Consider the following 72,089-nt stretch of genomic DNA (forward strand, 5'->3'; position numbering starts at 1 on the left):
ATTTTTACAGTGTAGTTGCACTCTATGCCAATAATCTGTCAAACTTTCGGGTTCCATGCATTCCACAATGCATTGCCTGCTGAAAATGATCTACCCTGACCTATGGATCACTTTTGCCCTGATTTGTTTACACCCACCTCTAACTAGTTATTAATAGTAAGCTTCAATGAAAAGCTGCCTATATCAGCTACTACCCCACCATAACCTCCCCTGGATGCAATATGTGGTTAGGGGAGAGCAATAGCAGAGCAATATTCTTGTTATTATTACCGTCATCATAAATTCCTTTGGAATAGGAAAGGGATTAGACCAGTGGTTCTCAATTTGTGGGTCCCCAGATGTTTTGGCCTTCAACTGCCAAAAATCCTAACAGCTGGTAAACTGGCTGGGATTTCTGGGAGTTGTAGACCAAAACACCTGGGGACCCACAAGTTGAGAACCACTGGATTAGAAAATGCTGCTACTCCTTTGGTGGAGATTGCAAGCATGCCAGTGTATTCAGTCGTAAGCAATGCTCAAATCCAGGAAAAATTTCATTGTTGACTATGGACAGCCCTTTCTTCTACAAACAAAAACAGAGATGATCAGTAACAGACATAGAAAAATCCAAGAATTACAGTTCTTGATTTTTTTTTTAGGAAGATAAAAATTTGTTATGAACTCAGAAGTTCTTTATATAACAATAAAAAAATCTTAAACAGAAATTCCTTCACCATACCATTGATCCTGAAGGCTCACAGCCCTAGAACTGCTGTGGTAAAGGGTTTATTACAAATATCATTTGTTCATAAATTTCAAAAACTTTCTAACTTACTTAGGTGCCCCTATTCTACTTCTACACTGGCAGGCACACAATTGCCTGTTAAAAAGAATGATAATGATATCCCTGCACATTTTTTTAGAAAGGCAAACTCTAGGTTCCAAAAATATCAAACTACCTGCAACTAAGATTAAAACACTGACTTGCGTTAAACTGAATCTAGTCCCAGCAAAGCTTGCTGCCTCCAGAGTTGCCCCATCCCCCAAAACCTTTTACTTTGGAGACTCATCCAAAAGCGACTTATTGATTACCCTGCTGCAAAGTATCCTGCTGCCTTGAAAATAAAACCAGCAAGCTGCCAATCTTAGCAAGGTCACTCTCAAAACAGTGCTGCCTCCCTGTTGAGAAAATGAGATCGCACATCTGGGTCACAAGAAAGCAGTTCAGTCTGCATTTTGAAAAATGTAGGGCTTTTTTACCCAGTTAAGAGCTGTGAGTATGTCACATCTGCAGCCAGAATAGTCCCTTCTGTAGCTTCATGGATGAATAAAGTGCTGGGCAGCAGCCATAGCTTTACGAATTGAAAATCTCCCCATACGTTCTGTATCCTTTTTTTCTCTTTCCATCTGTGGCTCAGTAAAAGCACAGTAAAATCCATAATGCACTTTCAATAGCATTCCTATCCATTTTTCACATACCTGCTTTACCCAATTAGTATAAAGCCAATACAGGCAGATATTGCTGCATTGCACCTTCCATCAGTCCAATCCACCATAGCCTATGGAGAGGTATCATGCAAAAGGTAGGCCAATCCCCAAAAGTCCAAGTTTATGTTTTGAAAAACTCAGTACATGGCTAAATTCATATTGGATGTAATTATCCAGAGTCACTTTGTGAAATGGGAAATTCAATTGAGTTACAAATGGTCTTTTCAGTACAGGAGGGTGTCAATTCATTGAGGTTGCCATTGGACTCATGATGTACTTTGAGACTGATATAAATGAGAGGAGGAAAGTCCCTGGGGAAGCAAGGAATCTATTCCAAAAGACCTGAAGTAGCCCCAAAGGGAGAAATTTCAATCACCAGCAATGTTAAAGAAGTTTGAGACTGTATCAGAGTTTACTTTTTCCAGTCTAGAGAAATGTGTAGATGCCCTCCGAAGAGACCAGAAAAGACAACAACTGCTTATCCCAGGAGGTCTTTGGCTGGGGTGAGTGGGAATGCCACCAGGCCACAGTTCCTTTTTAGAGGAGCTTATGGACAGCAACAAGGAAGAACTATGATCTTCAGTTGTTCCTCCTCCCACAAAAATTTCCTTGGTTAAAAAAGGAGGATGGGAGATAGGGAGGGGGCACCTCTATTGTTGTGTCTTTTTAGCAGGGGCACAGGGCTAGTAAAGCCTAGTTGTTCATCCCTCCAAACCTAAGGACACCGAGGAACTCCTTCCAGCTGCACTGAAACTTCAAGATTCCAGTTTCTTCTTCCTCTATGTAGTCCCATTCTCAGCAAATAAAGAAAACCCCTTCCTTCCAGCAACACCGGTGCATTATCTGCATCAATTCCAACAGTCATAAGAGTGCCATTGCTTTTGTAGGAATAATGCTGATAATAAGCCAGATCAAAAACGATGAGATCTTTTATCACTGTATATAGACAATAATCCACAGATTAACAGAAGATCAGAGGATCTTCTGTTCAAACGCTGTCTAACTGATGGGGGCATTAAAAGGGAGGGAGGGAGTAGAATTATCTCTCTCTGCATGCCTTCAGAACCAGATGGTTTTGCCCAGTTTCCTGTAAACATCTCACAATCCTATTTCTGGAACTAATATGTCCAAAGAGATCCATTTATGCATACCAAGATCTCAGGTCCAAAATCCTCAGCTATCATTTTGTTCAGACAAAGATGCCTGTGTACTTAGATTCAGATTTTTCATCCATTCCGTTTAAATTCACTTTAGGCTTTTTCCTCCACATGCCACAAACCTTTGTAAAAATCTTATTTCTAAAACAGGTGCCTGGAATAGGGATTGTATCTAAACTAAACAGTTTATGATTTTGAAGCACCAGTCTTGTGATCTATTCTGAAAAGGCTGCTGTCATGCTTTCTGCCCATCCATCATTACTTGTCTCAAATTTACATTCTTTGAAGTGGATCCTGGTGACAATTTGTAAACTGTTTCCTGTAACACTTCTGCCCTCTAGAGGAAAGAAATCTCACTGCCTTGGCTTTAATAGACAGGTGATGAAAAGAAGAGAGGAGCAGAAATGACAAATGGTTATAGTCAGGTTTTAAATTCAGTACTAGACACTGTTTGATTTCGAAAGCTAAACAGGGTCAACAAACACCAGGTGCTGTGGGCTCTCTTTCAGAGAAAGGATCTGGCAAAACAACCTTTGAGGATTCCTTAGCTACCTGCCATAAATCAACAGTTGATTTACAGGTGCATACACACGGAGGATAGATTCTGGATCTTTGCTACTTCAGAGAGTTCACAATATTGACAGGTGTCCTGGAAATACTATCAAACTAATAAAGGGGTACAACAGACTGGAAAAGGCTTCTCAAATGCAATATTAGGTTTATCAAATACAAACATTCTTGCACAGTTCTTTCCTTCCTCTTGCCATGTTGTAAAGCAATGCTTTTGGGTTTAGGAAATACTGTATGAACACCAGGCACAAAGTAGCTGCACGCAATAGCATCCTGTGGACACTTACTGACAGTGCAGGGGTGTAGACTCAAAATTAATAAGAACATCAGCCCTGACCTTGTCTTACTCAACAGCTGAGTATGCCTGCCCTGTTTGGCACAAGTCTGCTCATGCAAATCAGGTGAATATAGCACTGAACGAAACGTGTACAATAATCACAGAATGTCTCAAATCTACACCTGTTGATAGATTCTATAAGCTAGCTGACATTCCCCCCCCCCCCCCCCCGATGTGCAACAGGAAGTTGCTGCTAACTGTGAGAGCAATAAGGCTGAACACTGTGAAAGCCATCCTGCATGGCTATCACCCTCCTCCCAGTAGATTCAAATCAAGGAAAAGTTTCATGAGAACTACCACTCCTTTTAATCTTTCCCCAGCAACAGCAAGAGTATCCTTCTGGGCAACTAAATCAGGAAATCCCAATTGGATGCCGCCCCCCCGCCCCCCCCCCCCCCCCCACGAGGGTCTGCCTTCAGGGCCAAACCAATAATGGGCAACTTGGAAGTCCCTGAATAGACTCAGAAGTGGAGTTGGCAGATCAAAAGACAACTTGGCTAAATAGCACTACCTAGAAGAATCCTCCACCTTGTGCAGCTACGGAGCAGAACAAGCAACTTCGCATCTGTATGCTTGTCCACAATGTCCTGCCTCATGCACAGAGGAAGAAATGTTTAAAGCTAGAGAGAATGCGGTCATTGTTATCCATTTTCGATCTATTTAGCCACTTGTGCTACCTCTATTTTATTAGTCTTATACTTGTCTATTTATGCAATGCTTTTGACGTGAAATAAATAACCTGATGCTATGCAGGGATACATTTCGCCTTGTTTTGTGTAATCAAAGTGTTAAACCATGGATCTGAAAAAATATAGATTGGACCACTTCAGAAAAATACAAGCATCCATATGGTAATCAAAAGTCCCTTTAGATACAGCTCCCATGTGGAGGGCACTTATCTGAGTGAACAGCACAGAGGGTTTCAAATTGAAGATGACCTATGATAGGTACCTAATGAAAAGAAGCACTGCACTGTTTCTTTTAAATTTCCTGTTAAAACACAGTATGGATGAATGATAGTGTGTGGTACTCACAGCCACCCAAATAGCATCAGCAGTACAAAGAACTCAGAAAACAGAGTGGGGCAAAGCTAGAACTTTTCAATCAAGTCATCGAGAAATAACTTCAGAACACCACAAATGCATTTTTGGGAAAGTAATAGTTTCCACTGCTGAGCGATGACCCAGAATATGCTCTCATTGCACAACGACGAAGCAAAAGAAGGCATTTCGTATTCATGTGACAGAAGGCAAAACCTCTCTCTGCAGCAACTTATGAAAGCTTCACTCTCTAAAATATGTATGTTTCAGTCTTCCAAGGGCATTTGTTGTCCTTGGTGCTCTGCTATTTAGCAGTCTCATCAAACTACGTTCCCTGTTTTGGATCCCAAAATACTATAATCTTTGTAAATGTTCTCTAGAATATCCTCCCCCCTCATACTAAAAAGTAAGGGGGAAAGCCACAGCAACCAATTCTATTTGCAATGTTCTCTTGCATTTCATTTTTGCCAGATTCTGTATTTATTTATTTATTTATTTATTTAGTACACTTGTATACCGCTAATATCTCAGCCTGTGCGGCGACTCATTGCGGTTTACAACATATTTAAAAATACAATATTCACTTTAAAAATATAAAATAAAATATAAAAATACATACATATACATACATAGTATTGGGCCACCAATACAGACCGGAACATCTCATAGTTAAAGTCGTAATCCAATTCGTTATCCTTGATTGCTAGTCCATGATCAAAACATCATCACATCGGAATTAGTTGAAAACTTGCTCGAACATCCAAGTTTTCAGTTTTTTCCGAAATGCCATTAGCGAGGTGGCTGATCTTATTTCAGTAGGGAGGGCATTCCAAAGCCGGGGGGCCACCACAGAAAAGGCCCTATCTCTCGTTCCCGCAAGCCGCACTTGTGAAGCAGGCGGGATGGAGAGAAGGGCTTCTCCTGAAGATCTTAGGGTCCTGGTGGGCTGATAGGCCGAGATACGTTCGGATAGGTATGTAGGGCCAGAACCGTTTAGGGCTTTAAAGGTCAAAGCCAGCACTTTGAATTGGGCTCAGTAGCTAATCGGTAGCCAGTGGAGCTGGTACAGCAGAGGAGTTGTATGCTCCCTGCGCCCTGCTCCTGTTAATACCATGGCTGCCGCCCGTTGGACTAATTGGAGCTTCCGGGCCGTCTTCAAAGGCAACCCCACGTAGAGAGCGTTGCAGTAGTCAAGGCGGGATGTAACCAGAGCGTGGACTACCGTGGCCAAGTCAGACTTCCCAAGGTACGGTCGCAGTTGGCGCACGAGTCTTAACTGTGCGAATGCTCCCCTGGTCACCGCCGAAACCTGGGGATCCAGGCTCAGCGATGAGTCCAGGATCACACCCAAACTGCGAACCTGTGTCTTCAGGGGGAGTGCGACCCCGTCTAACACAGGCTGTAACCCTATACCCTGTTCGGCCCTGCGACTGACCAGGAGTACCTCTGTCTTGTCTGTAGATGAGATTGCATGCCCAGAATCCTGCACTACATCAAATACTGTTGTTGTTGTATGCCTTTGATTCATTTTTTACTTAAGGCAACATATTACACTATTTAAGATCCTTCCTTTCTGTGGCGGGACTTGCTAAGACAGTGGTTCTCAACCTGTGGGTCCCCAGGTGTTTTGCCCTACAACTCCCAGAAATCCCAACCAGTTTACCAGATGTTAGGATTTCTGGGAGTTGAAGGCCAAAATATCTGGGGACCCACAGGCTGAGAACCACTGTGCTAGGATAAATGATTCAATAGAGGATACAGAGAAAGCCTTGATATTATATTTTGATGCATTAACAGGTCATCTTGAGTTGCAGTTTATCCTGCTATGCCCATTGCGAATTTGTAATTCCTTTCTGTTTGGTATTGAAATATTGTATTTTCATAAATTCAAATTCTAGATTAAAATGAATGCCACCAGACAAGATCAGAATAGTACACAATAATGGTGGAGACTGAAAACTCCATCCATCCACATTTTAAAATTCAAAAGTTGTGAAAAGGAGAAAAATGAAGCCACTATATTCCAGGTGTTTTCGCTAAACAGAGGGTCCATTTTACTTTCTAAAGGGAACTGATTACTTGTTCTTCTGACCATACAATGGGCCATTACTAATTTTTGCTACTGTGGTCCAGAAAGAGAATTCTCTGAATTATTTATTGCTAATGTATTAATATTGCTGGTACTATTATGCCTTCAGGGGGGAAAGGAAAATAGTGTTTGATGCTTCCAAGTGAAGTAGTCAGACATTACAGCTTCAAAATTCTTGGGGGGAAATGCAAAAGACAAAGCAGTCATTTACAGTTACAAAATGAGACAGTCACACACACAGCCCTTCCTCCTCTACCTACCATTGCTCAGATTGAATCAGCTCTTTATCATGAGACCAGCCTTATTAGATAGTGTAACTTGCTTGTAATTCAACAGACAGACAATTTAGCTTTTGTGTGCACCGTTTGTTTTCATGCAAAGCTAGGAATGCGAGATGAATATCCAGAATTATAAAACAATATTTTTTGAAGCCTCTGAAGAGAGAGAGAATGATTTGCAAAAAAATGTATTTATTTTAATTTTTTTTGCTCATAATCTATTTAATTTTCAAAAAGAAATATCCATGGTTTTACATATGCATGCTGAAAAATTATTCCATCCTAATGTGTCCTTGGCCCCTTGTGCCCTTCATTGTGGTTATACATTATACTCTCAACCCACACATAGTGAAAATATAGGGTTTGCTATTGTTCAGTTTTGGGTATCTATGGAAAGCCTTGGAATGTCCCTCCCTCCCAAATATGGGGGAGTCATATGGTATAAATATTTGCAAAAGGAGTTCAATCCTGATTCTAAGAAAATTCTCAAATTCCTATACCCTAACTCTCCCATCACTACTTTATAAAACAGGTTTTTTTTCTCCAAAATGCAGCCTTTGGTTTCCACATTTGGGGTAAACCCTTGATTTCCCCCCCCCCCTTTTCTAAAATGAGAAGTGACAGTCTAGCCTTCTATATTGCCACAGAGAACTGGACTAAGGTCCCTTCTACACTGCCATATAATCCAATTCAAATCTGATAATCTGGATTTCATATAGCAGTGTAGAAGGAGCCTTAGTCCAGTTCTCCATGGCAATATAGAAGGCCTTAGTCCAGTGTTTCTCAACTTTCCTAATGCCGCGACTCCTTAATACAGTTGCTCATGTTGTGATGACCCCTTACCATAACTATAAATCCCAGTAACTACAACTCCCTAATATCAAGGTCTATTTCCCTCAAACTCCGTCTGTGTTCATATTTGGGCATATGGAATATTCATGCCAAGTTTGGTCCAGATCCATCATTGTTTGAGCCCACAGTGCTCTCTGGGTGTAGGTAAAATACACCTCCCAAACTCAAGGTCAATACCCACCAAACCCTTCTTGTGTTTTCTGTTGGTTATGGGAGTCCTGTGTACCAAGTTTGGTTCAATTCCATCATTAGTGGAGTTCAGAATGCTCTTTGATTGTAGGTTAACTATAAATCCTGGCAACTACAACTCCCAAATGACAAAATCATTTTTTTTTTTGTGATGGTCACTCGTTGGCGTAGTAGGTGTATTGTGTCCAAATTTGGTGTCAATTCATCCAGTGGTTTTTGAATTATGTTAATCCCACAAACAAACATTACATTTTTATTTATATAGGTTACTTCTAAAATTAAAGTGAAAATGTATAACCCTTCAAAACAAAGGTACATTTCAGCTCCCATCAATTCCAGCTAATTCTGCCAATGCCCAGGAATAATGGGAACAGTAATCTAACTTCTGAAGTGCCACATATTCCCAATGGCTGTGCTAAATCCTATTTACAAATCAGTCACATTAAATAATTGAAATTGTAGAGCACAATGCCAAATATGTTGTCTGTTTAAGCAGAACTCTTGTGGAATTTCTAATGCCCAGGTTCTGCACTGTGAAGCAAAAGGATCGATCCTGGGCAGCAAGGGAGGAGTTTCTTGGCATCATAAATGAATAGAGCTGGTGTGGGACTTAATTAAATGTGGCCCACTACACCACCACCTAGTTCTTCAGTCAGCCAGTCTGCTTAGTTTTTGCCTTCTTCAAGTGCATAGGTAGAGTCGTGTCCGACTCTGGGGTGTGGTGCTCATCTCAATTTCTAAGCCGAAGAGTCGGCATTTTTCGCAGACACCTCCAAGGTCATGTGGCAGCATGACTGCATGGAGCGCTGCTACCTTCCCACTGGAGCAGTACCTATTGATCTACTCACATTTGCATGTTTTCAAACTGCTAAGTTGGCAGAAGCTGGGGCTGACAGCAGAAGCTCACGCCGCTCCCCGGATTTGAACCTGCAACCTTTCGGTCAACAAGCTCAGCAGCTCAATTGTTTAACCCACTGCGCCACTGGGGGCTCCCCTTCAAGTGCATACATGACTCAGATATCTAAACGGAACCACTTTAATGTATCTGAATCCCAGCTTCGTTCCATTAATTGTTGTGCCTGGGAGAAATGAACAGATAACTGTTGATGTTTCTTCTGTCTCTAAATGTATTCCCATCATCGTCTCAGTATTTCAATGGTCCTCCAAACATTTTGCCGTTCAGTTTATTTTATTTGTAGTATTTATATTCCACCCTTCTCACCCCGAAGGGGACTCAGGGCAGATCACAGAACATACATATCCAGCAAACATTCAGTGCCGTCTTATACAGTTATTTATCCCTTAAGAGCTTAAAGGTCCATCCTTTCCTTTAGGAAAAAAAACTGAAATAATGGCTTTGGAACCAGGCTTTTGGCTAGCAGGCATAACAGCACTTTGGACATTGAATTGGACCATATGATTGTTTTAATAATGGAAATGGCTATATGATTGTATAACTAATGTTATTGTTTTTAATCTAATGTGTATTTATAGTTTTATATTGTTTACTGTGATATTTGTGGCATTGGATTGTTGCCAGTGTTAGCCACTCTGAGTCCCCCCTCAGAGGTTGAGAAGGGCAGGGTAGAAATGTTGTAAATAAATAAATATATAGGAAAATGTAACAGCCCTACAGACCACTGGTCTGTCCTAAAGTGTATTGGTAGCTTTACATACCAATACACTATAGGACAGACAGACCATCCAAAGAAAGTCCATCAAGGGGCCAAAGACTGTCATTTTGATTAACTCAAAGCATGTAGTTTCTCAAAGTTAACAATATGTTAGATTTTCAGCATTTGTTATTACATATCTAACGGGGTTATCATTAATGCTTTGGTGTCTGAATATAATTTCTAAGGTGTGTGCCTTTGCTATGAACACAGCATATTGGATATTTTTCAATGAAATTATAGCATACTAATCAGCATATATATTGCTTTTTATGACATAATGAAAAATCCAGCCACTATTCAATGAATTCATCATAGGGAGTAATTAGCTAGAAATTGTAGTGGCGTTCATGTAGAACAGAGACAAATCTTTGTTATCAGGTCAACTTTTTATATGGGTCAATACAAAACTAAGATTGTAAAAGATGTTTACAACGAATAGGAACCATATCAATGACTAACTAGATATCCTTCACATTTAAAGAAACAGATGTCTTAAGCCTGAGAATATATCAGATGAAAGCATGATAATGGCCCATTACAGCAAGATTTTCTATAGATCTTACAGGGATGAGAGCCTTCTAGTGTAGATAAATCCTTTACCCCTCCCTAGACTTTATATCTGGGTCATGAAAGATGTTGGTTTATTGTTTATTTAAGCCATCTGTATTCATCCAACAGAGCGCAGAGTGGCAAAGAGCACGGCATATCTACACATTCCTGCAACCTGTGAGTACAAAGTGAAAGAGAAATAGATGGAAAAGCAGACAGGTCATTTTTCTTATTGGTCCTGCACAGTAGAGCAAGCCTGTGGAGTGGCAATCTTTTCTGTGTGCCTCAAAATAATCATTCTAAGGGAAGTTCAAGAAGAAATTGAACACAAACTTTGGAATCTTTTAAAGCAATGCTTCTTAACCTGTGGATCCTTAGATGTTTTGGCCTTCAAACTCCCAGAAATCTGAACAGCTGGTAAACTGGCTAGGATTTCTGGGAGTTGTAGGACACAACATCTGACGACCCACTGTTTTAAAGGGTAATAATTGATACTTTTGTGTTTGAATGCTCCAGTGTGGCTATAGATTAGATACAAGTCAGTTAAGTAGCTGTATTCCTAGCCTTTACTTCATTAAAAAATAATTTTATTAAGTATTACATAAGAATGACATAAAAACACATTACTACACAATATAACAAAATCTAAACACTAAAATAACAAAAAAGTTGACTTCTGTTCTTCTTCCTTATACCCTATAACACATTATATAACTGTAAATTCAAATATATATATAGTTCTTCCTCAGTCTTATAAACAGATTTTCATTAGCCTTCTTATTTTACATAGTCCTCAAAAATTGTTCGTCATTTTAATTCCTTTCTCATTATTTTGTATGAGCAAAAATGTCAGTCTGTCCAGGTCTTTAATTTCCATAATTTCGTTTGTCCATTGTATCTTGGAAGGTATTGCTTCAAGTTTCCAAAGTTTAGCAAAATACATTCTGGCCACCATTGCAAAAAAAGGGGAATAATTTATCCACATTAGAATCTTTAAATGTTTCCGTATCAAACATTCCTAAAAGATAAAATTCTGGCTTCATTGTAAAGTCAATTTTCTTTAAAAATTGCATTCATTATGTATCATTTTCCAATACTCTATTGTTTTTTCACAAGTCCACCACATGTGGTAATAAGAGCCTTCCTGTAATTTACACTTCCAACATTTTTTATCAGCATTTTTATATATAATTCCTAATTTTGGGGGGTATGATGTACCAGCGGTGTATACTTTACTTCTTTAACAGAAAATTTGCCAAGCCAGGTGTATCTGCTCTCACCTTTTGTTTTGCTGTTCACACATGCCAAGGAAGGGACTCGTTTACCTTGTCTGTTGTAGGCAAGCATACATTGCTACAGTAGTGTAGAATCCCATCGTTTCCCAGTTTAAGTTTATTGCATTATTTAATACAACTCCATTACTGCAACTTCAAAAGTCTGTGGTTCTCTATGCTCACTTCATCATTATGCTGATGCTTCTAGAAAACATTCCTCTACAGCAGCTCCTCCAGGTGTTTTGAACGTCAACTCCTAGAAATCCCAGTCAAGTTACCAGCTGTTAGGAATTGTGGGAACTGAAGTCCAAAACATCTGGGGGAGCACAGTCTTGAGAAACTTTACTCTAAGTAAAGGATGAGTTGGAAAAGTGGCTGGGCATGTGTGAAAAGACTTTGTAAGAAGCTTTACTATCAGACTTTGTTGCTTTAGGTAAATCTGTATTTTTAAGATTTTACTAGTCTAGTACCCCACGATCTTTCTTGCTGACTTTTACATACTGAAGGTACACACTTTCCAAGTACAAGTCCCATTGGACAGAGCAGGACTTTTTCAGTCATTCTGTATACAACTGCCCTGTTTGTTGCCATTTAAACACTTCCCCCCAAACACTGATTCAGGATTCTATTGTAAATTGTAGTAGAATATAATGCCATGCGGCTCTCTTCTTGAACCTGGAACGGGGGTCTATAGAACTAGAAATGTGTGGTTTAAATTATTCCAGTTAGCTAATCTCTTTGGCTAAAGAGCTTCACATATTCTCAGTGGAAATAGACACATGCCTCAAGAAAAGCAGAGGCTTTCAAGAAGAAAAGAGTGGACTCTCTCTTTAAGTAGCATATTAGAACCAGCTGGCTGCACAGCATAAAACTTTATTACCTACATCATGTTAAGTACATTCAATTACGGTGCTCATCTCCAAATAATGGAAGTGATAAGAGTAGGCGACCTTGGTAATTTGGGGAGCAATAAGACAGTTTGGGTAGTTTTATATTCATCCATCAGGTACATGCTTCCTTTGAGCATGAGTCACCCTGTTAGCTCTGGATATATCATAAAGGTATGTCATAGAATACCTAACCCTTCGGTAAAATCATTTGCCCTAAGAAAACACCCCACAGGACAAGATGAATTTTATTTAAGAAGCATGCTGCCTTTGCCAGAAGTCATTTCACAATTGTTACCATACTAAAAACATCTTAGCCTCCCATCCTATAAATATTCTTTTATTATTTCCTCCTCCACCACCCACACAAAAAAAACTGCCCACCCTGGCTGTAACCATAGTTCAGTTGTTAACTAGGGGGACACATTATATCTTGTAGGGCCACATACCACTTCCCTTGCAACAAAGAAAAAGGAGCAAATGTTGGCCACAATGGTTCTCTAAGGAGTAGGGGCCTTTTGCCATGATTTTAGGCCCAGTATATTTTTAAAGGAAATAAACAATATTCACTTCCTCTTTAAAAAAAAAAGACTTGCAAAGAAAACCACATGCCATGTCCAACTGACAGCTGTGGGCAGAAGAACTGATTCCAAGACACACTGTGTTCATCCTGTTATGGATGAAAGTTGTGCCATACTCCTTCCTTACAATATTTACCTATTGCAGGTCACAACATAGAATGTGTTAATTTCCATCCTCATTGGCTCAAGCATCTCCATCCTCCCACAAGAGCCATGATTATATGTAGCTAGATGGATGTAAGCCAAAGCTCTTCACAGAGTGCTACTTTAGTATGTGTGTGTATATATATATGTAGGCCATTTAAGCAAATACCTTTTCTATTTGTTAAATGCCATCCTTGTTTGCAACTGAAACGTTTATCTCACCCCACTTCTTCCTCTGTTCCAGGCTACTTTTTATTGTGACCAGAAAGGCGTCTTAACTAAAGGAAGTTCTCTGAACGTAATTTCAATAATGCTGAAAACAGCAGCTCTCCCATTACTGGGAAATACAGACAAGGAAAACACTAACTGCCTTGTTCAACGCAATGCTCACTAAATTGCACATTTAAGTCTGATCTACACAGTGATGTACCACATCAAAATGGCCACATGATGGTAGTGTGTAGCCATCTAAGAAGTTGTTTCTATCATTTCAAAAAATTACATAGCAATTTGCTATAAGAACATTAACATTCTATCTTACATGACCATTGTTGGCAAGTCCTGGCTTAGTATTTATTTCGGCCATGTTAAGAAAGATGCAAGATGCAAGATGATCAGCACGCAGTACCCTCCTCCCGGGTGGCAGGTTCCAAGAAAAAGAATGACCCTGCAGTTTGACACTAGCGAAAACACTCAATTACAGATGTTTTATTAATATACATATAAAGTAGCAGTCTTCACATAAAAGAAAAGGTCTGAATTGTCATTAACAAATTGGATGATACCATTTAGAGTTGCAAAGTACCACTTTTGGGGCACAAGCCTAAGGAATGCAAATGCTAAACAGGCAAAATGGAAAGCAGACCACTTTGAAACCAATAAGCTTCCTTTTAACAGTCTCTAGGATTAGTTAGAAAGTAATATTACCATCCTGAGTTAGGAACTTCTATCAAATGACCCAAGTACTGAATGTTACCTATAATTAAAAAAAAAAAACACTAACTAGTTATCCTTCTAAAATTCTGGTCTCTTGTACAATTCTAGGTCAAAAGTAAGAAACATCTAAATGCAACCTTAAGAAATGTTTCTATCGTTCTAGCCCCCTCCACAAAATGAGTCCTTGTTTGAACTGTAAGTTTGTTACTGTGAAACTGATAAAAGTTTACCAGAATTCAATAAAAATAAAATCTTTTTCAATATTACAAAGGAGAGGGGAGATCAATTGTTATATCATCCAAGGTAAACAGGAAATCTTTAGTTGATTGCAGAGGATCTGACAGATTATCTGAAACAACATTTTAAAAAAACTCAAGTCACTATTTCAGGTTAGTTACATTCTAGTGGCTTTGATTGCTTTGAGTCCCAACATCAATTTTCTTTCAAGTCCCCATTATATGCATTCACTTAGTCATCCACATTTTGTCAACTCCTGCTGAGAAGCCATCAAATTGCTTCTGCTCTATTTGCTCAAGTCAATCTTATTCTGCACCTTTTCAGTGCAACATTTCAAGCCTTAACTTTGAAGAAAAAAGATAAATACCATACTTACCATAGTCCCATGACATCAAAGGTTGGCTTATGGGTGCAGAGACTATACTTGTGAATTGGTTGGATGCTTTTTCAAACATCATGAGAGGAGCACCTGTCAGGGACATGTGGCTCAGTCTATGCTCCTCAGGAACTTCAAAACTTTCAAAGTCTGTTCAAATACAATATCAATAGTTTAGTGCCGATTTCCATTCCATTTTGAAGTAAAGACACAGACAAGCCCAACCCAATAGTAATACCTAAAGTTTCATCGCTGTTTCACATTGTCCTATACAAAAATTCAATTTAACACATCACATCAGCTTTGTCAGGTCAGCAATACCATATCCTGTCATCTGTATTTTTATATATGTAAATTAACCAGCTCTCACCACATTTTGCCAAGAAAGGTGAAGCTATACGTTTTAAAAGTTATTACCTAGAGGATCATAGGGAAAGAAATTCTCCTTTTCTAGACAGTTTTCTGGAATCATGCTGCAGCCTTCAACTCGATTTGTACTCTTCGTAGCCTTGCAAAAATAAGGGGAAGTGGTTACAAAAGTTGCAAAAAGAGCTGGGTTATACAGTCAGTTCTCTACATTCATAGATACAAGAAAATGGAAAAACCATGACTATAGGAAAGTAAAGCTTCCTTCTGGAGCTGCCACAATGGAAAGAGATGTGCTGTGATGGGAGGAGAACCAATCTTTTGTTTCTTTCTGTACAGTAGCTTGTGTTTTAATATTGCCATTTTATAAGCATAGGTTCCATCCCCTATTTTCACCTATGATTGAAGAAAAACAATGACATTTCCCAGATTGTTCCCAATTAACAGGATAAGCAAAGCAATTTGGGCCACAAGTCTCCCTTCCCTGGGTTTAATGCAAAATAAAGAATCCCCAACTATCTTTTATTGAGGCACTGCAAGGAAATAAAGTACACATAAAACACTTACTAGAACTATTTTACCCTTTTCCCAAAATAAATAGGTCAATCACTAGGCACCATGTGTATGTCTGACAGACTGGGGCACATCTTTGAATACACAACACAGCTTGGCTATTATGTTGCGGTTGAGATTACTGTGAGATTTTCACTTTAATTTATACTAAAACAAGCTTTGGCATTAGCATTACTGTTCTGTTTCAAAATGAGAAGAAGCCCTACAGCACATGTTACCTTTTTTGCAGGTAACTTCTTTTCCATAGAAACCAGTTTTGTTGCTGACAAAGGCTTATTCACATTTCCAAGGGCCTTCCTGGCTGACTGAGAGTTCGCATTCTTCAGATTGACATTTGCTGTCCTTCCAACAAGTGGAGTCTTAGGGTGAGACTTTTCACCAAATATCTTTGCTGCAGAAAGAAAAAAGCATCCAGCATGCTTAAGATTCAGTTTCAACATCTTTTCATTGATTATATGTAGTATGGCATCAGACAGGTGAACAAATTACACCATGTAAGAAAATCTGGAAAAAAATCTGCTCCTGGTTTGAAAGTGTTATTTCTTGTTTAACTGTGCGGTCCTTACTTTGAAAGTAGTTGTTATACTCCAGAAACTTCCTTTCTAGAGTTTCTTGCCACAAACTATTTGGAATTGGTTGAGACTCTATGAGATAGTTATTAAAAAGCTATAGCAAAATGTGCTGCAGGATGTCCCGCAAAAACAAAGGTTTTGCAGTTCAATAAACTCGTTCAGATTTTTATGGTAGAAACAATGAGAAAATGGCATTTATAACCTAGGAACAAAATAGTGTTTCTGATTGTTATAACTATCAATTTTGCCATCAAGGAAGATAACTGTGTTACAATCCAGTTTCCAGAATGCTACTGTAGAGCACAGCTCCTTAAGCATTTCCACTTAGGACCCATTTTAGACTAAGATATTTTTACATAACCTCGGATATATAAATAAAATAAGCATAAAAATCATTTCCAAGGATTGCTAAATAAGTTGATTTTCTTTTATTAAGAACAGCTGAAGAATTTTCTGCAGTTCACTGTAAACAACACACAACTGATTTGTATAAAAGTCTAAAACTGCTACTAAGGTCCAAAAGTCAAGAGATTGGGGGGGGGGGTGGACCCCGTGTCAGCTCCCAGCTTCATCCCTTTACCATGGTGGGTCACAGGCTTTCATCCCACATTTCCCTACTGTCCCTGGTTTCCTCTTAGCATGTTGCCAGGACGGAGCCCCGATGCTAGTAGCACTGTGTCACATGATGGGCTCCGGCAGCGTGCTAGGACAGGTAAAAAACCCTGCCTGATGAGGTCATAAGTAATATTCAGAAACCTTTGACTGTTGCCAAATTTTTCAGGACTATTTAGGATAAGGGCCCACGGTTTAAGGAGCAGTGCTCTAGAGCAATTAATACAAGCACTTTAGACCTCATAACCTGACCAGGTGAAAGCCTAGTGGAGGAAGAAATCTTCCAACTCTGCTCAGGTGTTATGACTTGCAAGGGAGAAAGTTCTAAGTGTGAAGTACTACTGGAAGCTTCCTCATTGAAAGGCAACCAATTAATAGTATGTGTCCCTTCTATCCATTTTTTTCTTCCTTTGCTTGTTCAAAGTTTTCTTTCTAAAACATTGTCTTCTGCTCATTGCTACTCTTTACATAAAAGCTTCACTAACTCCTTTTCAAGTATCTTCTTAAAACATATGTTTATATTCCATCAAGGAACTCAAGATACTACACACAGGGTTCCCCAAAAGGAACATATTCAACAACTGATCAAACCCTCACTACAATTCAGTAATGTGGCTGCTTATGAAATGTGCCCAGAGATTAGCAATTATGTACAAGATGAGAAAAATAAATGCATAGCTGACTACGATAAAGAATGAGAGTAACCACAGGGTGAGTAAGAACTCGCTCATTAAAGTCACTAGTACTTTCAAGCAAAGGGGCATATTAGTTCTTTTATATCGGCTTTACATTTGAATTAATGCATACTCACAAGGTGCTGGTAGGGTTCTGAGTCGATCCTTAGAGGCAGTAACAATGCCAGCATCACCATTTTCTTTGTCTATGTATATGCGCGTTGCCATTCCTTTTGCATCAGATGGTCCTAAAATAGACACCACAGCTGCAGTAGCAGATCCTATATTGCTCATGTAATAATGCCCCAAAAATACAACAGGAAACATGTTCTCTCAAGAACACCCAGTCAAGCTTCTTGGAGTGAAAACAAACATTATTAGTTTGACACACTGTTTAAGACTTGTGAAGCTTCCTTCTACTGAGCTGGGACAAACACTACAGTATTTTATATAAGGAATTTTAAAAACATTCACTGCTCTCTAATCCAGGCATGGGCAAAGTTTGGCCCTCCAGGTGTTTTGTACTTTAACTCCCACAATTACTAACCGCTGGTTAGGAATTCCAACCGGCTGTTATACATTGTGGGAGTTGAAGTCCAAAACACCTGGAGGGCCGAACTTTCCCCATACCTGCTCTAGTCACTTGCATCAGAAAAATAAAAGCTCACAAGTTCATCAGTGTGGTATTTAAATATTTAATTAAAATTTGAACTCTATATAAATAAAAATGGAATGTTCGTTTGTGGGATTAACATAACTCAAATTGACACCAAATGTGGACACAATACACCTATCAGGCCAACGAGTGACCATCACTCATAAAAACACTGAAAAACACAGCAGAAGGGGCTTAAAAAGCCAGAAAATAAAAAATACATTACAACGCATTTGCATAACCACATATATACACATACATACACACACAAAACACATATACACAGACTGGGCCACAGCAAGGTGTGGCAGGGGATGGCTAGTACTTAATAAAAGTACATTTGCAAACAGAACAATTTTTTTTCAAAAGCGATTAAAAAAACAAAGCAGAAAAGTCTTGAAAAGGTACGATGTTCAAAGGTTTGTTGTTTTAACTTATTTGAATACTTTCCATGAACCAGTGGTTTCAACAGTCACAAGATTTTTTTAAAAAAAGTTACTTTTTTACTAAAGCCAACAACATGCATGCCGACACTTTTGGCTTATTTGACACAGTTTCTCCTGTCTGGAGCTACTCACTCAAACTACACTCTCTGGAAAGCAACCAACTGCAGTAACACAGCCAAATAACACCAGTCTATCCTGGTTGAGATCTTTTGGAAGGAAGCTTCGACCAACAGGAAACAACTAGGAATTAAAGCAAAAACACAAAACCATAAATGTTTATCCTTGTTCCTGGTACATTATTAATTATATCTTATTTTTAATTATGCTTATAATATTATACAAAATAAAGGTGCAGTCCTGAATCTCAAAGCATTAAGCAGCATTCCATTAAAAATGAAGAGAAAAACACCTGCAAACCCCACTTATGAATCCCAACCCAACCCACCGTGCCTTCAAAGTGAGTTCATAGAGTTCAGTCTAACAGGGAACTGTTTTTAAAATCGTTAACGTCGTACGTCATTGGTTGGTTCCCATCCTCGCAGGACGCCAGCAATCCTGATTGGCTGTTTTGCTAAACCAACAGCAGCAGAGAAGAAGGGCGCGAGCGGAGTTTGCGCAGTCGGGAGTAAACCTCGGAAAATACTGTAGGTGTTAGTTGCAGGACTCAGGAATTCACACCGTTTGAGATCCCTTTAAGCGCTGTGGCTCAATGCTATGGAGTCATGGGAGTCGTACTTTGGCAAGGCACTCCTTGGCAGAGAAGGCTAAGGGCCCTGGAAAACTACATCTCCCCTGGTTCCATAGCATTGCGCCATGGCGGTCATAGTGGTGTCAAACTGCATTCACCCTACAATGTAGATGCACCTTAGCAGATGCTGGCCTGTGCTGCAATCCAGAGAGAGCACCCTACAGTGCCGCTTTGAAAAGTTAATTTTGGGTGCATCTACATTGCAGAATTAGTGCCGCATTGATACAGCTTTAACTGCCAGGGCTCAATGCTATGCGATCCTGGGCGTTGTAGTTTTACCTTCTCTGCCCAAGGCTGTTGCCTCACCAAGCCACAAAACCCCAGGATCCCATAGCCATGGCAGTTAAAGTGGTCCCAAACTGCATTATTTCTACAGCACAGAAGTGGCCTTTTTGGATTGCAGGTCCCAGAATCCCCAAGCCAAGCGTGACCAAGGGCAGTTTGAGGAATGCTGGGAATTGCAGTCAAAAACACAGCTGGTACATAAGGACACTGAAAGGGCCCTAAGGCCCTGCCATACAATCCAGATAATCAAAGATATTACACATCTGCTTTGAACTGGATTATATGAGTCTACACTGCCATATAATCCAGTTCAAATAAAATAAATTGGATATTATATGGCAGTGTAGAAGGGGCCTAAGGGAGTTATGCCTCAGGGCCCTTCCACATAGCCATAAAACCCAAAATATCAAGGCGAGTAATCCACAATATCTGTTTTGAACTGGGATATCTGAGTCCACACTGCCATATAATCCGGTTCATTATGGATGTTATACAACTGTGTGGAAGGAGGCTCAGGGCTGCCCTGAAAGGGAGATATGATTTCCCTTCTCTGCAAAAGGCTGAGAAATCTCTCCAATGACCCAGCTGCCCAAAAGGAAGAGCCCAGCGCTCTACCTGTCACCTCCCATTCTGGGCTTGTAGTTCAGCGAGGCCCAAGAGCTCTCTAACTGGGAGTTCTTAATGTCCTTCGCTAAACTATAAATCCCATGATTCCATTGGTCTGTTTCCATAGTAGTGCTCTAGCTATGGCTCTGCAGGTTCTTAAACCCAATCCTTTTTTTTTTTTTTTCAAGCAGCCATTCACTCTCTGCAGTCACCCAGAATGAACGCTGGGCAGCCGAAGCTGATTGGGAAGGATCCCTTGCTTCGGAGGTGAATTAAGCTCTATCCCTTTAAGAAAAAAAAGTAGGAGGGGCGAATAGGGCCGCGCGCTGCATTATGGGAAACGGAAGTGAGGCCTACTTAGTGTCGTAGCCTCAGTAAAGCTGAAGGAGTGAATGCCTTCGACTTTTGGGTGAGTCTGAGGGGCTTTTCCTGGTGTTTCCGGAAGCGGAGACTGTTTTTGTATGTGTTGTGGTGTGTCTTCTCCTGGGATCTCAACTCCTCCTTCAAACTACCTTTCAATTACACTTGTTTACACAACGGACGTAATCCCTCGCTCTTGTTGTTGTCAAGTCAGTTCTGATTTATGGCGACTTTAAAGCGAAACTGCCACAGGATTTCTTGGCAGGAGTTCATCAGAAGGGGCTTGACTTTGCCTTCCTCTGAGGCTGAGAGAGTGTGACTGCTCCGAGTCCACTCGGTGGATTTCTAGGGTTGAATAGGGATTGGAATTGGTCTCCAGCTGTACTGTAGAATTGATGCAGTTTGACACCACTTTAACTGCCATGGCGCAGTGGTATGGAATCCTGGGAGCTGTTGTTTTGTAAGGCTTCTGCACTCTGTGACAGAGAAAGCCAAAGACGTTGTCAAACTACAGATCTCAGTGAATTTGGTGTAATAATACCAATCCTACAGTGTAAATACATCCTGTGTTGCCATATGTTTCCACTATTTATTTACCATATTTGTATACCGCCCCTCTCAACCCAGAGGCGACTCGAGGCGGTTTACAATCGGCAGTCAATGCTCCCAAACAACATAAAATACAGTTAAAAGCAAGGCTGTTGCCTCACCAAGCAACAAAACCCCAGGATCCCATAGCCATGGCAATTAAAGTGGTCTCAAACTGCATTATTTCTACAGTACAGAAGTGGCCTTCCCTATAGTCATGTAAAGTTAGAACCATCTGCTGCAACACCGGATGGGAGTGCCATATTGTTTGCAGCAGGGATCAGAAACAGAATGCTCTCCATGAAACCACAGTAGGTATACCTTGCTTTGGTATTTAGTTCCTTTATATTTGTGTGTTTTATTTGTCAATACGTATACTGTCCAGATGTCCTAAAAGTGCCAAATCCCATCTGGTCTTGGAAGTTAAGGAAGAACTCCAGCCCCAATTAGGACTTGAATGGGAAAGCAACATAGTAATGTCTACACTCTTAACTGTTTAGAATTCTAGAAGAAAACCTATTCCTGACCAAGAGTCTTCCTTAATTTATAGCTTTTTATCACCTGCCATTGATTCTGAAAGACCTCAAAACATAGTGGAAAAACCTAAATGTGGATATGTGTGTGCCTTTAGGTTGATTTATATTGATTTATGGTATCAAAACTGCATTAATTCTATAGTGTAGATATACCCAGGGACAGGATAGTTGAGTTTTTAAGCAGCATATGTACTTAGTGTCTCAAACATCTATTTATAAAGGAATTTTTAGAAAGTATCACAAGTGTAATTATGAACGTCTCGGCTCTGTTTCTTACCACAGTCTCCTTCAATAGCTGTCAAAAGGGCTAGTTAATGCTCTAGTAGTGGTTCTCAACCTGTGGATCCCCAGATGTTTTGGCTTTCAACTCCCAAAAATCCTAACAGCTGGTCAACTGGCTGGGATTTCTGGGAGTTGTAGGCCAAAACACTTGAGGACCCACAGGTTGAGAAGCATTACTCTATATAGAGCATTCTTCCCTAAACTAGCTAGGAGGAATTGCTGGAAAGAAAACCATAAGCAGCAGGTAAACATATGCAAATGTGGGCAGTCATAAGCATACTAAATATGCTACAATTTGTTTTACAGTGTAGATTTCTTTAATCATAATCTTTTTTTTAAACAGATAGTAATATTTTTTTTAATTACAAAGCTTTTACGCTTAAATTAATCCTGACCTATAGTTTCTTTTACATCTTTCAAAAACTTGACTGTTCAGAACATCAATTATGGTTGTTGCTATTGTTTTAAAAATTGTACTATTATATTCTGTGTCATGTCTGCAGAATATCTACTATAGGAGCATATAAAAGTGTTTCACATAGGTTCACATGACTTAACCAAGCATAGTAGCTTAGATACTAAATAAGCTTATGTAACTAGCAGAACTGTAAAACAGGTCTTTCCATCCCTGGTGCTTCAGTTCCTTGCAGTTGGAAATGTATAGTAAACATATAATACAGTTCTCAAGATGTTGTTCTTCTCGATTAAAAACAGTTTCAAATGCCACATTGGCCAGTACTTAAAGAAAGTTCTTCAGTTGTTGTTTAGAACAAATAAATGCTAGTTAGTTCAAATAGATGAGGGAAAATTAAAACATCGTGGAGGTGATTGTGAAACTATTATCACAGAGAATAATATTATTATTATTTTAATTGCAATGCCAACACAAAAGTAAGAAACCCATTAGAAGTGTTAACAACTAGGCCTGGGTAACAACGGAAAAATTTGTTTCTAAAATCGATTCGTTTTTTGGGGGTTTTTGCGTTTCGATTTTAAAAAGAATTCCGAAATTTTTCTTTTAAAAAGTTCGATATTTACGAAATTTCGTAAATGTTAAAAAAATTACGAAACAATAACGAATTGATTCGTTAATGGCGGATGCGACCGCGAAATACGCTAAAAAACCTCCAAATGGGACAGGGGGGAACTTCTGAAGCTTCCCTCTCCCTCTGTTGTTGACTGTTGGTGTGATATTATAATTTTTTTTCACTAATTAAACAAAAAACAACTATAAAACCTGCCCCAGACATGCGGAAATAATAACGAAACGACTTCAAAACGATAATGAAACGAATACAAAACGAATTAGAAACAATTACGAAACGAATTTAAAAATTCGTTTCGTTTTTAAGTTGCTCCAGAATGGTTCGTTATCGCTTCGTTACTTAAAAAAAAATAACGAATTTTTAACGAATTACGAATTAACAAAACGAAACCGCCCAGCCCTATTAACAACCTTCTCAAATGACAAAATACCAACATAAACTCAAATGCTTAGTAGTTTACCTAGATAGAAGGAAGTTCATTTATTTCAATAACAGCAATAAATCTTATTGGAAAGGTAAGTGCTATGCCTTATGCTATTGTATAAGGCATTTTAACCATTCTTAACCTCTATTCATTTGTTTATCTGTATAGGTTACTAGAAAAAAGACTATGGAATCTGGGAGTATGGAAACGATAGCTACTAACCCTCCTGGTGGAGGTTCAAATGGCTTAGAAGAGCCTAAGAAAATGACAAGAGAGGATTGGAGAAAGAAGAAGGAGTTGGAAGAACAGCGAAAATTGGGCAATGCTCCAGCTGAAGTGGACGAAGAGGGAAAGTAAGACTTGTATAATTTGCTTAATACAACATTTCCTGCATCTCTGCCAACCAGTCCCTGTTTCCTTCAAAAATTATGCATATTTTATATTTTTAGGAATCCCTTCTCTGCTATTTTGGAGCTATAACTGAGAAATAGATTGCATCATTGTTTATTTTTAACATTTGGCCTTGTTGCAGCCAGGGACTAAAGAAACAAATGAAATGGCTGTCTTTCACATTGTTGATTCTTCATTACACTTTATAGAGCAAGCAGGCAGTTGAGAAATTGAGAGATTTTGGAATGTGGGTTTTGTCAGTTTTTTAATCTTAAATCTTGTGAGTTTTAAAACCTTTGGTGAAGATTTCGGTGTAGTATTTCTCTGTTGATGCTTGTTAGGTTCAGTGAAGCTTACTTTCCAGTCTATATGTGTAGAACTGGAGTGTGTATCAATAACCCTCCTCCTAGTGCAAACACTGACAATTTATCTTTTCTATGTGAAGTATCTCTTCACATAGGTCTCTTCCAACTCAACGATTCTATGGCCACTTCCATGTTGCTATCTTGGGATACTTGGGAGAGCAGTCATTTCCCCCTAATATAGAAGTTAATTATTCTCAAATCTTGATCACATTAGACAAAAGTTTGGCAACAACTGAAGTGACACTGGGATTCTTCTAATAACAACAATATAATCCTTGTGGAGCTCTCAATGACACCTGGGACAGCACATGCAACCATAGGGAATAGCTGGAGACGTATCTGGCTTTTGTCCTGGTCTTCACCAATATATAAATTGCTATCTTTGATGGGAGAGGGGCTGCCGCATTAAAGATATGTGTTCAGGTGGATTTTGCTCATTGTGTAATTAGAACAGAATTCTGACCTCAGCGACCCAAAATGGATTATGACAATGATGGTAATGGTATGAAGTGGACTCACATCGCAGTAACTCACAACTTTTCAGCCAAATGTTTTCTTCAATAATTTTCCAAAATTGGATTATCTGAGTCCACACTGCCATATAATCCAGTTAAATGTGGATTTTATACAGCCTTGTGGAAGAGGCCTAAGGCATTCTCAAAAATTTAAAGGCAGTTTCTCCAACCTTGTAAAGCAGCAAGATGTGTTAATAGTAGCACTGCCTTGCTTGTTACTTCAAAAGTAAGTCCTGCCATTTGAATGAGCATCCTCCCCAGTAAGCGTATAGACTGAATAATTTTCTGAGCAGTGTTTTTCTTTTAATTTTAGGGACATCAACCCTCATATTCCTCAGTACATTTCTTCAGTGCCCTGGTATATTGATCCTTCCAAAAGGCCCACACTGAAGCATCAGCGACCTCAGCCAGAGAAGCAGCAGGAATTTACATTTTTGGGGGAATGGTACAAACGAGGAGTCAAAGAGGTAGGTCACAGTGTGTAGTAAGGGAACAATAAGACACTAAAATATGAACATATGCTCTCTCCAGCTTGCTGTATGGGTTTTTTAACTCATTCTTGACATTCAAAAGATTGATTTAGATGGTACTTTGTCATGTGTCCCAAGTACAAATGTTGTAGAATAATTTTAGAGCAGATGGTTGTTGGGTGATATTTCTAGCTAAAGATATAATTGCATGCAGATAGCATTTTAGCACAATTGAATTTGTATAGCCAAGCTGTTGCTTTTTGGGGTCACATTGGCATTGTCATTTCTTTCATTGTCAGGAGGGGAAAACTGAATGTACTGTTGCTTTGAAATATTCATATGTGTTTCTTTTTAGAATTCTGTGGCAACTAAATACCGCAAAGGAGCTTGTGAGAACTGTGGTGCATTAACACACAAGAAAAAAGATTGTCTGGAGGTAAACATTAGAAGTTGCTGTTTCTCATTTAATTGGTTTAATCACCTTGCAGATATCAACATAAAGTACTAGTATCAAGTTTAATCACAGACCTAGTGTTAATTTAAAATAGTTGTTAAAATGTTCTTACTTTTGAATGCTGTTGCTTGTCTTAGGCTCCCGATCACTATTCTTTTAAAAGTAGCTTCTATAAACAAAAAGCATGACAACATATGATGGGAAGACCAACAGCCGCATTCCAATTCCTATCTGGATAGGAATCTGGAGAAGCAGAAAGTATCTTTTGATTAAAATTGAGAAGTATAGTTTTTCACATTTAAAAATAAACTTAACAACTAAAGCAAACTGTTTGACTTAATGGGAATCAGGTGAATGTTGACTTACCATTCAGCAACTGATTCAGTTGCTGTACACTAGTTGGTCAGCAATTTTAAAAAGACCAAGGAGTTTCCCCAGGAGAATGCCTATTTGAGCTAGACTATTAAGTATCACAAATCCAAAGGATGAACCTTACCCTATTGTTTTGACAGACAGTAGAAAACACTTTCTCTTCAAGAAGGCAGTTGATCACTAAATGTTTTGTTACATGATGGCTGAAATAATACCTTAAGAAATGGACTAGCACAGTATTATACCACTTCCATTTGGGCCTCAGGACCAATGACCTTTATGCTCCTGTAATAGATTGTTTTTCCTGGAAGAACTGAAGCTTCTACCCTCTGATGATGAAAAATCAAGCGTATTCTTGTATATCATTCCAGTGGTGTTGACACTCCCATGTATACTGGATAGATTGGCAGACCACATAGTTATCTTATCATGCCAGAGTTAAAGTAGCCAGTGATCACTTGCTTCTGAAGGAACCATATTTTGCATGTTCCCCATGTCATTTACTTATTTCTATAGCTAGCAATGCAGTATGAATGCTGATCACATGGAAACCACAAACACATAGCCAGTGAAAAATATTAGCTGTGATATGGGTACAGAAGAATGTGCAGAAGAGATAAATTCAGTATTGTGTGATACTTGAAGAGGATAGTTATTGTTTCATTGTGCTCTAACATCAGACTTCAGTAATAATGTGTCCAGTTCCATTCCAAATCCAGAGATAGATTTGGGTTATATTTTGCTCCCTACAGAGACCTAGAAGAGTAGGAGCAAAATACACAGGAACTAATATTGCCCCAGATGAACATGATCAGCCTCAGCTGATGTTTGATTATGATGGGAAACGAGACCGATGGAATGGCTACAATCCAGAGGAACACATGAAAATTGTGGAAGAATATGCCAAAGTTGATCTAGTAAGTAGGTGTTACTTTCATAGAGATTACTAACTGATGCACCTGTTGAGCAAGGTTAACATGAACCAACACAAAAATACAGTAACTTGCTTTTGTACACAACATTTAATTAACTCTTGTTCACTTACACAGATATGAAAACAATTGTAGTAATCTTATACTGAATGAGACCCATGCTCAGTATTGTCTTCACTGATGGGCAGCTTTCCAGAATTTCAGACATGAATCCTTCCATCTTTCCTGAAGATGCCATAGACTTCATCTGAGTTCCACCCTAGAATTAGTAAAATTGATAACTTTGCATTTTAGATATATTAGATAGTAGTGGATGATATTATCTGTAAACTGATTTTTGGTTTGCATGCTATAGATGTAATGTTAGCTCTTGTAGAAGATTCTCTCCACAATGCATATTTTATCATCTTTAATAATGATTCAACCCTAATTGTGTTCTGAGGTTAATTATTGCGACAGTTCCCTTGAAAACCACAAGTTGGAGTTACACTTCAATTCCCTGAAATTATTCCCAAGTGTCAATGAACTTTCTGGACACAATAAGGAAATGAGGAGAATTTGGCAGAACTCTGTTGAAAAGAATGTGCTCAAACATTTTTTGGGTCGAAGCCTCAGTTTTGAAAGAATGTAGTTTCAACTGACTACAGAATGCATATCATTGTTAACCAAAACCTTGGTAAATCAAGGAAAGGAAGGAAGGGTAGTTTTCAGATCAAATATCTAGTGAAGGATACACTCTAAAGACAAACCACTACTAAATGAAACATGGATTTTTCTCCTCCGCTAACGACTGATGATTCTGGAGTGTCTAAAAGCAATCCTGTGAAGTGTCTATTTGCATGTGGATAGTAATCCTGGTTTCCTTTTAATAGGCTAAACGTACTTTGAAAGCACAGAAACTGCAGGAAGAGCTTGCTTCAGGGAAACTGACAGAACAAGTGGTAAGTGAAGTGGTAGGAAGGGAAAATATTTTTGAGAAAGTAGCATTAATAATGAACTAGCATTTTAATTTTGTTGCTGATGACTTTCATGGCCAGAATCACTAAGTTGCTGAGAGTTTTGTGGGCTGTATGGACATGTTCCAGAAGCATTCTCTCCTGACGTTTTGCCCACAACTATGGCAAAACATCAGGAGAGAATGCTTCTGGAACATGGCCATACAGCCCAGAAAACGCATAACATTTTTATTGTCTCATTAAAATTGTATCTTTATCATCACTTAATTTGTTAACAATCCATAGTTTAGGAATATATTAATATTTCAACTTGATTGTCAAAGCCATTTATTTAAAAGTGCAGGTATGCAATATTTTATTTTTTAAGCTTGAGAAACTAATCAACTTGAAACAAATCCTGTCCATAAGATTCTCTTTCTTTGGAACATCTTGCATCATTAAAATTCAAGCTGGTAGCCTATTTTCCATTGCCTTTTAAATTGCTCTACATGTATTTTCTTTAAATAGCAGATTTACTCCATCTCAGAAAAGTTATTCTTCTTAATTTCTCCCACAACTTTGCCAATAAGTTTGTGTTTTTGGCCACAGAACTCCCCACGACATCGATGGGATGAAGAAGAACCAAATTCACAGACGGTGAGTAATGTGTCCCCTAAAAACTGGTTTTGGGCTTACTGTATCATGTTCTGGGGTTCTTTGCTGTCTTTATTTGTAATATGTTGCTATTCTATCAGTTGCCTTCCACTCACTGGGTAGTTGGAGTCAGGTTTAGGAAAAAAATTGTATCCAGTTCTGGTACTCCTGGCCTGAGAAAATCTGTGGTTCAACACTAACATTGTCTTTGGCAAATCAAATCATATCATACCTTTCAAAGCTTGGATCCATCATTTGTCTCCCACAGGCAATAGGGCCCTTTCATGCATGGACACCTTGTGATCTAATGATCATTTCTGCTTGTGAGATAAAGGAAGCAATATTTATTGGTTCCACTCTCCTCCTGCACTTGTCCTCTGTGTTCTCTGAAAATTTATTTTGAAGGTTTAGAGCAAGAGTTTCCCAAACTGTGTCATGACACGTTAGTGTGTTGGCTGTAGTGTGTAGGTATGTTGCATGAATGTAACAAGAAATCTCTAAGTCTATGTGAAATAAGCAGTAAAACATATATTTCTAAAAATATAAATGAAAGGTTTTCATTGCATATGTTGTGTCCCCATATATTTCATTATTACAATTTATACATGAGTCCACATCTTTTATAAGGAGTTGGTTCACCTCTGGTTTGCTAGTAATACTGAATTACTGTGTCACAAAATGTTGCATGTCTAAAAAATGTGTCACCAACATGAAATGTTTGGAAAGCTCCGTTTTGGAGGATCTCTAAGGATCGTCTTTCCTCCTGGAGCTATCCAGAATGTCCCCACCAACAAACATTGTATCTAACCTTATTTCTACACCATATGTATGCTGATTCTTATATCACTGTGTTCTCATTTGAAGAGTATTTAGACAACAATGTTTACTCTTTGATTAATAAAACCACAGAGATAAGTAAAAGCCATTACATAGGAGGTCAGCTGCATGAACGTTGCCTCCCTGTCACTCTATTGCTTAATATATCTCACTGTTTTTCAGGAAAGAGATCATAACAGTGAAGGAGAAGATGAGGACAAATATGCAGATGACATTGATATGCCTGGACAAAATTTTGATTCCAAAAGGCGCATTACTGTCCGAAACCTTCGTATTCGAGAAGATACTGCTAAAGTAAGTGAATGCATATTAACTATTAGCCTTATGTAGTTACTATCCCCCATGTTGTTCTTTTGCTAATTTTAATTTCTTACTATAATTTTTATTGCAAGCTAAAATTACTGTTACTATAGAGGAAGTAATGAGAACAGGTATTTCTCAATGAGTGCTGTTCCTGTTGCTGCCGCCACAGAAGCACAGACACAATTATTATTATTATTATTAACTTTATTTGTACCCCGCTAGCATCTCCCGAAGGATTCGATGCGGCTATACAATACACGCTGTAAAAGCACTGAGACAGCTTCTGATAAGTTCCTTCTCCATCCTTCCCAGAAGCACTGGGAATAAAGAAAAAAAGAGAGTCTTGGTAAAGCCATTCCTGGATTGGAAGCTAGAGCTGTCAGTCACTCAACAAGTCCATGGCATTTGTCTTATATGGAGATCATAGAAATAATATATCCATTTTGGAACAATGCATTGTCTATTTTTGGCCCCACCTACACTGCCATATATTGCAATTTCAGAATAGACTTTAACTGCATTGACCTGGATTATATAACAATGTGGACTCATGTAATCCAGTTAAACTGCATTCTGAAACTGCATTATATGGCAGTGTAGACGAGAGCCTCAGTATTCCACTGAATTGATCCCTGAGTTTTGACAGGAGCCTATTGAGATCAGCCTTTAGTGGAGGGCTGAGCTTCACTTTGAACAAGCTCTTAATTTCTACATTGGAGGTAAAGGACTTCTGGATTCATGCAGAGAATCGACACCACTAGTAAAAATGGAATTTAATTCAAAATAGGGGGAGTGGAATTTGCTTTATTGTCACTTGAAAGAAAATGCTCTGGTCTTCATGCATAGCTGTAAAGTTAAATCTCTTTATTTTAATGGGCTTTATAAAAATGTGCAAGGGGTAAATTAAAATTGCCTCCAGGTAAGTACAGATAAAGCCATTTACTCGTCCACCATACTTCCTGCCTGCTTGTATATGGAATTATTCTAAGAGGATTTCATGGTAGATTAACTGCAGCTATCAGAAATTGCATTGCCTTTTTTTGTGTGAGAGAGAGATCAAAAAGAACTGTAGCTCCTTTTTTCTCTTCTGCAATAGAGCATACCTTCTAAAACAGCTGAATAGTACCTGGTTAATGTGACATAGTAAGTAATTGCAGGACATTGGAGTGCACCCCATTTTAAAGAGCCTGGGTACATATTAAGATATTGGGATGACATTTTGACCACTAGGTGTCACTTCTTAAGAAACATTTGGGAATATTTTGAGGAACCCTTGCTTTGGATGAATTGTGATTTCAGAATAATTGTGTTCTGCAGAATTGTGTCATCTTATCAAAATTGCAGTCATATTTTCTGACCCAGTGTTTCAAGTCAGCATTCTCATGTTTTTACAGTACTTGCGGAATCTAGACCCCAACTCTGCCTACTATGACCCCAAAACCAGAGCAATGAGAGAGAATCCGTACGCCAATGCAGGGAAGAATCCAGATGAGTAAGTCTATTATTAGTTTGCTTCAGTAATTTAATAAAGGGGATATGTTATGGGTTGGACTGTCCCTTTAGCACACGGCCATTACCACCAGTTATATTAATGGAAGGATCTCAGCAGGGTGTGTCTGTGTACATATACATATATATACACACACACACAGGTATGTGTATCTGTATCATGTGTGTCTGTATGCACATTTGCACACAAAGACCATTTCAAGCTCCCACTTCCTCCGGACTGTCCCTCCAAGTGCTACTTCTATTAGTTATGGCAGACATGGGCAAACTACAGTCACCCAGGTGTTTTGGACTTCAACTCCCACAATTCCTAACAGCCTACTGGGTGTTGAGAGCTAGTCACATATATTGCTTATTAAGCCATTTTCACATTTCTGTCAACATGGAAATTAGTCCTTCTAGTTCAGTGGTTCTCAACCTGTGGGTCCCCAGATGTTTTGGCCTTCAACTCCCAGAAATCCTAACAGGTGGTAAACTGGCTGGGATTTCTGGGAGTTGTAGGCCAAAACACCTGGGGACCCACAGGTTGAGGATCACTATTCTAGTTAAAATGCCGTATAAGAAATACAGCGAATTCGAATGCTGTGTTATTAACAAGCAAAAAAATCTCTTACTGTGATATTATAATCAGGACAACCATTACACTACTTATGCATATGTCTGTACAAGGCAACAGTACTGTCTACTTAAAATTGCTGTCTTTTCTTTCAGAGTTAGTTACGCAGGGGATAACTTTGTTCGTTACAGTGGGGCTACCATTTCTATGGCACAAACTCAATGTAAGTACCATTTCTAGCATTTCTTCACACACTTTTTCACTTTAATTGAGTCTCTGTATTTGGAGATGGGGGAATTATGGATGTCTCTTTTGCAATGTAGAAGGAGATATTGGGGAAGGTATATAACAAGGATCAGTCACTATTCATGGCATTTCCCAAGGCAAATCATGCATTTAGAAAAAAAGTATCACTTGTACATTCCCCACCCATTAAAGGCTTGACAACCTTTCAGAGGTGAAAGTGTGAGTGTATACTAGACTCAGTATATGATGTGATTTAGTCCCAGGATCCCCTGTGGATATCAAAATCTGTGGATACTCAAGTCCTATTACATACAGTGTCATAGTAAAATGGTTTACCTTATATAAAATGGCAAACAATTCAAATGAATGCTGGAAAGAGCCTGGGGATCTGTGAATGGTGAGAGATTACAGCTCAGCGCACAACAAAATCAAGACTGGCTTTTTGGATTTTTAATATATAATTTTGAGCTGTGGTTGGTGGAATCCATGGATACAGAACCCATGGATACAGAGGGCCAATTGCACATGCTTCCATTTGCTGTCTAATGCATGTTGGCTGCAGAGAACAGCATGTAGTGGTGTGATCAATCAGTCCTTTAGGGAAAGGAGTTCACCGTTTGCTTCCCTTCAGCAGAAAGTGGGTTTCTGATACCCACATATCCTCCAAACTGAGATTTGCCTCTTAAGCTGGAAGCTGGAAAGACCTTGGAGAAGGCACTTTCTCCAAACCAATGCACTTTCATCTCCCAGTCCCTAGAGTAGAAGGGCATTGTTCCAACACTGGCTGCTGTCCTCAGAGCTGGCTGTGTGGGGTGAGTCTCCAAAGGTCACATGGTTAGTATTCTGGAACCAAGAAGCATTTGTGGAGGAGAAGCAACACTAAAAGAAGAACCACCTTCTCTTTGCTGTGCTCTACATCATTTTCCCCACTTAGCAACGTAGTTTGTATTGGAGGTTCCTGTTGAGATAATCCTGTATAATAGGTTATTCTTATCTTAGATATCTGTCTGTCCATCTCAGAAGAACTGAATACATTTCCTTATTCTAATCTCCATAGTATTTGCCTGGGAGGCCTATGAAAAAGGTTCTGAAGTTCATCTCCAGGCAGACCCTACAAAACTAGAACTCTTGTACAAATCCTTCAAAGTGAAGAAAGAAGACTTTAAGGAGCAGCAGAAAGAAAGCATCTTAGAGAAGGTAGGTGCTTGGTGATCATGGAGATGTCTTTTTAGCAAAAGAATGTGTGTATTTTAGCATTATAGTTCTGGGGGAAAAAAATCAAATGACAAAAAATATTATGGTTTTTCAATGGAATTAATTTATTATGATTTTGGACAGGAAATCAATGTACAGTTCTAAACTTCAGGTGCATTTACTGAAGAAAAAATATGCTGCTGTATTGCAGTGAATTATATTGAATGAATAGATGTTTAGAAGAAGCCTATCTTAAAGGAAATCCAGACATAAATAAAAATGCTGTAGGTGTTTGTAGTGCATGTTGACTAGAACTTTACTAAATATTTGTCAACATTTCTTTTCCTAGTATGGTGGAGAAGAACATCTGGATGCCCCACCATCTGAATTACTGCTTGCTCAGACAGAAGATTATGTGGAATATTCTAGGCACGGAACAGTCATTAAAGGGCAAGACAAGGCTGTTGCTCGCTCTAAATATGAGGAAGATGTTCTGATCAACAATCACACGGTACAATAATTTTAAAATAAGGCTGGGTTCTTAGGGAGTTTCCTGCTGCCTTGGCAGGTGATCCTATCAAAAGTGATTTCTAAAATAGTGAAATGACATGGCTTGGGTCCAGGTTGCTTGAAGGACCATCTCTCCCTTTGGAAGCCCATTATAGCTGTAAGATCCTCTGAGGAGGGCCTTCTCTCTGCCCCACCACCCTCTTGTGCGAACACAGGAGAGGGCCTTTTTGGTGGCTCCTCCCAGACTCCTGAACTGCCTCCCAAGAGAGACCAGGATGGCCCCATCCTTGCTCTCCTTCTGCCACCATACTTTTAAACAATGCTGGGGGTGACACTTAATGCTGTGCAATGCTGTTTTTTCAGGTTTATACATAGTTCTTTGATCAGTTTTAACATCTTTAATATTTAAACCTAATAAAATATTTTTAAACCTTATATTTATATTTTGTTAATATTCTTGTACATTTTGTATTTATGGGTTTTCATTATGTTATTAGCCATTATTGGGAGAGAGGCAGGATATAAATAAATAAAATAATGACAACAGTGATGCTGTATTCCAAGTAGACTGAAAATGTGACTGTTGATTTTATAAATCTTCTATGAAGATTGATATTTTGTTTCTAAAAGATGTTGTACTTTTTACATTTGTTGTGTTTCTCTTCAAATATATTTATAAAGATGTTGTATTTGGCATTAGAAACTGTTGTGATAATTTATTTCTTTCTTCCCTACCTGCAGTGTATCTGGGGTTCCTATTGGAAGGAAGGCAAATGGGGGTATAAATGCTGCTACTCGTTTGTCAAGTATTCATATTGCACAGGAGAAGCTGGAAAAGAACTGGCTGTAAGAACTGTCTTATCAGTTTATAAAAACATTTCTTTAAATTAAAAAAAAAACCAGCCTCACAATTGTTTCTCTTTTTTCGTAAATCTAATTTCCCATCTCTGTTTCTTCTTTGTACAGAATGCTGATGGGGAATTGCCAAGTGAACTGCCTGAGGATGAGTATATGGCCATACCCAAAACTCTTGTAGAGGTAGGCTGCCTTTTTCCTCTGCCTCTTTCCCTTTTTGCAGGAGCCTGTCATGTGCAAAGAGTGGAACCAAGAGAGAGATTGCTTTAAGATGTTCGCTTGAGTTTGTTGATCAGTCTAGTGGTTAACATTTCAACTCTACAAAACTATGTATTATTACATCCGAACACCTGGGAGAGTACTGAATGTAAAATGCAGATTTTTAGTAGCTTTGCAATGTAGATGGGTTCAGTGCCTTTCTTACAGTGCTTATCCATTGCATTTGGCCTCATGGTGTTCTTCTGCACAACTCTACAAACAATGTACTTATTGGATTTTTGACTCAACCATGCTGGGGAGAGCCCCATGCATGTTATGAAGGTGGATGTATAAATGTTTCGTCAGCATGGCATAGCAAATAAGAAAATAAGCAATTGGAAGCTTTATATGCATATTATGCATGCAAACTCCATACAGCTTGGAGTACGCTATCCTCTGCATTATCTATTTTCTATTGTTGTCCTTTCTCACATTAAACAGATCCACCAGGAGAGACAAAAAGAAGAGAAGAAGAAGAAAAAAAAGAAGAAGAAGAAGCATAAGAAGAGTACAAGTTCTGACAGTGAGGGAGAAGAGAGAAAGAAACAAGAAAAATTGAAAAAGGTATGCTTTCGATAGCCACCCGCCAGATGCTTGTGTCTCACACATAGTTGAGCCCCTCAGGAAAAGAGGTGCTTTTTTTTTACCATCGAGAAAGATCTAGGAGGGTTGAATGCCCACCTCAAGTACCCAGGTGATTATCAGTCATTGAATTTGTAGGAGATTCTGGCAGTCAAGCATTCAAGCACTGCTGTTTAGGTTCTTACATTTCTTTCTTTCTTGTAGAGGTTGATCAGAGATGTCCTCTTCTCTAAACTTCTGTGATGAGACCTTTGCCACAATGTATAGATGCATTAGCTAGTTGCGAAATAGATAGTTCGTCTTGGGTTGGAGGGGGTGGTAGCAGCATATATTTGGAAATGGCAATTGTGAGTGTGCACAGAAAGGATGAGTTTCCTTTTCCTTTTCACTTGCCCTTGTAGCCTCCTTCATAATGCAGACTGTTGACCAGTGACTGATATTCTAGGCCACATTCAGCCCATAATGAGCAACTTGGCCTTCTAAATACAAATAACTCTGTATTGTTGAAGGCTTTCATGGCCAGAATCACTGTGTTGTAGGTTTTTCAGGCTGTATGGCCATGTTCTAGAAGCATTCTCTCCTGATGTTTCGCCTACATCTGTCATAGATGCAGGCGAAACGTTAGGAGAGAATGCTTCTAGAGCATGGCCATACAGCCCGGAAAACCCACAACAACCCACAAATTAACACTCTGTATATTTTTCCATCTTTTTTTTGTTCTTGCCTTTCAGTGAACAGTCACTTTCTCTGTTGGTTCTTTCCATGATTTTGCTCATTTCTGTAAAATGTTAACCTTCCAGGCTCTGTTGTTAACACTATTTGGGATTTATGTTCCAGGCATTAAATGCGGAAGAAGCTCGTCTCCTTCATGTGAAAGAAATCATGCAATTAGATGAGAGAAAGAGACCGTACAACAGCATGTATGAAAGCCGGGAACCAACAGAGGAGGAAATGGAGGCTTACCAAATGAAGCGCCAGCGACCTGATGACCCTATGGCTTCATTCCTGGGACAGTAGCTTTGAGGAAAGAACTTGAAAATGATGTTACATTTCATGGCCAAATGGACAAACCTCTGCTGATTTCCTCAGAATGTTTCTGAGAGAAAAGATCGGGTTGGGGCAGGAAAAAAAACTTTTATAGAGTGTACGGTGTTGTTCTTTGTATATATCTGAACCTTTTGGCATCCAGTCAAATTCAGTGTGGCACACCTCCTGTTCAAAGCCATTGTGCTAAAGATTTCAGAAGATTCTGCCCATCGAAGGTGTCATCTTAAAGAGAACAAAGAAGAGAGCTCTGTGGCTTCTGATCAACATTTGTCTGGTAACCCATTCCTGGGTAGAGGTTGAACTAATGTAAAACCTGTATATCTGCTGAATTGTGGAAACATTGTTTTTAATCAAAACAAATATAGCCACTTTTCTGAAATCATTATTTATAAAGCTTAGCTGTTGACAGCTTTTCCTCAGACTTCAATTTAGTATTCCAAACATCTTAAGAGGTTCAAAGAACTCTGTCTTAAGCAGATTGTGTATTCTGTCACATTTTTATTCTTCTTTCAAAACATCTTATAATTTGAGAATTACCGTCTTCCTGCCTGGATATATATCGTCCTACATACATCACATAGGAGATGGCTCCTAAAGTTCTGTACATTTTGATTTGTGTATACACATTGAGCGGGCCCCCTGGTGATGCAATGGGTTAAACTGCTGAGCTGCTGAACATGCTGACCGAAAGTTGGCGGTTCGAATCCAGGGAGCAGGTGAGCTCCCGCTATTAGGCCCAGCTTCTGCCAACCTAGCAGTTTGAAAGCATGCAAATGTGAGTAGATCAATAGATGCCGCTCAGGAAGGTAACAGTGGTTCATGCAGTCATGCTGGCCACATGACCTTGGAGGTGTCTACTGACAATGCCAGCTCTTCGGCTTAGAAATGGAGCTAAACGCATCTTTTCACAAGCCTTGGGTTTGATTATGATTTCTCCCCACATGTGCTTTTTAGGAAAAATTCCTGGGTTCTTAAAACTTTGCTAGGCATAATAAAAAACTATTTGTACCCCGCCACCATCTCCCCAAAGGGGACTCGGAGTGGCTTACATGGGACCAAGCCCGAACAAAAATTACAATATAACAATACAAATTACAATCAAATAAACAACATAACAGTAAAATATAAAACATCAAAGCATATAAAATAATATACACAAAACATAGGAACTAAGCATAATGGCAGACAAACAGGGCGGGCCGCATGTACATAAAATGATTTAAAAACTCCGGGTGAGATAAAGGGGGAGAACTAATTGTAAGGGCGAACTCAGAGAGAGATAGGAAATTACACATAAGTGTTCCCCTTGTTACCATATCACTAATCTATCCTGCCAGAATGATTTTTAGGAAAGTCCGTCTAATAATAGGGTTTTAATACTTATGTCTCTGGATTGAACCTATATTATTTATGTATGTATTTATTTATTTGTCATATTTATACCTTGCTATTCTCACCCCAAGTGGGACCTTACACATCGGCAACAATTCAATGCCTAAAAACAACACATACAATTAAAATAAACATTTACATTAACAATCAAAAATTAAAACATCTAAACATTACACCAATTATTAAAACCACACAGTCCAAGATCGTAATCTGGAGCCATTCCAGTTGTCATTGCACAAAGTCCATATTCAGTTACTGCAGTTACTATCGGAAAGCTTGTTTTTCAATATCAACAAAAAAATTGTCAAATCCACCAACTATATTCCATTTCTTATGATTTGTGAAGTAACACTTCATTTGGAAGACATAAGGACACACTGGCATAGAGAGAGTGAGGAACAAAAACCATGGAATGCATAGTCAGATTTACTCAAGAGTTATACAGTACTTCAGATTCATGACATAGTAATGAATAGAAATACAATCTGTCCAATATTTATTTATTTATTATTTACTATGCTTATATACTGCCCCTCTCAGCCTGCAGGTTACTCAGGGTGGTTTGCAGTCAGCACTAAAAACATGAAATACAATTAAAACAGTTAATATAAACTACTTTAATATTGAGAAATATCTCAGATCATAAATGAGAATTAAATGCACTGATAAGCCAACTTTGATCCAGTGAAGTAGTTCTTAATCTTTTCCTTATTGAGGGACCGCCGTTAAAAATATTTGGTTGCCTTCAGATTTAAACCCTTAAAATGCATAAAATCGTCATTTAAAGTTGTTCCTCGTGGGTTTTAAAATTTGGAGAAAAGGAAGAAATAAGTAAAGGCACACCCATTATTATAACAAAAACACCTGGAAAGACACTCGCGTTTCAGGAGCCAAGGCAAAGACTGGCTGGAAAGCAGTTAATGGATCAGACACACTTTGCATTGACCAACTTCTGTCTTAGCTGCCTAACAAATTTCTGCCTTTTGTGAAGACCCCTTCACTAACCCTCTTTACCTATGTGTCAGTGGTGTGGCTTGGTTTGGTTTCACCCCAGTCATTAATGTATCAACTCCCAGGGAGGCAGGAATCCCACAGCTCCCAAAGTGGAAGCCCGAAGCAGAGAGAGGCATCTGGTCTTTGCCGCGTCCCTATCCCCAGAACAAAGACAGGGGCAGGACCCCCTCCCCTCAGACGGTGCCAAAGACAGAAGAGAGAGGTGCAGAGGAGGAGGAAGAAGATAAATCCCTCCCTGTTGTTGTCCCTGTAAGAGCTCAAGGTCAAAGGGAGGGATGAAAAGAAAGATCCGTCAAAAAGGAAGATGGCAAAATAAATAAAAACTCTTTCCCTGAAAAAAGGGAAGCAAGGGGCATGGAGGAAGATGGCTGGGTCCCTGGTTAATGCTTTCTCACATGTGCTTGCCATACCAGTTTGTCTAATGCACTTCATCTCTTCCACGGTGTCTGCTGCCAGTGGAAGTGCCAGGACACTGCCTGCAGCAGGTTGAAACTGGGCAATGGAGTGAAAGGGACCCTGCTGCCAATTTACAGTGAGACTTGGTTCCTTCTTCTGCGTGGTACTGTGAAATCCACACCTGTGGTATTTCCCTGCGTCCACGCAGCTGACTCGGATCTTTCTTGAAAGCTTTTCCTAATTAGGGACTCCAGCCCCGCCCATCTACTCCTAATAAAGCCAGGCAGCGGGGCTTGGAGCCTTAATTCCTTTTGTCCGCGAAAGCAGCAACAACTCGGTGTTCTCTCCTAAAACAACTATTGGTTTGACTCAAGGACTCCAGTTTGACTACTCTAACAGACAGCAATTCCAACTTTTGTTCTGGGACCTTTGTTTATCCTATTTAGGCTAGTGGGAGGACAAACCCACTCCCTCCCTCTAAAAAAAAAAAATGCCCTGTCCTCTGAGGCGCAGGCTTTTTTGCCTTTGGCAATGGGCAGTAACTTACCTTCTTTTTCTTCTGTTCCCCTTGCTCAGAAAGCAGGAGGGAAGAAGATTTTTACCAGCCTACCACCCCTTCCAGACCCAGGAACTGGTAGAGCTTGTGGCAACAAACTACCACTGTGGCTTTGTGCCAATAACTTTGTTTTGGGTTGCAGCCACGCCTCTCAACTGTCTCTGTTTTTTAAGGACAGCTTGCTCTCACTGCCCGTGCTTTCTCTGCCCCATTTACTCCAGCAGGCAGTGGACGCTGCAACGATCCCTGCCATGCTTTTGCCCCCCTCAGGGGAGGGGAGGCTCAAGGCAGCCACGCCACCTGTGTGAGTGATGGCTAGCCAAGGCTTGCCTCCACGCCCATGGCATATAACGCCTTGGAGGGGCCTTTGGGTTGCAACAATTCCTGCCATGTTTTTGCCCCCCTCAGGGGAGGGGAGGCTCAAGGCAGCCACGCCACCTGTGTGACTGATGGCTAGCCAAGGCTTTGCCTCCACGCCCATGGCATATAACGCCTTGGAGGGGCCTTTGGGTTGCAACAATTCCTGCCATGCTTTTGCCCCCCTCAGGGGAGGGGAGGCTCAAGGCAGCCACGCCACCTGTGTGAGTGATGGCTAGCCAAGGCTTTGCCTCCACGCCCATGGCATATAACGCCTTGGAGGGGCCTTTGGGTTGCAACAATTCCTGCCATGCTTTTGCCCCCCTCAGGGGAGGGGAGGCTCAAGGCAGCCACGCCACCTGTGTGAGTGATGGCTAGCCAAGGCTTTGCCTCCACGCCCATGGCATATAACGCCTTGGAGGGGCCTTTGGGTTGCAACAATTCCTGCCATGCTTTTGCCCCCCTCAGGGGAGGGGAGGCTCAAGGCAGCCACGCCACCTGTGTGAGTGATGGCTGCCAAGGCTTTGGGTCTAAGCCCATGGAATATAACTCCTTGGAGGGGCCTTCGTGCTACTATCCTCCCTCTGCGTCATGCTGCCTGGGAGCTTCAGTGACGGCTCAGAATGTAAGTACTGTGTCTTTTGGGCCCCATCTCCACTTGGCCCATGCCTCAACAGGTAGGTTGCTACTCTTTTGCATAGGCAAACTGCACCCTCCTTTCCTTTTCAAGGATTTGTAGTCCCTTCTTTTGGTTTTCAGGAGTTTATTAAAACTTTTTCCTAAGCTCATTCTGGTGCTTCCTTCAGCTGCAACCAGTCAATGAGTCTGATGTAGATTCTGACTCCTATGAGTAGCAGATTTCTCCTACTCTTGAGGAGGACTTTTCCATCCCAGCTTCCTTAGGGGATGTGTTACCTAATTTTTCCTCCTTGATTGCTTAGAGGATCTGCTTTTCTCAGTTGAGCAACAGCAGAAACAAGCTCCAAGTACAGTTCTCCCAGTTCTCCCAGCACTTCCATATTCGCTTAAGCTTGGAGAAAAACAAAGGGCAACTCCTGTATCTGTGTCTGGAATTTCTAAGTTTGTAACTGCACTTTACTGCATACGCACCTTTTCAGCAGAGTGGTTAGTTAAGCCTACTAAACTGAACTTTATTGTGGTCAAAGTTGTTTAATCCACTGTGATAAGAAGATCCACCCCACTGCTAGCCTACTTACTTGCATGATTCATTACCATGCTTGTCTGGCAGCCTCTCAGGTGCTCTTGTGGCATAGCTCAGCACCTTATTTGGATCTTCTTCCCCTACAACATCAACAGATCCCAAGGGCTTTCTGTCAGTAGTATCTCACCTTAGCTTCTCATCACAACGCTACGGCTAAGCACAGCACCGATACAGTACTAAGGTGTTTGCTGCTGTTGCAGCAGCCATCCACCAGCATGTGTAGATCCTCTACCCTCTCCAAAGTAGGCAGAGCAATGGCAGAATAACTGCCCATGGCAGAACATAGCCTGCTTCTAAGTTTGGCTTTTTACCACAATCTAGCCTAGATTGTGGTGGCCAGCCCCTCAGCTTAATTATCCAGGGGTGACAACAAACTAAAGGGAAAGAAGAAGATCAGGGCCAATAGTTTTTTCGCATGCATTTTCTCTTCTTTAATAGCCTCCAACCCTTCAGCTCCAGTTTTTGGAGCTCCACCTCATCATTTTTAGATGCATGGCATTAGATCTCTTCTCACTCATGGGTGTTGGAGATTACAGAGCATGTTTATGCAATTGAATTTTTCAAACTGTCCCCAGTAGGGACTCTACGGGCCACTCCTCCTCCTGTGTTATAGCAGGAGATAATTACTTGTTTCAAAGGAGCAGTAGCTTCTTTACATCTTTCTATGTTTCCTTCTTTTTCCTTTTCCCCAGCTGTTTTTTGGTTTCCAATAAAGGCAGTGGGCCTTGGCCAGGTTTGGACCTTACAGGATTTTATGCATATATTGCATATTGCAAATTTCAGGTATTGTCATTACCAACCATCCTCCCTCTGTTATCCAGCAAGACATGGTTCAGTAGCATTGATTTGAAGGATGCCTTTTTTCATGTGGTATTAGACCACAAGACGGTAGATTTTTGTCACTTTTTACTAGCAGTCAGGTTTTTTCATTTCAAGTTCTTCATTCTGGTATCTCCACAGCTCCACAGGTGTTACTAAGGAGATGGCTGTATGCTGGCTCATCCTTGGGTGCACGGGGTAGTAGTTTCCCCCTATATTTATGGCTGGTTGCTGGTGCACAGTCCTGTGAGTATCTACAGAGGAACATTCACTTTACTCTCTTTATAGCAGACGCTTGGTCTTTTTATCAACAAGGTAAAATCTCTTCTTCAGCCTATCCAAACAACCAATTCATGGGGCCTGTATTGGACTCTTGGCATGCAAGAGCCTACTTGCTAGAAGACAGGTTTCTGAATCTGCATTCATTAGCTCTTTGAGTCTGGCAGAAGCCATACATCCATGCCAAGGATGTCCAGTGCTTTTTGGGACACATGGCATTCACCACAGCTGCCACTCCTTTCTCCTGTTTGCACCTTCGGCCTCTCCAGAATTGGTTTCTTCGGGCACTTCATCCCATGCAGGATGAGCCCAATGAATGTGTCATTGTCCCTCTAGCCATCCACAGGTCTCTCAACTAGTGGACTCATCGCTCCAATCTCTGTGTGGGCGATGTTAGCAACCGACACTCACCTCGAGGGTCACACCATCCATGGTCCTTAGGCGGCCATAGAGGGCATGGAGCACATCAACTATTTGGAGTTACTCGCAGTACAAATGGCACTGCACCTTATCTCTCATTTGCTCATGGACAGTATTGTCCACCTTACTACCACCACCACGATTGTGATTTGCTTGCCCTCATCATCAGAATCGGGGACTGGTATACCATAACCATCAGTGCCATTCATCAAGAACTCTCTTGCTGGCTCCCTCAGTCAGACAGTTTATACTGACCACTAATGGTCCCTTCATCCTTCCCAGGCATGGGAACTCTTTGTCAGATGGCACACTCCCCTTCTGGACTTGTTTGTCTTTGGAGCACGTCTTGCCTCCATCAGAAAGGCTGTTGGGAGATGCCTTCCTCCTGGATTGGACATCCACCCACCTGTACATCTTTCCACTGTTGCCAGTGCTGTCCAGCGTGGTCTCTCGTCTTCAAGCAGAGCAGGTAGATTTCATTCTCATCACGCCATGGTGGCCCCGCCAGCCATGGTTTGTCATTCTGCTCCAACTTGCAGGCAGCTGTTACATTCAGTTGCCACTCAGACCAGACTTGCTGGCTATGAGCAACAGCCCAGTCCCGTACTCCCAGGTCACTCAGTTCCTGTTGACGGCGTGGCAGCTCCAGCCTCAGCCCTCTCTCAACCAGTAAAGGGCATTTTGGACCTTGCCCTGAGCCCTGCCACTAAACATTGTTACATTTGTAAGTGGTGTCATTTTTGCATTTTTTCACAAAAGCAAGGGGTTCAGCCTCTGCCTGCTTCCACTTCCCTCCTGGATTTTTTGATCTCTCTGTCAGATTCAGGACTCTCATTATCATTCTTGAAGGTCAATCTGGCAAATATAGATTCGTTTAGAAGCGAGCATTCTCTTCCCTCTCCTTTATCCGATCCTTTTGTAAAGAGATTTCTGCAAGGCTTTAGAAATTTCTGGCCCCAAGTAGGCCTGTGCCCCCCTTGGAGGTTGGAGGTTGTTCTTTTCGCCCTTACAAAACCACCATTTGAGCCAATGGTCACTTCTGACATGTTCCATCTATCATGGAAAACGGCATTTTTAGTGCCTATTACTTTTGCTTGTCGCGCTAGCGAGCTTATGGCTCTTGAGTCGATAGTCCTTACCTGAAATTTCATAAGGATGTCATGCTGGGCACAGACATTTCCTTCTTACCTAAGGCAGCATCATAGTTTCATATGTCTCAGGACATTGTCCTTCCAACCTTATTTCCAAATCCTTCTACTCCCCTGGAGCAGTCTTTGCACCTTCTTGATGTGCGGAGGGCTCTTGCTTTTTATGTCCACCACACAGCTCCATTACGGAAGTCCCTACGACTTTTTGTTAAGTACCGTAGGGATACTGTGGGCCTTCCTGTTTCTACCCAGAGGTGGTGGCCTGGATAGTTGCAGCTATCCGGCTAGTTTGCGAAATGGCAGGACTGGACTTACCTGTTCAGATCCATGCTCATTCCACTAGAGCATTGGCACCCTCCATGGTTTTTTTTTGCACAGTGTGCCTCTGCATGATATCTGTCGAGTGGCCATATGGTCAACACCGCATACTTTTGTCTCCCATTATAAATTGGATTTAGCTGCCAAGAAGGAGATGGCTTTTGGGAGAGCAGTACTTTTTTCTGCACTAGCATGACACCCGCCATCCGTGGGACTGCTCGCTAGTCTACCACAGGTGTGGATTTCACAGTACCACGCAGAAGAAAGTAAGGTTGCTTACCTGTAATCATGTTTCTTCTAGTGGTAACTGTGAAATTCACACAACCCGCCCATCCTCCCCACATTCTGTCATGCCTTTTATCTCCGACTGTCTTTCGCGGTACGGAATTAAGGCTCCAAGCCCCGCTGCCTGGCTTTATTAGGAGTAGATGGGCGGGGCTGGAGTCCCTAATTAGGAAAAGCTTTCAAGAAAGATCCGAGTCAGCTGCGTGGACGCAGGGAAATACCACAGGTGTGAATTTCACAGTTACCACTAGAAGAAACATGATTACAGGTAAGCAACCTTACTTTCCCTGTTGTCATGGTGATGATGATAATACTTTCAATATAACTTTCACAGCTTCCAAACCAACTCAAAGCTGAGCAGAAATACTCTTGCTCCCTGGCAAGAGTTGCCTACACACACATACTGTTGGGTTTGCAAGGAAGCCATGAATTGGATGGGATGGAGGCGTAAGAAAGGGGTCCACTGCTGGGTGATGGTGAAGAGCCAGGGAGGAGGTCTCATAAACACACACACCTTTCTCCTTGGCTAAGGAACAAGAGTGGGACAGTTTCCCCAGCATGACCCTGGGAGAGAGCAGAAAGGGAGGGAGCAATGCTGTTCTTTCTGTTTCAGTGTCCTAGACCTTTCATCATGTTTTCCCCCATCTCTCTTGCTCTTACTTGCTCATTTTCTAGAAATCAACATGCAAACTTTTTCTGGCCAGTCCTTGTCTTTTTAGGGTTCTTTCTCTTGTATCCAAATTCAGATTCTTATCACTCTTCTCTCACTTGATCTGCCATCTCCTCTCCACTGCCTTTGTCAAAACATTGGTTCAGATAATAATGTCTTCTGTTCCCCTAATGGCCGCAGCCCTCTTCCATTTAACCTTGCTACCCAATATGGGGATTAGTTTGTGTTTGGTTAATTGGTTTAGTGCAACTTTTAAAGAAAGAGGTCAAGCAGAAAAAGAGAAAGTCGTGTCCTACATGCAGCCTTCTCTTCCCCCACCCTCCTGTGGTTTATGGGACCTTTTAAACCACTAGAACAGTGGTTCTCAACCTGTGGGTCCCCAGATGTTTTGGCCTTCAACTCCCAGAAATCCTAACAACTGGTAAAATGGTTGGGATTTCTGGGAATTGTAGCTAAAACACCTGGGGACCCACAGGTTGAGAACCACTGCACTAGACTCACTAGACAGATCTCGAAGGGTTGGACTCCTCTGGTAAGCTTGAAAGGAGTGGCACTTCACCTTTGCAACAGGTTTCAAGACCCCCTACACTAATTTAATTTAAGTACTTATTTTTCAAAACCAGAAGTGGCTTCTGACCTGTTTTGATGGTTGGCCTTCTCAGCCATCTGGGCCGCTCCCAGACAACCAGCCCCTGGGGCAATACATGGGCACCCAGAGCCACCCGCAGGAATTGCCCATCTCTACAGTATAATCTGTAGACACAAAATTCCACTCATCCCTTTTCCTCCTCTAAGCAGCATTGCTGGAGCCCCCGGTGGCACAGTGGGTTAAACCTCTGTGCTGACAGGACCAAAGACCGACAGGGGAGAGCACAGATGAGCTCCTTCTATCAGCTCCAGCTCCTCCTGCAGGGACATGAGAGAAGCCTCCCACAAGGATAATAAAACATAAAAAATGTCTGGGTGTCCCCTGGGCAACATCCTTGCAGACGGCCAATTCTCTCACACCAAAACGACTTGCAGTTTCTCAAGTCACTCCTGACACAAAAAAAGCAGCATTGCTTCCATTCTTAAAGATTAATTTGTTTAGCAAAATCAATTAAAATAAACAGCAGAACTTGCTAGTCTTTTTTAAAGTAAAGTTACAAACTGAGAGAAGCATCACCAGTCTATTTTTTCATATCTTTGAATTAATTGCTCAGAGCCCAAGACATGTCTCATTTTCTAATATATTTTAAACATATTGTCAAAGACTTTCATGGCCAGAATCACTGGGTTGTTGTAGGTTTTTCAAGCTGTATGGCCATGTTCTAGAAGCATCCTCTCCTGACGTTTCATCTGCATCTATGGCAGGCCTTTTCAGAGATTGTGAGATCCTCACAACCTCTGAGGATGCCTGCCATAGATGCAGGCGAAACATCAGGAGAGAATGTTTCTAGAACGTGGCCGTACAGCCTGAAAAACCTACACAACAATCCATATTTTAAATAGGTCTCAAGGCAGTTTGATACTGTGCAACAGTCTGGTGCATTATCTTTACTCTGGAAGAAAACGAGCAGAAACTAGAACAAATGAGCCCTATTTCCAGCCTAGCCTGTTTTTTTTACATTCACAATCTAAGTCTCTTTTTATAGGCTCAGTTAGCATTCCCAGGAGAGGCTGTTATTGCTACTCTTGGTCTTCTTGAAGTCTGAGAAAAATCAGGAAAAGACATTTAGTTGTAGTAATGAACTAAGAGCAACCGGGATCTGGATGGCCTCATAAAATCATATGTAATCTTTGCCTATAATTTTGTTTATGCTAAAAATAAATTATTTAGAATATGTTGTCTCTAGGGAGGCTGCACAAACATTCCCAGATTGCAGAGGAACATCAGGCCAATACAAAATATGCATGGTATTCCTTTTTGAAAACCCAAAGACTATCATCCTCAAAGCTCATGAGGATGTTTGGACAGCCTAATAAATGTTTGTTTGTTTGTTTGTTTGTTTTCCCTGTATTCATTCAGTTTGTATTCTACTTTTCTCCCACTTTAAGGGTCCAATCAAATTACAATAATTTAAAAAATCAGCTAAAATCTTATTTTATAATAGTTTAAAAAGTGTTTTGGACTTCAATTCCCAGAAATATGATATGATAGCTATGTATAAATATGTGAGAGGAAGCCACAGGGAGGAGGGAGCAAGTTTGTTTTCTGCTTCCCTGGAGACTAGGACGTGGAACAATGGCTTCAAACTACAAGAGAGGAGATTCCACCTGAACATGAGGAAGAACTTTCTGACTGTGAGAGCAGTTCAGCAGTGGAACTCTCTGCCCTGGAGTGTGGTGGAGGCTCCTTCTTTGGAAGCTTTTAAACAGAGGCTGGATGGCCATGTGTCAGGGGTGATTTGAATGCAATATTCCTGGTTCTTGGCAGGGGGTTGGACTGGATGGCCCATGAAGTCTCTTCCAACTCTTTAATTCTATGATTCTATGAAATCCCAAGCAGCTTACTGGCTATTAGGAATTGTGGGAGTTGAAGTCCAAAACACCTGAAAGGCTGAAGCTTGCCAATACCTGTTGTAGATAGTTATGCAAATAGGAGGCTGTGAAAGGGCCCTGTTTGAATCCCTATATAATTTGTAAACAAGGCAATTTATCTTGTCTTTTCATTTCTTTTTTGAAGTGTGTGGGGCTAAAAGCAGAATCTGGAAAAGTTGAAGAAACTTCTGCTACCTTAAAGACATGTTGCAATTGCAACAACCAATTCTTTTTGTGGGCTACAGTCCATTTCATGATATGCATGACATGCCTGAATCACAATTCTTTTTACACGTGGCACTGCTGGGGATTGCCAACAGAGAAGAAAATATGAGAGCACAGCAGTTGCACATGTGTGCATGCTCTCTTTTGTAGTGTGAAGCATGAATTCCTGGTACACCTGTTCTTCACCAGCTGATTACTAATGTGGGAGCAAGAGGGACCAGTTTGATGCCTATTTGTTTGCCATGAACATTTATTTGTATACAGTGATACCTTCCATTCTACCCTGCTTAACATTTTAAAGTGCCTCCTTTTCAACTTCAAAAATGGACATCAGGTCACTTTTTTCCAGTTTGTACCACCCTTAAAAAGGAAAAAGGAAGAGGGGCCGACCAAGGGCAAGATGGATGAATGGCATCCTTGAAGTGACTGGACTGACCTTGAAGGAGCTGGGGGTGGTGACGGCTGACAGGGAGCTCTGGCGTGACTGGTCCATGAGGTCACGAAGAGTCGGAGACGACTGAACGAATGAACAAAAGATGAGTCTATCATGGGATTTTCTGGGGCTGAGAAAGGGTCTCTTACAAAGATTACCTAGTTGATTCCCATGGCCAAAACCTGGCCTCCAGAGTTGTAGCCCAACATTCAAACCACTACACCACACTGGTTCTCAAATCCCACATTAGTGTTATCCAAGCACACCAGACGACAGATAAGGAGTTCCATGCCCGGTGAGCTTCCACTAAACCAGATTAGCCTAGGATGCAAGTAATAGCAATGCACTTTGAAATGCATACATTCACAGAAAAATACAAAACATTTTATGCAGTTCTGATAGCTATTCAGATTTCCTGTGCCTCCTCCTGATTGGCTGAGAAACCGTGCCAGTTAGGATTCACGCAGGAATTGGCAGGAGGTTTTGCTGATGTCACTAACAGAAGGAGGAGATCCCTGTGGATGGGAAGAAGCACAGCTGATAGTTGATCAGTTTAAAGGTCCAGTCTGTTGCAGACTCACCTTTGGGAGGGCGCAAAACTGGGGGAAGTGATGATGTGAGTATGCAGATGATTCCTTGGTTAACTTAAGTGTCCAGTTCCAAGGAGATGAAGGTGAAAAACCCAAGACAAAGGACGTCAATCCCAAACAACCTGGGGCTTGGTTGCCTTTTCAGAAGACTAATGTATTCATATTTGTTTATCCTTCTCTTCTGTGGGAATGACAAACCTCCAACTCTTAGTTAAATAGGAAAGCATCTTAAGCTCATCTTGGTGAGAAAAAGGATAATCTGGTTCACACACACACACACACAAAACGGGTTTGACTTTATCTGGCTTGGGATATTGCCAGAAAGATCTTTTGTTACTTATGTAGCAATCTCTGTTCTCAGGAACTTATGCAAGCAGGGGACATGGTGACAGCAGATGCCTTCAGGATACGTCTGATACAAGTTTATACACTTAGACATTGATACAGTATAATAGCATAACACAAAAGGTATAAGTTTTATACATTTAATGAAGGGTTTAGATTTGGTAGAGTTCAGAGTACAGCTGCTTCTGGGCCCTACCAGAATGTCCAGTGGCTTCAACATTTCAAAACTTTGAAACTGCAGAAAATGTTTTAAAAATGAAGAAAAAAACATATTTCTCACTTGAAGACTTATTTGTTCATAAATCTTTTGGGGAGGGAGGTGCCGTGACTCAACAACAATACTTCAATGATTTCAGATGGGACTATAAGGGAGGCCTTAGCCCATTTTGTTTATCACTTTATCTTCTGGGGGCAGGGAGATTAATATGAATTTTCTTGGGAGATGCGATTCTGGATGTTACCCCAGTAAATGTCTGCACTTCAAAATGTACATTGCCGGCTTTAAAATACATTTCTTTATGGGTGGAACTGTAAGCAAACTCTCTGCCGCACCCTGGTTGAAATTCAGCCCCCTTGCCAGGATTCATCAGATGTTCCCTTACTTTTGTGAAAATGACTCAGGACTCAAAAATATATGCTGCCTTTTAAGAGAATGATCCTGCTTGTGGGTCACCTGTTGACTGTACATGCCCCATATCTTGTAGTAGCTTTTCTTTGATTTTATATGCTGTGCTCTGTTTGCAAAAAAGAACAGGCAAACCCTGATCCCTTTTAAGCCTTTGAGCTGCAACAGCATTGGGAGGAAATTCTTCCAAGTATCTGTAGCCGTCCAAGCATTTCGGGCACATGTGTGCAAAGTTTTCTTCCCATCTCACGTGACATGAGGCAGAAGCTCAAATACATTACACAATAATCAAAATATGCCTCTGGCAAAGTGAAGCCAAAAGAAGTGAAGCTGCTGCGAAAAAAAGTGGGAAGAGGGAATGCAACTGAAAGGCATTGACTTTGACAGACTTCAAGGAAGACATTCGAGAATGCAGAATTTCAAGCCCTCCCTTTAAAAGAAGCCCAGTTTGCAGCACGAACAACGAATCCCAGGAAACTGGACAACAGAGTGCCACAGTTAAACATCTGTTTACAATTCAGCAGATTTTCCGGTCGGATGTCAAGAATCACTACCTTCTTCAAAAACGTTTATGATCGTAAGTAATATTTTAATGGGAGTGTTTTTAAATATTTTCTAAACAAAGCTATGCTGTTTGCATAGACACAAGTCCACTTCCAATGTACTTTACTCTTAAACTAGTGTGCTTACGACTCTAACCTTACAATGTTTAATTTACTGAAGAACCTAGATCAAAGCATTAGTTCAAGATATTGGCTGCCTATGCAGCTAATGCAAATTTTCTTTTAAACAGAAAAAGATCCCCTATCAAAAAATATACTGAAGGTTGAATATCAGAAGGCTACCTGCTGCTAAACTCCAAGTGTTGAAATTGGGAAAAAGAGGCCACGTTTGCATTCTAGCTTCTTTCTGAACTCCAGCAGACAATGACTTCCTTTTTATACTTAATGACATCAGACAACTTGAAGAACTAGCTTTTTATACTAACTTTAAGTCCTCACAGTTCCCACAAGACAAATCCAGCCTAGAAAGTCATTTATCATTTTGAGAAAAGTACCCAAACATTACATGGGGGACTGCCATCACCACTTCATTAGGATATAAATTTTAAAAATGTAACTTGGACTTTGGGATGTAGATTAATACATCTCACTTCTCTACCAAAAAAAGACCTAAAGGGGGAAGAAATGCAGATAACTTCTTTGTCTTTAAACCACAGAATCCTTTGTCTCAGAGGAATGCAATTGTTATTTTTCCTTGATATATAGCTTAATTTCCTGATATGGTAGGGTGGAAAATCAAAGTTTTGTTGTGCCAGGTGAACTGGCACATTCATTTTATAATCACCTGCTTGACTTTCTCCCTCATCAATGGTAAGGGTGGGCAGGCATGTAGCCAGGGGGGAGGGGCTTGAGGGGCTTCAGCCCCCCCCCCCCCAAAAAAATTCTCATGGTGGTTCGCGAAAAGGCCTTACTGGTGCATTATTTAAACTGTTACGTTTATTCGTATCATGATCTGATCACCATACTCAATATATCCCATATGCATGGGGGTATTGGGGTAATGATACAAAAGGTTTGCTAGGCTAGACCCTCTTTCACTCAGACTCAGCCCCCCCTGAAACTCAGCCCCCCCCCCGAAACCCCCCCTGAAAAAATTCAGCCCTCCCCCGAAACGAAATCCTGGCTACGGGCCTGAGAGTGACCCTCCACATTTTGTTGAACCTTAGAGTCGTCTTCAAGTCATTTCTGACTTACAGCAATGCAAGGTGAGCCTATCAAGATTTGGCAAGATTTGTTCAGAATGGGGTTTGTCTTTGCCTTCCTATGAGGCCGTGAAAGTGTGCCTTGCCCATGCTATTGATAGATTTCACAAAGCAGTTAGTCTGTTGCTGAAATTAAACCTTGGACATGATCAATGACTTGCATGTTTGCACAGAGGGCTTTTAGGAAATGATGCCTTCAGAAATGGGTGATTCATAACTCCTGGTAGTACATGGCATCTTTTTTAGGTCTGCTGGTTCCCACTAGTTCCAGCTGTACTAGTTACAGCCTCAGTAAGAAAATGGAGTTCACACAATGGGATCTGAAAACACCATCTATTTCTTCCCCTTCTGATATGGTTCATTTCCACTCACCAAATTCCTTTCTGTATATAATCTAGCAATGTGTTTAAGGGCTCAGGTGGGGGCGCCCTTGTTCTCTTCCAAAGTAGTGGCAGTATTTTCATTCAGTCCTTTAATATGTATTTCTATGGCCCTGGCCCCATATACACTGTCATATAATGCAGTTTCAAACTGCATTATATGATCAGTGTAGAGGCGTATAATACAGATTATTCTACACTGACCATATTATGCAATTTCAAACTGCATTATATCGCAGTGTAGTTGGGGCTTATGTCTTTGTGTAGCCTCCGAAATCTTCCAGATTTTGACCAAAGTAAGGATAATTCTTTGTTTGTTTCACTTACCTACCAAAAAGACCCGGTGGGGGAGGGAATGCAGATTACTTTAAACAAAACATACAATCATTTTTCTCTGAGAAAGGCAATTGTTTCTCTTGTTACATAGCTTAATTTGCTTGGTATGGTTGGATGGAAAATCAACAAAGACCTGTTGCGCCTTATAAATTGTCATATTTCCTTTATAATCAACTTGTTGGCCCGTCCGTCCATCCATACATCCATCCGTCCATCCCACCCAATGGCAGGGGATAGTATCAATGTATTCTGAACATCCAATTATTTCAAGTGGTATACAGGACACTCGCCGTTTCCAGGAGTAGATGTGTTGCTTAGGGCGCATCCACACAGCGCCCAAAATGCACACGCTCACGCACTTTTACCTTTTACAAAATGATGCCTCAGGTAAAAGTGAATTAATTCGGGACAAAGCAGGAACACCCTGTTTTGTCCTGAATTAATCTGACACCTGGAAAGACCTGGGTCTTTCATAGCACCCAGGGCTTTCCAGGTGTGGGCCCTGTGTGGATTGGACTGGGGGATCGCATCGTGTGACTTCTGGGTCCAATCCACACAGCTGTGTTAAGGTTGCTTTGCTCGTGGAGCCTGAAAAACCCAAAACAACACCAACCCCATACCCCCCACCCCTAAAAAGAGCTTTAAAATTTCTTACCCGACTGCCATTAAAGTGATGATGGACCTCTTCTGGCATGTAGAAATGATGCGCCAGGAGAAGGGGGGAGAAGGAAAATCACCTATTCCTGCCCAAATTCTGTTCAAGTCACTCCCCCCTAATCCAAAATTATTCTTGTGAAGGGATAAGTCCAGTTTTATTTTACTATGATTAACACATCTCCCAAACACTCTTAGCAGAAAATGATATCCATGTGTATTTTGCCTTTAAAGGTAAAAGTATTGGAAAGGGGAAGAAAACACCCACACATTTTCCAAAACATTCTTAAAAGCTGACATTTTCTGGAATGAATTTTACACTGCTAAGGGAATGAATTCGGAGATGAGAAGGAAAAGAATGTAAAGATAAAGACAGAGAAGCTGTATAACTGTTGTCAACTACACAGCAGAAAGCCCCAAGCAAGTAGGAAACACCCTCAACCCATTAAAATTGTTCTATAATGCTCCACACTTTTGAAATATTCTCTCTCTCTATTTATTTTTTTTTGTGGCAAAAAAAGCTTTTTGAAACAGAGATTTGAATAGGTTCTTATGGGTTTTTTCGGGCTATAGGGCCATGTTCTAGAGGCATTTTTCCTGACGTTTCGCCTGCATCTATGGCAAGCATCTTCAGAGGTAGTGAGGTCTGTTGGAAATAGGACAATGGGTTTATATATCTGTGGAATGGCTGGGGTGGGGCAAAGAGCTCTTCCCTGCTGCAGTTAGGTGTGAATGTTTCAGCTGATCAGAGATTTGAATTTTTGCAGCTATTAAAGTTACAGAATATCATCCAAAACACAAACACCACTTCTACACTGCCATATAATCCAGAATATCAAAGCAAATAATCCACATTATCTGCTTTGAACTGGATTATCTGGATCCGCACTGCCACATAATCCAGTTCAAAGCAAATAATCTGGATTTTATATGGCAATGCAGAAGGGGCAAAAATGAAACATGGAAGTCCGAAAATTTCCATCAGTGCCTTGAGGCCGTTACTAGATGGTTATTATTATTATTATTATTATTTGCATTTGTTGACCGCCACTCTCAGCCCGAAGGCGACTGGTTGCGTGCCAGCAGGTTGAGGGTGAATCCAGCGAAGACGGAGATCCTTTGGCTGGGCCGTCCGGGTGGGAGGGAGATCCAGCTGCCTACCCTGGATGGCGAGACACTACACCCGTCATCTTCTGTAAGAAGCCTTGGTGTCTTATTGGACCCGCTGCTCACAATGGAGGCCCAGGTCTCTGCTGTGAGCAGAGCGACTACGTCACGCTAGGCGACTGGCTCCCTACCTATCTAGGAACGACCTGGCTACGGTGATCCAGGCGACGGTCATCTCGAGGCTTGATTACTGTAACGCCCTCTACATTGGCCTTCCTTTGTCAGTGATCTGGAAACTGAAGCTGGTGCAAAATGCGGCGGCTCGTCTTCTCACCGGGGTGCCGGCGAGGTGTCGTATCACCCCAATTCTCCAACAGTTGCACTGGCTTCCAATTGAGTACCGGATTACTTTCAAGGTGCTGGTACTAACCTTTAAGGCCTTATATGATCTGGGGCTGGCGTACCTGAGGGCCCGCTTATCCCCCTACCAACCCCAGAGATTATTCCGGTCTGAAGACCAAAATTTGCTTGCAGTCCCTAACATCCGGACCTATCATTTGTCATCTACTAGGCATAGAGCCTTCTCGATTGTAGCCCCTTATTTATGGAATGCCTTACTGGTTGAAACTCGAACCATCCGAGACCTACTTGCTTTTCAGAAAGCCTGTAAAAGTTTCCTTTTCCGACAAGCTTTTGATGGGTGAAAACTCGGGGCTATGTCCATCCTCGCTGCTTACTGTTATTTTAAAGCTAATTTTATTGTTTTAATCTGCTTCTGTAAACCGCTCCGAGCCAAATTTGGAGTAGCGGTATACAAGCTAAATAACTAAATAAATAATAACATTTATTTATTTATTTATTTACTGCATTCATATCTTGCCCTTCTCACCCCGAAGGGGACTCAGGGCAGCTCACAACAAAGGCACAATTGGATCCCTAGAATACATATAAAAATAACAACATATTTTTGAAATCACATACTTAAAACATATCACTTAAAGCAATTACTTCAAATCAAAGAGTCCAAACGCATATTCCAGGAGCCATACCTATTGTCATTTGCATTGTTCATTATTGCACTGAGAGGTCACTGGGAATTGTTGCACTAGGAATCATTGTGCAAATGCTTGGTCCCACAACCATGTCTTCTCTTTCTTCCTGAAGGCTAGGAGGGAGGGAGCCTATCTAATTTCCATGGAGAGAGAGTTTCATAGTCGAGAGGCCACCACCAAGAAGGCCCTGTCTCTCGTCCCCACCAGTCGCACCTGCAAGAGGGGGGCGGGATCAAGAGCAGGGCCTCCTCAGACAATCTGAACCTCCGAGATGGTTCATAGAGAGACTTCTTGTCTCAAGTGAAAATTCTGGGAGGCTTCAGAGCAGTATGCAACACCAAGAAAGCAGGTGGGATTTGCATGCCTTGTGCTAATAATTGCCAGCGCTTCCAGAAGATTTCCAGGAGTGATGTTTGCATTACAAACAACCCTCATGAAAAGGAGGTAGGAAGGGGGAGAAGACAAGAGTGGCAGCATCTTTGAGACTCACTGGTTTTTATTTTCCCATGAGATCCCATGGATAAAAACTCAATTCTTCAGATGCAGTACTCAGAAATCTTGCATTCACTGGGAAAAAGAGAAAACAACAATGCCTTTATATACATAAACATAAATATCCTTCAAGTTTTATTTGATGCTTAGATCATAGGTCTTTCGCATATTAAGCAATCAAATAAATATATGAAAACCAGATTTTGTTGTTTATTCGTTCAATCGCTTCCAACTCTTCATGACCACTGCCTCCACGTTTTCTCCATCTATTTGCCAGTTATCAATCAGTTTTGTTGCCAGAATCTTGGTTTTTTTATGTTTAACTGCAACCCAGCTTTTGCACTTTCTTCTTTTACCTTGATTAGAAGGCTCCTCAGCTCTTCCTCACTTTCAGCCATCGAAGTGGTATCATCTGCATATCTAAGACTGTTAATATTTCTTCCAGCACTTTTAACTCCAGCCTTGGATTCGTCAAGCTCTGCACATAAAATGCACCATTAAAATCCTATATAAATCATTATAATGCTACATCTATCAATGGCAAGATTCGCCCTTAAAATACTATATAAGATACTGCATGGACTAGCACCTGCATAATTAAAAACCAAGTAAACACAAGTAAATGCAGCATTACTAAAACTTAAGCAGGGAACACACTGGATATAAACAGCCACTATTAGTTAAAAGGGTTACAGCCTGTGTTAGACGGGGTTACACTCCCCCTGAAGACGCAGGTTCGCAGCTTGGGAGTGATCCTGGACTCATCGCTGAGCCTGGAACCCCAGGTCTCGGCGGTGGCCAGGAGAGCTTTTGCACAACTAAAACTTGTGCGCCAGCTGCGCCCGTACCTTGAGAAGCCAGACCTGGCCACGGTGGTCCACGCTCTTGTCACATCCCGGTTGGATTACTGCAACGCACTCTACGTGGGGTTGCCTTTGAAGACTGCTCAGAAACTACAGCTAGTTCAGCGAGAAGCAGCCAGATTGCTCACCGGAGCGACGTACAGGGAGCATACAACCCCCCTGTTGCGCCAGCTCCACTGGCTGCCGATCCAGTTCCGAGCACAATTCAAAGTGCTGGTTTTGACCTACAAAACCCTATACGGTTCCGGCCCAGTGTATTTGTCCGAATGGATCTCCCTCTATGTCCCATCTCGAAGCTTAAGATCTTCTGGGGAGGCCCTGCTCTCGACTCCGCCACTGTCACAAGTGAGGCTGGCGGGGACGAGGAGCAGGGCCTTCTCAGTGGTGGCCCCCCACCTGTGGAACTCACTCCCCGGGGAGATTAGATCGTCATCTTCCCTCTTGGCGTTTAGGAAAAAACTGAAGACCTGGATCTGGGATCAAGCCTTTGGTCATTCTGACAGCTAACTGAAGGATCTGATGATAGATAAGGACAAATGGAATGGAATGGATATATGGACTCTGAACCCTGAGCATGAGATTGTTTTATGATTTTATTATGTACTGATGTTTTTAATTAATTGTTGAATTGTTTGTATTTGTACTGCCTGTGAATTGCCTTGGGCATCTAATTGTGCCCCCACTGTAAGCCGCCCTGAGTCCCCCCCGGGGTGAGAAGGGCGGGGTATAAGTAAATGAAATAAATAAATAAATAAATAAATAAATAATAAAAGCATCCCCAGCACGGTCGACTGCAATATCAGAAATTAGTCTTGCTTGGATTTTCTTTCCTGCCAAGGCAAAAAGAAGTACCTTGTGAGTAACCACAGGGTTAGTGTCAGCTAAAAGGTAGAAAATCTTTTCTGACACAGAATTGGTTTGAAGAAAATAAAGAATATGCCCAGGATTTTAGTTCTTGGCTCAGAATACAGAGGGCAGGAAAACAATAGTGAGGCAAGTCTTCAATTTCCGGGGCCCTGCAAACACATAAAGGAAGAGCAAGACGGGTGCCCGTGTATCGAACATCAATCACTTCTGTGGGCATACTTTGAAAATGAAGGGCTGTGAAGGCTTGCCTAAGTTTGGGAAATGTGAGCCTAGTCAGGTGGATAGCCCTATCATGGTCCAGTTTGTACAGTCTGAAGCAGTGGGAAAATTTGGAGTTATTAATAGCCTGCCTATCCTGGTGAAAACCATGATTAAAAATATATTCATGGAGCTTCTCCCTTGAGATCAAGATTGAGAACTTATCAGACAAAGTGGGGTGAAATTAAAGCAGCTTCTGATATCTTGTATTCCAGACTTTGCATTTTGTTAGTTGTTCAAAACATCCCTTGGGGAGCAACCTCACTGAAGACTCTTTTACACTTCTCCAATAATGAAATAGGGTGACGTGAACACGTGATCTAATGGGGAGGGGAGAGACCAACCTCTGCCAGGACCAAGGCTGTCGGGGTGCCCAGTGGGAGTCTCAGTAGTTTCTTAAGGAATGTATTCTGGAGGTGCCTCCAATTTCACTGTCTGAGACTCATCCCATCCCCAGACAGCAGCACATACAAAATCTGAGCTAGATGGCACGATAACACATGATTTAATAGGCTCTGGTATTTTTGTTTTTCTTACTCCCTGTCCTTGAAATGGAAACTGAAAATGCAATAGGACTAACCCCAGTCAACAACACACCATAATGCTTCTAAACAACTGAAAATTTACAAACTCAGGAGGGAACTGAGTATACCTGACATAAACACCCTTTTTGAAATTACTACTGACACCAATGCTACTCCCTTAATTCTTCATGATAAAACTAATGAGCCTCTATCAGTAAGTAGCCTTTGACAACAACTTGGCTATATATCATGAAGGAGTGTCCTTGGAGTCAAATGAAACAGACGTGTCAGAAGAGAATTCCCTCATTACCTGAGATAAAACAACATACAAGGCAAGCAATTACCTTGGATCTTGTGATGAACCAATGTCTTCTTTCAGCCCACACTGTTGTTTTTATTTTTGGATGGCTAGAAAAAATTGTAGGACAGTTGGAACTTCTTAAATTTGCAGTTGACTACTTCACTTAGAAAAATATATCTTTAAATATATTTGAATACCAATTACATAACTAACGACACAATATCTCTCATCAACATATTAGTCTTCTCTAATTACATGTAAATCCAAAATTAAAATATTAAATGCAGTTCATATTGCATTACTTGGCAAGGTAGAAATATCACAGGGTGCATATATATATGTGTGTGTGTGTGTGTGTGTATGTGTGTGTGTGTGTGAGTGTGTGTGTATGTATATATATATATATATATATATATATATATATGTATATATGTGTATATATATATATGTGTGTGTGTGTGTATATGTATATATATATATATTAGAATTATATATATATATATATATATATATATATATATATATATAATTCTATTTCATTTTTTTCTTTTTCTATATATATATAAAACCAGTAAAGAAGAAAAGAAGATAAAAGAAAATGAGATAGAAAGACAAGGCAGCTGTTTTGACTTCCCGGTATCTTCTAAAGGGACATCTCTTTTCTCTCTTCTTCCTCTCTCCCCTCATCTTCTGTTTCTTATTTGTTCCTTCCTCTCTCTCCTTAGTCTCTTGCCGTGTTTTTGCAAAAAAAATTTAATTATTATAATAAGATCTTCTTGTTTTGTTCTTTACAGTATGCAGTTACTTTTTCCCAATTTGTTTCTTTCATGTTTATTCCTTTACTTTTTGATACAAGAAAGGTAAGTCTATCCATGTTCTTGATCTCCAATAAGAAGAACCATCAAGAAAGAAGAATGGGAGGAGATTTGGAGGAAAAAACTAAAATATAACTATGCAATAGATTTGAACGAAAATTGGGTAAAAAAAGCATACAGATGGTATATGACGCCAAAGAAGTTAGGGAAGAGCTACAAGTGCATGAATACACAATGCTGGAAATGTAAAGAAATAGAAGGTTCATATTTCCACATGTGGTAGTCATGTCCAAAGCAAAAGCATATTGGAAAGAAGTACAGAGAGAACTACAAAAATATTAAAGATTAATATTCCATGGAAACCAGAATTATTCTTGCTAGGAATGCATGGACTTGACATAGAACAAAATACGGACAAGCTAATATTTCTGATTACGACGGCTGCTAGAATTTGCTATGCAAGAAGATGGAAGCAAAAAGAAACCCCAGATGAAAATGAGCGATTAACGAAGATATTGGAGAAATATCACAGGGTTTTCTTGGCAAGACATGTTCAGAAGAGGCTTACCTTTGCCTTCCTCTGGGGCTGAGGGCACATCCAGACAGCACCTAAAGTGTGCATCCTCCCCTGGGGCATCCAGATGACATCTCAGGGAAAAATGAATGTTTTCAGCAAAAAGCAGGAAAACAGTGCTTTGTCCTGAGGTAATTTGACTGCTGGAAAGACGCTGGTCCAAAGACCCATGTATTTCCAGGTGTGGGGACTGTGTAGAAGGGCCTGGGAATCACACCATGCTACTTCCAGTGCCCATCTACACATCTGTCTCGGGTTTCTTGGCCTCCTGGAGCCCAAGAAACCCAAGACAGCCCCTACCCCCTTCTCAAAACCTTTTTAAAAGCCTTTTAAAAAGGAAAATAACTCACCCGGCTGCCATTCCCACTTCTCCAAAGTTCTCCTGGCACATACAAATGATACACCAGGCAAAGAGAAAGGAGAATGAAAATCACTCCCCCCCCCTCCCCCCGACTTCCTTCTCCTGTCATATCATTTGTTATGTGCCAGGACATCTCTGGAGAAAGGGGAATGGCAGGCAGGTGAGTTTTAAAGGCTTTTTAAAGAGGTTTTATTTTGTGTCTCGGTTCCCTGCTGGAAAGCCCGGCAGTGCATGTGGACCCCCCCCCCCCCCTCCCAGAAAAGCACGTTTTAAAAATGTGATTGCTCCCAGGTTAAAGGGCTGTGTGAAACCGCCCTGAGAAAGTGTGACTTGCTTGAGATCACCCAGTGGGTTTCATAGCTGAAGAAATATTTGCACCCTGTTCTCCAGAGTCAGCTGAATACTAAAACTGCTATATGTTTTGATATGGCTGATGGGCTAATCAATAATTTAAAAAAAACCTAAAAATCCTATATCAAGTTGTCTCCATTTGTGAAGATACCATGTTTAGAAAAAACAGTTTTCACATATGAAAACCTGACAGTTTTCATATGTATGAGAGTTGCAAATGTGAAGTCTCGGAAAAGAAACAGAAAAATCCTCAAAAAGAACAGATACCTTTTTCTTTTCCTGGAAAAATTGAAGTCTTTTGGGGGTGGGGGCTGTAAGTTTGACTAAAGTATTTAAATCAATGTGCCAATATATTTACAACCCTAAAATGATGTAACTATGTAACATTAAAACTTTTATGCAACACAGTGTACAGCATCTAATCTCTGCAATTCATGGTCTTGGTTACGGTTCTCCTTATGTTATGTTACATATGGAGAAGGAGAGGAAACAAATTATGATTATTTTTCTTTGCTAACATTGATGGTTTATTCTGGCATTTTATGTGTTCTTTACCAAAGAGGTTCCATCCAGTTCAGAGCTCCATTTGTTAGAAAAAAAGAGTAAAATAAAATGAAAATTCAATTCATACTTATACTATGTATAAACTGTACTTTTAATATATCAACATGTTAATGTAATGTCAAGCAAAACTCTTCATAATACATGTTTTGTTTCTAAAGTAACAGAATAAGTTTTGTACAATCCCCTTCTAGATACAATATTTGGCTATGATATTGCCTGCATTTCTTATGGCAAAAACAAAAGCATCCCATACTTTTCTACTTAGAAATAAGCCTTACTGAGTTCACGGAATATACTCCCAATAAAGTATAATTAGCAGGACTGGAGAAAATATTTGGCCACAGGCAATCCAGGGTGAGGCTGATAGGCTTTTTAGGTCAAAACACCTGGAGGGCCCTAAAATTCCCAACTGGCACTATATTTAGCATTGCAACCTAGATTAATAAAATATGCACTCTACTTCACTTTGATAGCAAATGTAATCCTCCTGAAGTGTGTGTCTTCTCTTTTGCCTACTTAGTTAAAACCTCAACAGTATTACTAATCTTTTACATACATACTTTCTCAGTACAAGTTCCTTTTTCAATAGCCCGTTGTTGTTGTTGTTGTTGTTGTCATCGTATGTCTTCATGCCATTTCTGACTTATAGAGACCCTGGCACAGTTTTGTTGGCAAGATTTGTTCAGAGGCAAGTTGCTTTTGAATTCCTGTGAGATAGAGATGGTGTGACTGGCCCAAGGTCACCCAGTGGGTTTCCACGGCTGAATTGGGATTCAAACCGCTATCTCCAGAGTTATAGCCCAACACTCAAGCCACCACACTGGCCCTCAATAGTCTACAGCTGGAACTGCTTTAGGGGCGATCATATTCAGTCCCAAACGTGGAAGATAATAGTATATTTCCTGTTTTATAGTCTATATTTTTCTGAAACTGATGATAATGATATGATTATGTTGGTGGGTGATAATGTTTAACTTTAATACAGCAACCAAAACTCCTGAAAATATTTCATATTATTGGGTTCCTCAACCTGATGATTTCCAGATGTTGAATTAAATGCCATCACTCTCAGTAAGAAGAGGACAATGGGAAATTTATATTGTAACTTCCATTTGCGAGACATCAAATTGGGAGAGGCTGGCACAGATAACCACAATAAGGCCCAAAGGGGAAATATAACAATGTTAGTGGAGCTTAGGACTCAGGGCTGAGAAGACTTCTGGTATTTGGAAGTGACGGAAAGGGGAGATAAAGGTCTGAACTTGTGCTTCCTGACTGAGCCACGCCTGCTGAGAGTTGCCAGGGGCTGTAGTGTCTCCCATTGTATTGCATCATGTAAATTGAGGACATCAACTGATAGCATAATTGACAATACCTCTGTTTAATGTTTTCTTTGTGTTCTAACCCCACCCCACCCCCACACCCCACACCCCGCAAAGATCAGGAAAAACACACAACACAAAGCAAAATCCAAAAGTCACAGACCTGATATAATTCCACAATGGTGTGCAAGATTTTGAGAACTTTTCATCAGAATAGTTGTTTTTCAAAAAACTGGATGTGGAGGAGAAACATGGAAGCTCACAATTTTGCTTGGATGTTTTAAGCTAAAATATCTGTGATTGAGCTCAGCCCAAAATGAGAAGTACAGCCTCAAGAAAAATCTTTCTAGGAATATTATTAGAAAGAGAAGAAGAATGACTAAAAAGCTGGATGTCAAAAACAACTGGGAGAAAGGTAGCCATATAACCCTGTTGCAACAAAATCAACAAGTTTCTGGAGGTACCTTGAAAACTAACAAGCTTTAATAGGAATATACTTTGCTAACCTCCAGCTCACTTGAACCTCATAATGTAGGCCGGAGTTTACAAAAGTTTATGTCAGATCATTGAATCTTCTGTGGTTGTTTGAGCTAAATCATAGTTACTTTAGAAATAGGGAAAGATTTGCTGGTATAATTGTGTTTTGGAAGCAGCTAGAAACAACTCAAAGACATACAAGAGCAGCAACAACAAATATTAACCTAATCTTGTTTGTTCTTTCCAGCATGAAAATACTGCCATATCATTATGGGCCTTTGTAGGTCTTGCCTGAAAACATAATTGGTCTGAGGCCAGCATGATGAGACTTTAGTTTAATCAAATTTTAATTGTTTTTGCATTCAAATCCCTAACATCAATCTAAGTGACCCCTATCTACACTGCCATATAATCCAGTTTCTGAATCCAGATTATCTGCTTTGAGCTGGATTATGTGGCAGTGTAGACTCATATAATCCAGCTCAAAGCATATAGATTCAGAAACTGGATTATATGGTAGTGTATATCCAGCCCGAGGTTCAGAAGACATACATTTAGACTGAGCCAAGAATTGGTTTAAACCTAGAAATGGGCCCTTCCACACAGTCCTATATCCCAGAATATCAAGGCAGAAAATCCCACATTACTGAGTGTGGACTCAGATAAGCCAGTTCAAAGCAGATAATGTGGGGTTTCCTGCCTTGATATTCGGGGATATAGGGCAGCATGGAAGGGCCCTCAGTCCACACTCAGATGATGTGAGATTTTCTGCCTTGATCTTCTGGAATATAGACCTGTGTGGAAGAGCCCCCAGTCAGCTCTGTAATCTATTCAGTGATGAATGGACTGGGCTTTCAACAAGGATCTATATATTTAAATCCTATAATTTTTCTGTTTTCTGAGTCGATAGCAGCCATTGGTGCCAGCTGCATTGTGTGTTGCTTTAACACCTTCTTTTTCATTTTTTTCAGGTGTTCACCATGATCTTCCTTGTGCTGTTTGTCTGGATTGTACCCTGTGTAGCCAACCAGTTTCTCAGCAGCTTTCTAAAAGCAGAAATTCAGAAAGGTTCTAAGCAACTTATATGTAGTTTGCCAGGGCCACAAGGCCCCCCAGGGATACCAGGACCTCGCGGTCCAGCTGGGAATATGGGAAGGATGGGCTTCCCAGGAAAAGATGCACAAGACGGAAAGGATGGGGAAAAAGGAGAGAAGGGTGAAGAAGGTAAGCAGCAATGAGCCTTTAAAACTCTGTAACTTAGCAGAAATGCCACTATATCCTCTCCAAATCTGCTATAAGAGGTAAAAGGGGTACTGCCCCTGACTATGGAGTAAGGGATGCACTGCTGGAAACTGCACACACACACAACTTCTGCCAGTGGGAAAGTTTGAGTGTGAGCTCCACTTAGGAATGCTTCTGCAAGCAGAATCACATAGTGTCCTAAATTAAATTGCTAGCCTCAATTCAAGTCAATTAATTGAACCAACTGATGAATACTCAGTCAAAATTTAAGTAACTCTCATTGATCTTGTTCTATCCTGTTTGGCCTGTTGTATTTGGGACTGGCAACTGGGTTTGGACTTGTTAATGAAATTGCAAAAAGATATTACGGGCCACCAGTGGCGCAGTGGGTTAAACCACTGAGCTGCTGAACTTGCTGACCAAAAGGTTGGCGGTTCGAATCCGGAGAACAGCGTGTTAGCCCCAGTTTCTGCCAACCTAGCAATTTGAAAACCTGCAAATGTGAGATCAATAGGTACCACTTCGGCGACAAGGAAATGGTGCTCCATGCAGTCATGTCAGCCACATGACTTTGGAGACATCTATGGACAACGCCAGCTCTTTGGCTGAGAAGTGGAGATGAGCATCACCCCCCAGAGTTGAGCTAGATGTAATGTCAAGAGGAAACCTTTACCTTTTTTTACAGGCCAAGGATTTGTTACAAAATGGAAAGCTACCTCTCTCCATTCCAGTCATTGCTTTTTTAAATGTCTTCCTCTTTTCCTACTCCTTCCACCTTGCTATGTATTATCAAATGTTTTGATGCAGGGATTAATGTATGCATCATTTTTGTTCTGTTAAAAATACTTTATTGAAAAGAGCTCCAAACTTGTTTTGTATGTACATGATTCTAACATATATTAATTATATACCACAATGCTAATGGGGACAACACAGGCACTGGCACTTTTAAGAATGTGATATTAGGTCAAACCACCATGATAAGAAGGACCCGTTAGTAAAAGTTTCTCCTGTTACACTTCACTTTCACTGAAGTTGATTTGTCTCTTAGGTCCACAAGGCAGAACAGGGAACCAAGGCAAGCCAGGGCCAAAAGGAAAAGCGGGAGCCATTGGCAAAGCTGGCCCCAGGGGTCCAAGGGGCCTGAAGGGACATCCTGGGAGAAGTGGAGGACCAGGAAAGAAAGGGCCCAAAGGTGTGCAGGGAGATTTGGGGATGCCAGGTCCCTGCAGCTGTGGGGCCAGTAAAGCCAAGTCAGCCTTTTCTGTTGCTGTGACCAAAAGCTACCCAAGAGAGCGCTTACCCATCAAATTTGACAGGATCCTCATGAATGAAGGTGGGAATTACAACACGTCAAGTGGGAAATTTATATGCAGCATCCCTGGCATCTACTATTTCACCTATGACATCACTTTGGCCAATAAACACTTGGCTATTGGGCTGGTGCACAACGGGCAGTACAGGATAAAAACATTTGACGCCAACACGGGGAACCATGATGTCGCTTCTGGATCAACAATCCTTCCCTTGAAGCAGAACGATGAGGTCTGGCTGCAGATATTCTACTCGGAACAGAACGGACTCTTTTATGATCCCTACTGGACTGACAGCCTTTTCACTGGTTTTTTGATATATGCTGACCAGGATTACCTCAATAAAATATAGGGCTACACAGCCAACATCAGCGAACCATAGCAGAATGCAGAGCATGAAATGTTATAGCCACAATGTACATGCATCTCTGAAACATTCTTACTCTATGAAATTCAGCCTAAGTGGACTGCAGCCTGCCTATGTATATAGGTAGCGTAAGTCGTTGTGTTTGTCTTTTTGTGCTAAGAATAAACGAAAGATTCACATAATGTATAAAAGGGAGAAGGGAGAAAGAAAAATACCTGTTTTATTAAGATTCATATTTCACAACTGAGAATTTGTCTGGCCCCAGCCTGGGACAACTTAAACTGTTGACGTGCTCAGTATCTTTATACCCCTTATTACACAGAAAAAACAAACACTACACAGACACAATGCTTTCTTTCTTTTTCTTTGGAGACAAAAACGTGCTCATATCAGGAAGGAGTAAACATAAAAAACTTTTAAATACCAAATCAGATCATTTCTCTGTCTACTTCAGTGCTAGCTTTGATAGGCAAAGGGATTGAACCAAGACTTTCTGCCCTCAAAGTATATGTTCCACCGTGACCTTTGATCCTTCCCCTGCAACCAGAACTACCTGTTACTTTAAAAAAGTTTCTCAAACACTGCTCTTGTTTTTTGATTGTTAGTTGTGCAGCTTGGGGCCGGGTTTAGCTGTGCTGCAGAAAAATCCTCCCAATCCAAAGGTCAGCAGTTCAAGCCCAAGTCAGGGTGAGCACCCGCCGTTAGCCCCAGCTCACTGGCCCACCTAGCAGGTTGAAAGCAGAAATGCAAGTAGATAAATAGATACCGCTTTTAGCGGGGAGGTAATAAAGGCGCACTTAATGACATTGATCGGAGGAAAGCTCTTTGGCATGGAACATGGACCCCTGTGTTTGGAGTTGAGCACAGCCTCCAAGATGCTGGAAATAAGATGGGGAAAACTGCCTTTACCTCTGTTTGTGTTGTCTGTCCTTGTTAATTGTATAATCGGCATTGAATGTTTGCCATATGTATGTTCTATAAGCCGCTCTGAGTCCCCTTCAGGGTGAGAAGGGCAGGGTATAAATACTGTAAATAAATAAATGTCCTAATGGTGTGTGGAGCTCTTGTAAGAAATCATTGGGGCGCCAATGCCCATTTTCCCATTGTACTTTTCCTACAGCACTTTTCACGTTTTGCATTCACCCTGGCATAGGGAATGAAGGGCTGCTTTGCATTTTGTCATTCCAAATCAAGTTATCTGGAAACTCAGATTTGGATTTTTAAAACCTCTTTTAAAAGCATATTGGTTAAACAAACAAATATCCATCCAATGAACCTCTCTTCACACAATCATGGTCCCTTTCCATATGAATGCATGCTGACTGCCCAAATATAACTAGCATGATTTTCATCATGGGGATCTCATAAAAGAGTTATCTTCATGCATACATCTTTCCCTTTTAGTTGAGGAAGGAGATTTGTTCCAGCCTCTCTGTATCGATACTGCCAAATTTTGTGTGCTGGTGGCCATATGCAAAAGTAACAGCTGTTTACCATTAGCATTGTTTTGTGAAGTTAATGATGTGGCAGTGCTTGTACACATGGAATTCATTTCTAATTGAACATTAAATTAGGGGGAGCAAGACGGTGCAACAATAAAACCTAAATAAGTTATTAGTCTCAACTAAAGTAAAACCTTTGAATTAGAGAAATCAAAGGTTGATTATTCATTCATTCAGGGATCTTTCACACTGGGTAATTATGGCAATATGATTCCATTTTAACTACCATGGTTCATCCTATGTGATCCTGAAAGGTTAGTAATTTGTTTAGAAATCCAAGAGGACCCCACTGGCTGAGGAGCCTAAATGCCCTTCCTTCCAATGCTGATCCCAGGATTTCGTCATATAAAGGCTTACATACTTCAAGAAACAAAGTTTACAAGGAGTTAGTAAAAGTTTACTTAAGATAACCAAGAAGCGAACTATACTATGGATGCTGTCAGACCTCATGAGTATTACCTAAACCATATATTTATAGGCAATTGACCCTGTTTGTCTGTGCAAGGATTCAGTACCACTTTCACAGCCTTTCCTCCCATTTGCTTATTAACCATAGCATTCCCTATCCCCTGTACTATTCTCCCAAGACAATACTTTTGGGACTGCTGTAGCTTCTCTGTCTCAAATCTGCCAAACAAAGATAAGCGTTTCTAACTAAGGAGAACCCTCCCTACAAGCCTCTACTAAAAAAGGAATATCAGCATGTTATAAACATGACACCCATCATCCAGTATACATATGTATAGATGCATATAAGCAACTAAATGAGCAGCTACACAAAGACAATGTGGCATGGCTCAAAGAAACAAGGCAGGACTTGAGGTCCTGACAGTTTTTTACAATGTGGCCATGGCAGTTAATGTGGAATCATACTATTGCAATTATGTAGTATGAAAGAACTCTCAGTAGCTCTACTGAATTGGGACCATGAAGTAAAATTAGTGTGAAAACATCAGGTTAGGGCTAATTTGGCATTTAAAAATCTCTCTGTAATTACTAGAAGGAAATTAAGAATGCCTGTTGCATTTTATTCAGATTTATCATTGTGTTACCATTACTTGAAGGCATACACACACACACACACACACAATCCCCTTTAAAATCAACAAAGCTTATCAGCCAACTTAACAGACCTGCCACACTGAAGTTAAATCAAAGTATTGTATGTGCATCATTTCCTAATGAATACACATTTAATGCCATCTATTATGCACTGCCTCAGGAATACATTTTTGCAATCAATGTGACAAGTTTCCACAAATACAAATAAAATTGTCCCATACTATACATTTGATATGTACACAGAAAATACTGCTTGTTTGTTGTGAGGCCACCCTGAGGACCCTTCGGGGTGAAAAGTATGGGAAATAAATAAATTTTAAATATTAAGGCTGTCAACAAAACATTAAATAAGATGTGTTGGAGTAAGCCATTATGTTCTTTACCTCTGGAAGAATACGATTTGAGAACAGCCACAGCTAGGAGAATGCAGAATATATTATTATAATGTATTATAATGTGAAACACCTCAAATATTAGGATGAGAAATCACAACATGAGTAAACCATAAAATATAAAATATAATGCCACTTGATTATATACTGTACATTCCCTAAAACCCAATGTTCAGGAGACTCTTTTAAGTAAAATATAGGTATTGATCTGTTATTTACAACCCTGAGATTGCAGATGACCAAAATAATAAACTCTTTTAAAAATATACCCTCTAGTAAGGTACAGATTGACAAATAGAAAGCAAAGAACTTTAATCCCTGAACTAAAAGGCAGGGATGAGAAAACCATACTTGTTTCAATGTGAACCTATGAGAATTAGATGGAGCAGCATGATTATATTATACACAGAAGGTATAAAAGCAAAGTCCTTTCATACCTTCTGTCTTTTTCAAGCTATTTCTTACTGGAGCCAGCGTGGTATAGCAGTTGTTCTCAACCTGTGGGTCTCCAGGTGTTTTGGCCTACAACTCCCAGAAATCCCAGCCAGTTTACCAGCTGTTAGGATTTCTGGGAGTTGATGGCCAAAACATCTGGGGACCCACAGGGTGAGAACCACTGGTAGAGTGATTTAAGCATTGGACTACAATTCTGGATTCCCTGCTCAGCCATGGTAACCCACTGGGTGACATTAGGCACATCTCACACACTCAGGCCCAGAAAACCTTGTGATACAGCCACCTTAGGGCCAACATAAGTAAAAAATGACTTGTAAGTACACAACAAGAACAAAAGTGCTCATGGATTCCCCAGCTTAGGACTGCTTCCATGTTATGACTGCAGATTTTTTTCAAAACATGGACTTCAGCATTCATGATTGATATTCTCTGCAGCTGAGTTTTTATGTGTGTGTTTTGGGCTCTGTTTTGTTTCCCACATTCCTTAAATTTCATTTAGGAGCAGGAATAACATAGCCAAACTCAAGAGCCAGAAATCCCGTGACAGCCATCTGGGTTGAACATAACCCCTCAAGCAAAGAGAAAGACTTTTACCAGGCACCCCAAGTTTCTGTTCTTTTGACCCTTGGGCCCTTGTTAGGAGATCCGAGATCCAGTTAGGAGTTTTTACACACCTTACACATTTGCTAACAAAGGAGATGATTGACTGTGAGTCAATCATCTCCTTTGTTTAAATTCTTCACATATGTGAAGTGTTTTCCTTCTAAGATTGTTATAAGGTTTAATGCCAATGAGTCTGTTAAAAAAAGATTATCTTTCAAAACAGTTTTATACTGATAAGGTTTAGGCTATTGTTTGGTCAGAAAAATGACTCAATTGAAACTAACTTTCAAAAGCAGAGACTCCAGTCCAGGTTTCCAGTCCAACCCCAGGAATACACAGTCAAAGCACTCTAACAAATGGCCATCCAACTTCTGGTGAACCTGCAGCCCTCCAGAACTTATTGAACTGCAACTCCCAGCAGCTCTAGTCACCATAGACAATGGCGAAAGATGCTGGCAATCACAGCTTTTTTCATTAAGCCTTCAGTGTTCCTCTGAAGTCTTTCACAGCAAAAGAACAAAAAAACATGAGTTAGAGAAGTGTTTCTCAACCTTCCTAACGCCCGTGATCCCTTACTACAGTCCCTCATGTTGTGGTGACCCCCAACCATAAAATTATTTTAATTGCTACTTCATAAATGTAATTTTCCTACTGTTATGAATTGTAATGTAAATATCAGATGTGCAGGTTGTAGTTTCATTCACTGGGCCAAATTTGGCGCAAATATCTGATACGCCCAAATTTGAATACAGGTGGGGTTGGGGGAGGGGGGGTTGATTTTGTCATTTGGGACTTGTAGTTGCTGGGATTGATAGTTCACCTACAATAAAAGAGCATTCTGAACTCCACCAACGATGGAATTGAACCAAACTTGGCACACAGAACTCCCATGACCAACAGAAAATACTGGAAAGGTTTGGTGGGCATTGACCTTGAGTTTTGGAGTAGTTCACCAACATCCAGAGAGCACTGTGGACTCAAAGAAAAATAGATGTGGGCCAAACTTGGCACAAATATTTAATATGCCCAAATGTGAACACTGGTGGAGTTTGGGGAAAATAGACCTTGACACTTTGGGAGTTGTAGTTGCTGTGATTTATAGTTCACCTACAATCAAAGAGCATTCTGAATTCCACCAATGATAGAATTGGGCCAAACTTTCCACACACAGAACCCCCATGACCAACAGAAAATACCATTTTCTGATTATCTTTGGCAACCCCTCTGACATCCCCCTCGTGATCTCCCCAGGGGTCCCAACCCCCAGGTTGAGAAACGCTGAGCTAGATGGTGACATGGTTTGTGCTAACTTGTCTTATTGGACTAAGCGCGTCTCCACAGATCTTCATTTTGATCAAATGTGCCCATTTGGCAATCCAGCCCTTAGTTTTGACAACATAGACTTGAGAAGGGTAGATAGCCCTCCTTTTGTCTATATAGCAGTGTACTTTCTGGATTGTGGGTGGCACTCTTTCTGTGCTTAATTAAAAATACTAGGAAATATCTTGTAATAATATAAAGTATAGACTGGAAATAGCTTTGTAGCTCCAAAGCCAAAGCCTATGAAGGGACAGTGTCTTAACTGGAATTATTTCTTCAGAATTCCTAATTGGCATTGAATGTTTGCCATTTTTGTTATTTCTGTAAACCGCCCTGAGCCATTGTGGGGAGGGGGGGCAGGTTATAAATAAAGTTGCTTATTATTATTATTATTATTATTATTATTATTATTCTGACACAAAACACAGTATGACACAGCAAATGAGATATATATGCTGGATTTCGTATCACAAGTTGAACACTTCCCAAGTGTCTAGGACAGTGTAATGTATTTTCGAATGATGCATGCAGATCCAGTTAAGGCAGCCAGATCGTCATTTTGTCAATGTTTATTGTTTCCAAATGCCAGTTGGGATCTTTTAGCACGGCACTCAGTGAGGTGATTGCTACTGGGATCACCTGTACTGGTTTATGCCAGAGCATTATTATTATTATTATTATTATTATTAAGGGATTCATGTTTTTGTTGGACTGTAGTTGCATCTGACATCTTATGGTGACCCCAAGAATTTCACAGGG

At 40.5% G+C, this 72,089-nt stretch overlaps 3 protein-coding genes across 7 annotated transcripts; 2 read left to right on the forward strand and 1 right to left on the reverse strand.

Annotated features, from left to right (window-relative positions):
• Positions 1 to 14,077: 14,077 nt before the first annotated feature.
• On the reverse strand, positions 14,078 to 20,420 carry PTTG1 (PTTG1 regulator of sister chromatid separation, securin). 5 transcript variants are annotated; one of them, XM_067463735.1, is made up of 7 exons: positions 20,389 to 20,420; positions 18,670 to 18,777; positions 17,574 to 17,684; positions 15,797 to 15,969; positions 15,057 to 15,147; positions 14,640 to 14,789; positions 14,078 to 14,375 (listed from the first exon to the last, which is right to left on the reverse strand). In XM_067463735.1, the coding sequence occupies exons 3-7, from the start codon at positions 17,662 to 17,664 to the stop codon at positions 14,290 to 14,292; spliced, it is 591 nt and encodes a 196-aa protein (XP_067319836.1). In that variant the 5' UTR covers positions 17,665 to 17,684; positions 18,670 to 18,777; positions 20,389 to 20,420; the 3' UTR covers positions 14,078 to 14,289. The 5 variants fall into 5 exon arrangements, with proteins under 5 accessions (XP_067319836.1, XP_060620942.2, XP_067319835.1 ...); XM_060764959.2 differs by lacking the exon at positions 20,389 to 20,420 and adding an exon at positions 18,983 to 19,085; XM_067463734.1 differs by lacking the exon at positions 20,389 to 20,420 and adding an exon at positions 18,988 to 19,011.
• Positions 20,421 to 20,482: 62 nt separating this feature from the next.
• Positions 20,483 to 36,778, forward strand: SLU7 (SLU7 homolog, splicing factor). The gene is made up of 16 exons (XM_060764958.2): positions 20,483 to 20,585; positions 23,581 to 23,765; positions 24,996 to 25,149; positions 25,508 to 25,588; positions 26,731 to 26,895; positions 27,783 to 27,851; positions 28,455 to 28,502; positions 29,499 to 29,630; positions 31,034 to 31,131; positions 31,860 to 31,927; positions 33,008 to 33,147; positions 33,494 to 33,655; positions 34,396 to 34,500; positions 34,621 to 34,692; positions 35,209 to 35,331; positions 36,187 to 36,778. The coding sequence occupies exons 2-16, from the start codon at positions 23,599 to 23,601 to the stop codon at positions 36,364 to 36,366; spliced, it is 1,764 nt and encodes a 587-aa protein (XP_060620941.2). The 5' UTR covers positions 20,483 to 20,585; positions 23,581 to 23,598; the 3' UTR covers positions 36,367 to 36,778.
• Positions 36,779 to 50,223: 13,445 nt separating this feature from the next.
• Positions 50,224 to 67,049, forward strand: C1QTNF2 (C1q and TNF related 2). Its single transcript, XM_060764957.2, has 3 exons — positions 50,224 to 50,587; positions 64,045 to 64,297; positions 65,367 to 67,049. Exons 1-3 carry the CDS (start codon positions 50,582 to 50,584, stop codon positions 65,978 to 65,980), a joined length of 873 nt encoding a protein of 290 aa, XP_060620940.1. The 5' UTR covers positions 50,224 to 50,581; the 3' UTR covers positions 65,981 to 67,049.
• The last annotated feature ends 5,040 nt before the right edge of the window (positions 67,050 to 72,089 follow it).

The sequence above is a fragment of the Anolis sagrei genome, chromosome 2 (assembly GCF_037176765.1).
Source record: "Anolis sagrei isolate rAnoSag1 chromosome 2, rAnoSag1.mat, whole genome shotgun sequence".
In the NCBI taxonomy this organism is placed as follows: Eukaryota; Metazoa; Chordata; class Lepidosauria; order Squamata; family Dactyloidae; genus Anolis; species Anolis sagrei.

Bases quoted from the DNA above. Each gene is read 5' to 3' on its own strand.
- PTTG1 (XM_067463735.1), bottom strand. From the start codon at position 17,664: ATGGCAACGCGCATATACATAGACAAAGAAAATGGTGATGCTGGCATT. The intron at 15,148-15,796 runs GTAACATGTGCT...TATTTTTGCAAG, and splicing joins AGAAGTTACCTGCAAAAAAG to GCTACGAAGAGTACAAATCG. The intron at 14,376-14,639 runs GTAAGTATGGTA...ATGTTGTTTCAG, and splicing joins TTTGATGTCATGGGACTATG to ATAATCTGTCAGATCCTCTG.
- SLU7 (XM_060764958.2), top strand. From the start codon at position 23,599: ATGGAATCTGGGAGTATGGAAACGATAGCTACTAACCCTCCTGGTGGA. The intron at 33,656-34,395 runs GTACAATAATTT...CCCTACCTGCAG, and splicing joins TTCTGATCAACAATCACACG to TGTATCTGGGGTTCCTATTG. The intron at 35,332-36,186 runs GTATGCTTTCGA...TTTATGTTCCAG, and splicing joins AACAAGAAAAATTGAAAAAG to GCATTAAATGCGGAAGAAGC.
- C1QTNF2 (XM_060764957.2), top strand. The intron at 64,298-65,366 runs GTAAGCAGCAAT...TTTGTCTCTTAG, and splicing joins AGGAGAGAAGGGTGAAGAAG to GTCCACAAGGCAGAACAGGG.